At 35.0% G+C, this 72,089-nt stretch overlaps 2 pseudogenes; both read right to left on the bottom strand.

The window, feature by feature from the left end:
• Window positions 1-31,342: 31,342 nt before the first annotated feature.
• LOC131148314 (uncharacterized) lies at window positions 31,343-34,689 on the bottom strand (annotated as a pseudogene).
• Window positions 34,690-35,458: 769 nt separating this feature from the next.
• LOC131149416 (uncharacterized) lies at window positions 35,459-36,348 on the bottom strand (annotated as a pseudogene).
• Window positions 36,349-72,089: the final 35,741 nt, after the last annotated feature.

Genomic DNA, 72,089 nt, shown 5'->3' with positions numbered 1-72,089 from the left:
GACAAACACACGAGCAAAATTGGGTTACGCCTAAAAAGACTCCCCCTAAGATAATGCATAATTTAGAATTCAGCAATATAGCAATATGATTTACATGCAATGAATTTCATACACATTGTAGAATATGTACTACTTTTTCTAGTTTATACCTCTATATACTTCTCCCCCTTTATTTCAAAGGGAAAAAATTTTGCTTACTACTTGCCCTTTTTGACAAAAGAAAAATTATTTTTCCTTACTTTTCCTCCTTTTAACATCAACAGAAAGGTATAAAAAAAAATGTGCTGACATAATTATATCTCATCTTTGCAATCAAAATACATTTCAACCTCTATGTTTCAAGATTGTACTATGGAATATATCTCCCTATGTTACTCAATTTACTTCTTCTCCTTTCTAAGGTATATCTGTGTTGTTAATTAAAATTTCAATGTGAACATACACAGTATTGCAATATACATAGACATGCATAAGTAAATCAGTCCATTAGAGTCCAAAAGTTTATGTGAGCATCAATATATGTCATGTATCCATAAAAATTTAACATGCAGTAACCATTTGTTAAGTTTTGTACCAAATGTAACACAGATTAGTCAAATGTGAAAAATTTTAACTAAATGTGAATTTTAATTTAAATTGTTCCCCCTTAATTATGTAGTCTAATGTAACTCTAGGCAACTTCTTGACTATGCATCAGGCCTAATTCATGTCTAATTTGGATAAACCTATCCTCCGGAAATGGTTTCCTGAATTTGTCTACCCATTGTTCATCTGTGCATACAAACTCAAGTGTCACATCTCCTTTCTACACATGGTTATGAAGAAAATGATGTCTAATTTCTATGTGTTTAGTTCGTGAATGTGATATAGGATTCTTTGAGATGTTGCAGTCGTATTATCACATCTTATAGGAACTGTGTTATAGACTAATCCAAAATCCATAAGTTGTCGTTTCATGTAAAGCGTTTGAGCACAACAACTTTTAGCCACTATATTGTAACGACCCAAAAATTTTCGCTCAATTTCTCTTATACCACCTGTACTGACCTGAACATTTCATACAACGGAAGACCTTAATAACCAATTACCAGAGTACTAAATCATCTCAATATAATAATATCATCTATGACATCACAAATTACATCCCTACTGCTCAGAAATCATTAATACATAATAAAATAATACAATTCTAGATAAGACCTTCTATCTCACCCACGCTTCTGCTGCGCTACTCTGATTACTCCTATCCTATACATGAATCTATAAAATGTTAAAGTTTTCATAGGGTGAGACACCTCTCAATAAGTGGGGATAAATTATTATCAGTGTGTGGCAGGTGAGTTGTCAAGTAAGCATGATATAATGATTTATTAATGCACTTTTACTGTAATATCATTTATGTTGTTCTCACACTTACTTTACATGCTTGTATAACTATTGTCGCGACGTCCCGAGAGCGCGTGTGCCCCGGGCGGTGAAATTAAAAATCATTTTTAATATTCAAGGAAAAACATGGAATGTCGGAGTCGCCACTAAACTTTAGTGCAGTTAGAACACATGATTACTACCTCGTTAGGGGTAGAATTTGTCTACATTACCAGAGTTGGGGTCGGGAGTTCGGTTACGCGAGGGGAAGGTACAAGCACCCCCTACGCGCCAGTTCTTACGAACGGTACCTAATTAATTTGAAATTATTCCTAAGTTAGTCTAATAAGTCTTTAAATTACTCCTTTTTATGAATTTGTAAATACCTATGAAAAATAAATAAATTTATACATATATTCCCTCAGAGCTTAAGGTACGTGAAGCCCAAAGGCTAATACCCCCCGCAATTAAATCATAGGGATTAAAAATCAAGAATACTTTATAAAATACGCCCCCAAATTTTGGAAATTTTATGGGTTTTCCTAAGTATGAAAATACTAGTTTGGGAGGTTTTGGATAATAGATATAATAATTTAAACATAATAAATAAATAAATAAATGAATAAAATAATAATAAACTAGAGTATTAGGATACCACAATATGTACTAATCAACATATATAATAGAAGCTAAAATATCTAACATACCAATAATAGTAGAATATAAACATATAATATAGACTAAGATAATGAGCATATCATAATATTAAAATACTACATGTGCGTTATAAACAAAAATACTCAAACATACCATAATAAACATAATCACGATGATAACAATAATAAATATCCACAAATAATATAATATGTAATAAATTACTATAAGACTATATATACTAAACATACCATATAATAGCATGATACCAAAACACCAAAAATATTATATTACCTAACATATTAAACTTACCATAATAATTAACATACTAAAAGTATCATAATAATAAATATATAGTATTACTCAAGATGCTATATTAAAAGTTACCTAAAATACTAAATTATATGCATGATGTTACTTATAAATCCTAAGTTATTAAATACCTAATATGACTAACATTCTAGAATGCACATACAACTATAGTTTCAAAATACCACTACAACTAATCTACTAAAACTCCTAACAGGATATATAACACGACCAAAATTCTAAAATACTAATAATATACTATAAAGTTAACCTACAATATATGCATGAATAAAATAATATATAAAAAAAAAAATCTTACACATATGAACCACAACAAGATAAAAAAAACCCGAGACCTAAGAATACATATTACACATACAACTTAAATATTACGCACTAAAAAAAATGACAACATAAATTATTACATTTAAATATTACAATTGAAATCTTACCTTGGCAATAAAAAGAAAAATCCTACAATAATGAAGATAAACAAATTAGTATTTATAAATATGGACATCCTGAATAAATATACAAATAAAAAAAATATATATGATGAAATATACCATGATATTGAAAATGCCCCATACAATAACAATGAATATTTAATAATGGTAAAAAAAAATAATAATAATAATACAACAAAATTAACTGTCCTAAATTAATATACAAACTACATAATACTAATACTAATATAATTAATAAAATAATAATGCTAATATTAATAAACCAATTACATAATAATATTACTAATACTAATACATAAACAATATGGTAATAACACTAATACAATTAACATAACAACAATACAACCCATATAATGACAGCATTAAAAAAATAATATACAAACATATAATAATATTATTGATGGTAATGTATAAATGATATAACAATATTATTCATAATAATATTCACATGATAATAATATTATTACTAACAATAATATACAACTTAATATAAACATAAATATGCACGGGTTTAGAGAGGGACTCAACTGGGACTTACCATGGGGGTATCGCCGGAGATGTTGGGCGGCGACGAGAACTTACCAACAGAAGGGCTGGCAGCGAGGGGTCCAGTGTGGCTGGCTCTATAGCTATGTGGCCGAGATGGTGTTGATCTGCAGGGAGCACAGTGCAACTGGGAGGCTCGTGGCCAGCGTTGCGGGCGAGGAGGAGGAGGCACTGCCGGAGTTGCCGTGGAGACGCCAGAGATGGTGGTTGGGTGGGATATTTGGAGATGGAGATGAGGTTGGTTCTGTGGACTAGCAGCAGATCAAGGTGGCTCGGCTGTGTAGCAGAAGGTGTGGCCGAGGATGGGGAGTTGCAGGGGCAGCAGTGTTGGTGTGGCAGTCCGGAGCTGTGGAGATGCTGGATTCGTGTGTTCTGGCAGTGGCTGGTGGCTCGGGGTTGCTTGGCAACATAGCAGGGGAGTAGAGGATATGGGGGCTGGGTTGATGAGAGGAAGAGAGGGAGAGATGGCTAGGGTTTTTGTTTCTTGTTTGGCTTCGGCTGTGTGCTGTGCGCAGCCTCCCCCCGCCGTGTTCTTGTGCGCCCCCCCCCCCCTTTTATAAAAAAATTTGTGAAAACCCTAACAAAACTTCCTTTTTGATTTTCTTTTTTCTTTTTTTTTCTTTTATTCTTATGGTAACAATAAAACTAGAAATAATAATAATAATAATTATCATAATAATATAAGTATCCATAAGGTAATAATAATAATAATACTACTACTAATAGTAAACAATAATAAATAATTATAGTAAAAATAAAAATAATAAAGATATTATTAGTAAAATAATAACAATAATAATAGTAATAAAAATAAAGTAATAATACAAATATTAAAAGTAATAAATAATAATAATAATAATGATAACATTACCAAAAATAATAAAAATAATAATAGCCAAAATAAGATACTAATGCTAATAATAATAATAATTAAATAATAATAATAATAATAATAATAATATATGAAAAATAAAAATAATTATAGTAAAGTAAAAATAAAATAAAGATAATAAAAGTACTAGTAATAATAAAAAAATAATAATAATAATAATAATGATAATAAAAATACTAGCAAAATAATAGTAAAGTACTAATAATATAGGAAAATAATAATAATAATAATAATAATAATAATAATAATAATAATAATAATAAAATAAGAGGGGACCCAGTTTCTATTTGGCTAGGGCAAAAATAGGGTGTCTACAGTTATAACTTGGTATAAGATCATATTGCCGTATGCATACTTAACCTAGTATAAATTCACATTTCTGTATAAATAATCATAACTTTATACGACATTGTTGAACCATACTACTACATAAAATTATTGTAACATAATTCTATAATAATTTTCCATACACATCCTCATGCTGACTTGTATACAAGGAGGATACAACCTCATGCTGGTCCGTATATAGGGAGGGACTCTGACATACTCATCCTCATGCTGACTCGTATATGAGGAGGATAACCTCATGCTGGCCTATATATGAAGAGGGACTCTACTATACTCTATACTCATCCTCTTGCTAACCCGTATACAAGGAGAATAATCTCATGCTGGCCCATATGTGAGGAGGGACTATACTCTATACTCTATACTCATCCTCATGCCGACCCGTATATGAGGAGAATAATCTCATGTTGGCCCGTATGCGAGGAGGGACTCTGCTATACTCTATACTCATCCTTATGGTGACTCGTATACGAGGAGAATAATCTCATGCTAGCTCGTATGCGAGGAGGTACTATACTTTATACTCTAAACTGATCCTCATGCTGACCCGTATACGAGGAGAATAATCTCATGCTGGCCCGTATGCGAGGAGGGACTCTTCTCTACTCCACACTCATCATCATGTTGACTTGTATACGAGGAGAATAATCTAATGTTGGCCCGTATACAGGGAAGGACACTTCTATATTCATCCTCATGCTGACCCGTATACGAGGAGGATACAACCTCATGCTGGCTCGTATATGAGGAGGGACTATTTTATACTTATCTACATAACTCTATATACAACAGTCTTTTATACTAATCATGGCATAAAGCCGGCCATATCATAACTTACTAAACATAAAATTTCTGCTTTATTAATATAATATTTTTAAACCATAGTTCCTGTATTATTTTACGGTTTTCCTAAAAACTTATTATAACACGCTTATTCTGGGAAATTGTAGTATTTCTATATAACATAATTTCCATAGAATATCATACTTATGCCACATAAGCATAAGTAATATTCTAAATATAAAATTTTCCCTGATATCATATTCTCTAATAATACATAATAAATCTATTTTCCTGTTCAACAGCAGTATTCCCGAACACTGCATTATAACTTATGTAATTTCTGAAAATAAATGCTATATCATATTTATTTACTCATGCCACACAACTTGAGTGATAATTTAGGTATAATGATATGCCTAGAATACCTATAAACTTCTGCTGGAAATACTTATAGTTAATATTTCCATAATCACATGCTTCATTTTAAATACTCATACTTAATATTTCCACAATCACATGCTCTATTTAAATTTGTTAAACTTTTGAATATTCTTGACATAATTTATTCCCCTTACCTGACTAGTAGGCTCATTTGCTAAATTCTAACTCATGCCCAAACGTCTATAATACCAAAAATCCCAATATTACACATACATACTTCCCTGTCAATCAACTAAAGTTCTAGAATAGTTCTCAAACTCATATTTCTTGAATTATAAACCATTTATTATTTACCCGAGTTCCTGGAAACACCCACTAGATTCCCTGACCTTCCTGCAGTAAAAGCCCCAAAACCTTGAAATCGTAACATCCTAATTTTACTCCACAGAACTCTAGGATATTCTTATACAATACAAAATTTGAGCTCAAATAAGTCTGATAATAATGAAAATACCTAAATAATCTACTTACCCTGATTTTGGGATGGTGCCCAAGTTGGCCTAACCAACAATCTACTCCAGCAGACTTGAAGAGAATCTTCCCAAGAGTAACGTGACAGCTTCCGATCGTTGAACCAGCGAAGAACGAAGTAGGAATCATAGAGAGAAGGAGGGGGAGAGGAAACTTAGAGAGAGAGAGGGAGAGGATTTTTGCATGCAGGTTCTCTCTGAAGAACGAATTTGGAATATTTATAAAGTGCAAATTCATTAATGAGACACGACACCTCGTCGACGAGTCCTTGAAGGGGGTTCGTCGACGAACACTTACCCCTCGTCAATGAACTTCAGGCCCTAAAATCAGCCCTCTCGGTAATGTCTCATTGATGAGACACGTGTCCATGTCGACGAGCCTAGAAGCCTGACGAATGCGTTGCTCTCATCGACGAGACCCTGCTGAAAATTCTTTTTGAAATTCCCTTTTTCTCCTTCCTTTAATTATTTAATTACTATAATTCTTCGAGTCTTTACATATATATTTTGGCTCGTCTATGGAAAGAGCAACCAAATTTTGCTTCTTTGAAAATCAAGATACTAAAGAGTGTCACAAGAAATGACATGTGCCGCTCGTACTTTTTCTATCTAATTTGCTACCGACAAAATATGCATCCGAATAGCTGATAATCTCAAAGGAGGTATACTTAGGATACCATAATCCAAGTTTAATGGTTCCAATAAGGTATCTATGTATTCTTTTGATAGCTAATAAATGGGACTTTTTAGGTGCAGTTTGAAATCTTGCGCATAAACATACGCTAAACATTATGTCAGACCTACTGACAATCAGATATAGTAAACTGCTAATCATCGCATGATAAAGCTTGACATCTACAGGTATGCCTTGATCGTCTTTGTTTAATTTTAAAGAAGAGCTCATTAGTGTTCCTAGAGTTTTACCATCTTCCATACTAAACCTTTGGAGCAAGTCTCTAACTTACTTCGATTGATTTATAAAGATTCCATGTTTTCCTTGCTTGATTTGAAGTCCTATGAAGAAGTTGAGTTCTCCCATCATGCTCATCTCAAATTCATTTTGCATACAACTTGCAAACTCATTGCACAACTCTTCATTTGTTGCTCCCAAGATGATATCATCTATGTATACTTGTTCTAGGAGCATCTTGTCATTCTTAGATTTGATGAAGAGTGTTGTATCTATCTTTCCCCTAATAAATCCATTATCCAGTAGAAAACCGCTTAGCCTTTCATACCAAACTTTAGGAGCTTGCTTTAAACCATACAAGGCTTTAGTTAGTCTATAAACGGTATTTGGATGCTTATGGTTTTCAAAACCTAGGGGTTGTTCTATGTATACTTTTTCACTTATGTAGCCATTTAAAAATGTGCTTTTGACATCCATTTGATACAACTTGAAATTCTTAAAAGCTGCATAAGCTAACAACATTTGAATGACTTCCATTCTAGTTACAGGTGCGAAAGTTTCCTCAAATTCTATTCCTTCTTCCTGGTTGTATCCCTGAGCTACTAGTCTTGCGTTATTTTGAACAACTATTCCATGTTCATTTTTCTTGTTCTTATATATCCATTTTGTTCCAATAACTATCTTATCCTCAGGTCTAGGAACTACTGTCCAGACTTTATTTCTCTCAAATTGATTTAGCTCTTCTTGCATAGATATTACCCATGATTCATCTTCAATTGCTTCACTCACATTCTTTAGGTTCTTCTTGTGATAAAAATGAAAAATGACTAATCATATTTCTAAGTGAGGATTGTGTAGTTACTCCAGGAGATGGTTCTCTTATAATTTGATCTATAGGATGATTCTTTATGTACTTCCATTCTCTAGGTTGTTCATTTGTCTCTTTTTCCACTTGATTATCTTCAGATGATGTTTCTTTAACATCAGAATTCTTATCTGAATTATTTTCAATAGATAGTTTTTCAAATTTCTTACTAATCTCAATTTCATCTTCATCAGTATTTTGAGTAAATGGATTGGATTCATAAAATACAGCATGAATGGATTCTACAACGGTTAATGTTCGTTTATTATATATCCTGTAGGATTTACTATCTTAGACATATCTTAGAAAAATACCTTCATTAGATTTCACATCAAACTTTCCTAAATGTTCATTGTCCTTTAAGTACAAAACACTTGTAGCCAAAGACATGGAAATATGAGATGTTTGGTCTATGTCCATTCCATAATTCATATGAAGTCTTATTTAGAGATGATCTAATCAGGACTCTATTTAGAACATAATAGGCGACATTTATTGCCTCAGCCCAGAAGTACTTAGATAGTTTTTGTTTGTTAAGCATAGTTCTGGTCATTTCTTGTATAGACCTATTTTTTCTTTCAACAACACTACTTTGTTGCGGTGTTCTAGGAGTTAAAAAATTATGATATATTCCTAATGAATCATAGTATTCTTCCATACTTTGATTTTTAAATTCTTTACTCCTATCACTTTTGATTTTGGTGATAATGTATCCCTTTTCATTTTAAATTTTCTTGCACAATTTAATAAATTGTTCATATGCTTCATCTTCATGACCTAAAAAATAGTACCTATGTAAATCTACAATAATCATCAACGATAACAAATGCGTCTGATTTTTCTCCTAAACTTTGAGTTGGGTTTGGACCAAATAAATCTACGTGTAGCATTTGTAGTGGCCTAGTAGTGGAGATTACTTTTTTCTTCTTAAAACTAGATCTTGATTGTTTTCCTAGCTGATATGCATCACAGATTTTGTCTTTCATGAATTTTGTCTTAGGCAATCCCTTAACTAAGTCTCCCTTAACTAGTTTAGATATTAAGTCCATGTTTGCGTGTCCTAGTCTCTTATGCCAAATCCAACTAATTTCATTCATAGCGGAGAAACATGTCACACGTTGAGAAGTTAAATTATCAAAGCTGGTGGTATATACATTTTCATGATGCTCAGCAGTGAATAGAATTTTTTTTATCAGTTTTATGTCCAACAATGCACTTGTCATGTTCGAAAGATACTTTATAAGCTTTATCACATAGTTGAATTATGCTTAATAGGTTATGTTTTAAACCATCAACCATTAAAACATCATCTGTAAAGAGTGATGATTCGTTACCAACTTTACCTGCACCTATGATTCTTTCTTTTGCATTGTGCCAAAAGTGACAAATCTTACGTCCTTTGGTGTGATGGATGCGAATTTAGCTTTATCCCTAGTCATATGAAGTGAACATCTGTTGTTCATATACTATCTATCTTTTGAGGAGGATGATCTCAAGCACACCTGCAATATACATTTAAGTAATTGTTTTTGGTACCCATTTTTTCTTGGGTCCATGGGGGTTAGTGCTTGACTCTCCTTTAACTCTCCATACCTTTTTCATTTTAACATCTTTGTTCTTAAGAGGACAATCAAATTTTATATGACCCATCTTTTTACATTTAAAGCATGTAGTATATTTATAAGAGTCTTTTGATGGAGCCTAAGCTTTTGATTCTCTTACAAAATAACCTATGTAAAGATGGTTTTATTCCAAATTTTCCTTTCCATTAAAACCAAGTCCTTATTTTTCTAGGGAATTTCTTTGTGTCCCAAGAAGTCTTTCAAAGTTACTTTAGCCCTCTGTGAATTTATGAATAATTTTAGAATTGTCTTTCAAATTTCTTTCCAATTCTTTGATTTCTAAATCCTTTTCTTTTATTGTAGATACATGAGACTCATTCAGTTTTTCAAAAAGTTTTAAGAGTTCTTTTACTTTACATTTCAAATCAGAATTTTTCTTTGTTTTCTTCTTAAGCATTTTAAGAGTGTACAAATATTCTTATTGCAATTAATTATAAGAAAGCATGTTATTTTCTTTTTCTAAATCACTGGAATAATAAGATGACGCAGAGAATGATGATTGTACCTCAATATCATCATGTGCCATTAGACACAGATTGGCTACCAAATCATCACTGGACTCAGTGTTTGAACTGCTTGTACTGTGCGTGTCCCAACTGACTTTTAGAGCCTTTTTCTTTTTCTTGGAGGCTTTCATTAGTTTAGGACATTCATGCTTGATGTGTCCAACCTCTCTACAATTGTAGCAAGTTGGTGGATCTTCCTTCTATTTCCTCTTGCTAGACTCTCCTCTTTCTGATTTCGAGTTCTGGAATTTTCTGTTAAACTTTTTATTTTTCTTCAAGAACTTTACAAACTTCTTAGTTAGCAAGGCTATGCCATCTTCTGATTCCGAGACACTTCCTTCACTAGAGCTGCTAGATGATGCCTTAAAAGCTGTAACTCTCTTTGCTTTATTTTGCTCATTTTTTATCTCATTTATTGCTAGCTTATAAGTGATGAGCAATCTGATCAGTTCATCAATTGACATCTCTTTCAAATTTCTTCCTTCGGCTATAGCAGTAGCTTTAGCTTCCTACACTGACGGTAGTCCCCTCAGGATTTTCCTGATTAACTCATAAGTAGGGTAAGATTTACCAAGAGCATTTAATGAATTCGTGATGTGTGTGAATCTAGTGTACATGGACTGAATAGACTTATTAGCAGTCATTTTAAATGTCTCATATTCACTAGTAAGCATATCTATCCTACTATCTTTTACATCCTTAGTACCTTCATATGTTATTTATAATTTTTCCTATATCTCTTTAGCAATTTTATAGGCCATTACCCTAATAAACTCATTAACGTCTAGTGCACAATATAGGAGGTTTATAGCAGTAGCATTTATTTGAACAGATTTCCAATCATCATCAGTATACTCATCTTCACTTCTAGGTACATTTACTTTATCAACTACTTTCATAGGCACATGGTTTCCTTTAGAAACTATTTTCCACACTTTCCAATCAACATTTAAAAGATATATACTCATCCTTTGTTTCTAGTAGGTGTAATTTATACTGCAAAAAATTGGTGGTCTAGTGGACAAGTGTCCCACACTGAATGGGGTTACACCAGTGTGTGCCATTGTGATTTCTTACAAAAATAATGGTTAAGTCTATGTAAACCCTCTCTGATTCCAAATGTGAATTACGGTGTTATCCCAAGAGAGGGGGGGGGGGGGTGAAATAGTTATTTTAAAAAATTAAGTCCTTTAAGTACTAATTTTGAAAACTATCAATTGCACACTTGCAATCTACTTAACACCTAACTTAATGTTTCATAATTAATCAATTTAATGTGTGTCTTTTTCAAGCATACAATTTTACCTAATTACACAAAAGCTTATCATATGCTCCACTCATTCACAATAAATAGATAATTTAAATGCTAGCGGAAATTAAAAGGAGTTAAGGGAAGAGAAAAGACGAACACGATTTTTACGAGGTTCAACCCACCCCAGCCTACGTCCTTGCCTTGAGAAACCCACCCAAGGATTCCACTAAAAATCCACTCCTTTAATTGGGACGGAGCTTCCTTTACATTCTACTGCTTATAAGAGGCGTAGCTTCCTCCTCAACCCCGATTCACAGCCCGAACCATGAATATAATAGAAAATTACAACTTTTGCAAAAACTCAAATGCTTCTACACAAAGCTTGTGAGCACAGTAGAAACCTAATACATACTCATATGATAAAAGTTGAAGCTCAATATGTATGTAACGATAAAATCGTTATATGAATAATGATATGTGTCACAAATTTACCCTTTAATCAATTTCTCCCAAAAATAATTTCTTACAAATAAAAGCTTTGGAGATCTTAGGGTTGGATTTCAGAGTACTTTATGAAAGAATAGAAAATAAGATCCTTTCAAAAATAATCTTTAATGATATGCAGATCTATGCTCTTGCAATCAAATAGCTTGTAAGATTAAATCATTGAATAAAAAATATGACTTTGAATATCGCAAAGATTTAAACAATATTTTAAAAAACTATTTCTCAAGAATATGTATCTAGAAGATCATAGAATTTTTCAATCAAATATTTTTGTAATAACCAAATACCAAATATTTGAATGAAAATATAGTTTTGAATATATCAAAGATTTTGGTTTTAGAAAACTTTTCTCAAGTATTGTATTCAATCAATGAAAATAAAATACACAGAATATGATTTCTGCTCCCAAGAAATATATTAAATATAATGAGTATGGTAAAAAAGAAGAAGACTTGAATGCTTAAAATACTCAAACCTCAATACTAACGATGCTTGTGAAATATGAGCATGAATGCCTTTTGACTAACGTAAGAAATACCCAAACTTGATGAGTATGCTTTGGTGTGCAGGCAAGAATCTTTAAATATGTTCAAGGCTTCTCAAAAGATATGCCAAAAATTGATGCAATATTTTCAAGGCTCTCAAAAGATAGGCAAAAAGTGGTGATCTAGGGTTTAGAGATTACGTTTATAAATGTTCTCGACAGCTGATCAAATCCTGGCCATTGGATCATTTAAAAATAAAGGTTTTACGTTCGTGTCCATGATGAAACGTCAATGTATACCATGACCTTCATTGACGAATCGGTACGTTTGTCGACGAGAGCATTGTTTCAACTTTTTGGGCTCTCGGTATTTTTTTGTCGACAAGGCAACAATGTTCATTGCCGAGTGGCCTTCATACGTTCGTTGATGAGGCCATGGGGTTCATTGACGAGGCCTCTAAAATTTGCCTCGATAATGCAAATGAATCTTTCTTGAAATGCATGAGTCCTAAGGTCTATCTAGGGTATATTTGAGCTTCGAATTAAATCATATGAAATATGTAAATACATTCAATTCTAAATACCCATTCCTATTGAAGATCATGAACTTGAAGCTTGCTTCTTCATCCTTTTATTCTTCTAGTTCTATGGATTGAGGCAAGTGGTATGTTTTCTAGATTCTTCGTGCCTTCCATATCATGCTTACCATTTGTGCATTCTAACTTATGATCCTGTTCACAAACTCAATTGCATAGATCAAATACCAAGCAATTTGCCATTTTCAAAATAAGATTGAACTCATAGAGTCAACAGCCACGGTCGAGTGAATTGTATGAGTAGCTGACCAACTTCTTTGTTGTTTGACTAAACCCCGAACGATTCAAAATCGCCTTAATATAGTCGACCATATCGCTAGTTCAAAATGGCCACGATCGACTGAACTCAGCAATACGGTCAACCAAACCTTGAATATGGTCGATCGAAACTCTCTGGTTGCCTTAAATTTTAACTGCGGTAATTGAGCTTAATTAAGGGTAAATTGAATTAAAAGCTTATTAAACAAATTTAATAATTCCCTCTATGTCTCAGCGGTCATTTTTTTTATAGAGTCTATATATATATATACCCTCATTTGTGAAGATTAGTGTGTGATTAGCACTTTGATTAAGAAAATTTTCTCTGAAATATTTTGAACTACACAATCCTATACAAGCCTATATACCTCACCTTTTACTCATTTCTTTGCAAAACCATATTAAGTGAGAGTACCTTAAGATTACCTACATTTCCATTGCAAGCTTATACTCTTGTGTGTGATTGTTTGTTGATTTTTTTTAGAGAGTTATGTCCAAAAGGTTTTCCCCATAGATTTAATTCATAAATTCAGTTTTGGGGAAACCTTCTTAAGCTTGTGAGTCTTTGCATCTTTGTTGCAAGACTCTTAAGCTTGTCCTTTGTTTTGTAGAAAATATTTTTGACAAGCTTGTTTGCTAAATATCTCTTGTGCTTAAACTTTTGGAAATCCCTTTTTGAGATATTTGATTATACTCTTGAAAATCATCTTTGAAACCTTATTTTTGGTTGATATTATTTATATATATTGTTTCAAAGAAACTTTGCTAAACTCACTCTCACACTTTGATTGGATATTGACATTATGTTGAGAATAGTTTCGTATATCTGCACTGAGCTTATATTTCCTATCATATTGAAGTGCATTGGTTATTGCTTGTGCATAATGGTACAAATCTGCTTGTGTTAGAAGCATCTTTATTTCTGCACAAAAATTTATATTGAACTATTGTATTCCAGGCATGGCCTTAGGGGGTGTTGATCTAGCCCGTATCAATTAGATTGTAAAGGTTGAGGTCAGCCCTGGTAATTTAACCTGGTATTGTAACCGGTGCCACTCCACCCTTTAAGTGAGCATTAGTGGAATTCATGGGCTTGTGAGCTGAGGCGGGGAAGTAGGCAGTATTGGCTGAACCTTGATAACATATCTTATGTCAACTTTAAATTTTTGCACTTAAATTTATGCACTTGAATGTTGTTATTTTAATTACTTTGAATGTTTCAAAAATACTGAGATTGCTTCAATTGCCTTATATTTATGCTTAGTTTGTTTTCTGCTGATTTGGTTAACACTTAAAAGGACCCTAGGTTAGGAAATATTGATTGTGATTTGAATTTGACTTAGGAAAGTTTCAAATTTCCAATTCACCCCCCTCTTGGGAATACACCAATTCCAACAATTGGCATCAGAGCCTTGTGGAATTGACTTAAACGGTTTTGCTAAAGATTGAGATGGCTCACATTGGTGTATCCTCGTTCGGAGAGTGAATGTCACCTTCTTGTCCTCCATTGTTTTGTGGTGTTAACTACACCCACTGGAAAATTCGAATGAGCTTTTTTATAAAATCCATGAATTAGAGGGCCTGACAGGTGATTGATAAGGGAATTTATATGCCAGTAGAAAATGATATTAATTTAATGAATGCAAATTCACATGCCATCGATTTACTATATTGCGCTTTAAACTCTAACATTTTTATTGAGATTATGGCATGTGTGAGTGCAAGGGATATATGGGATAAGCTGGAAGGGAAATATGGAGTGTTCGAGGAAAAGGTGACCACCACTTCGGAAGTGTCAAGCTCAGATGATCAGGAAGTAGTAAATGACAAGGTAGTTGCACTAACAGACAAAGAGGTATATGATTCTTACTCAGCCTCTGTAGAGGATTCTTCTGTTGAATTATGTGATATATTACATGATGAATCAACTATTGAAAATCATGATAGTTCTATTAAGAATGCATGCGATGTTTCTTATGCTGAATGTTGTAATACATTATTTACTGAATTTTGTGATGATATTGTTAACAAAGCATGCAATGATTCATGTGTCATTTATTTTGATATATCTCATAATGAATCATCTATTGATCTTGGTATTGAAAGCATGCCATCCTCCGTAGAACGAGAAAAGACCTTTTTTAAAATGCACAAGTTTCTAGTTTGGGTGTCTAAGTAAAATTTTTTTTTTAACAATTAAAATAAGAAACTGACAATACTGTTAGAAAAATTGAAAGAATATCATGCTGGCTTAGAAAAGAAAAGGATCGAGGAGATATTGAAAATTGTTTGCTTGGAAGGAAGTGAAAAGAAGATTCATGGAAAACCTTCAGGAGCAAAAAGAAAGAAATTTTTCAAAAACGGTTTGAAAACATCATAATAATCCCATAATCATGCCTCATCATGAAATCATAAGATTAGTAAGCATAGTGTTAATTCAGGTGTAATTCCAAGAGAGGGGGGGGGGTGAATTGGGTATTTTTTTAAACCTTTAAGTTTATTTACCACTTAATCCCTATTTATATATTTGACAAATCAATAGCAGGGGTTTGAAACTGATTCAAATTATAATCTCAATAAACTCTATTTTACCCATTTAATTATCAAGTGTGTGTGGGGTTATTCAACATACACACATGCAAGATAGGTAATGAAATGCGTTGCGTAAATTTAAAGGAGTAAAGGAAGAGAGAAGGCAAACACATTTTTTACGAGGTTCAGCCCACCCAGCTTACGTCCTCACCTTGAGCAATCCACTCAAGGATTCCACTAAATCCCAGCTCCTTTAACTGGGATGGAGCTTTCCTTACATCCGTTGCTTATAAGAGACACAACTTCCTCCTCACTCTGTTCACAACCTGAACCATGATTAGAATATAGAATTTCAAATCCGCAAAACAATTCAATATTGCTTCTAACAAAGGTAGTGAGTACAATGGAAAACCTAACACATATCCATATGATAAAACTTGAAGCTCAGTATGTATGTAGCGATGTAATCATTATATAAATGATATGCTTCACAAAATTTCCCTTTGATCAACTCTCCCAAAGTAATTATATAAGTAAATGCTTTGGAGAAATTAGGGTTTTAAATAATCTTTGGTTTAAAAGAATATGACTATTCCGCTTCAAATATTGAATCCAACCAAATGAGCTTAATACAAAGATGTAATTCAGTTTTTCTCCAACAACTCAGATCATTAAGTTTTATTCCAAATATCCTATACACAATGTGATCTTTGTATATGAATATGTATATATATAAATATGATATGTGTTCCAAATATCAAAAACCTAATATAATATTTTTCAAAAAATATCCCTCAATAATATATATAGTTATGGGCTCTAAGGATATTTAATCAAGTGGTTTTGTAATATCGAAAACATCAAGTCTTTAAATGAATACACACTTGAATAAAAAAATATTTAACCATTGGCAAAACTTTTCTCAAGTAGTGATCTTGTCAAAACAATCTATATGTGTATAAGTACACTCAAGATCAATCTCTCAAATAATATTCAATAATAGATTTTGAGCTAAAAAACTCTTTGAGAATAAGTATTGACAAACAAATCGACTTACCAAACCTCAATAACAAGTTGAATGCACAACAATCGCTAGAATGCCTTTTGAAGATCAATGTTGCCTTAGCTCAGATTTGACTTATAAGCTTTAAAATCCCAAGAAAGAATTTCAGCAGTGTGTTCAATGGTCTCCCAAGTTGTGTTAAATGTTCAATACATTCAATCTTATGCCAAAGGTTGGGGAACTAGGGTTTAGATGTTAATTTGTAGGTAACCTTGCCCTTAGGATGAGTCATAACCATTGGATCAACTTGATTAAAAAGTAACTCGCGTGTTCTCTCACTACAGATTAAATTTTTAATCCCATAGGTTCAGACGACTAAGGATTAGGGCTAAGACAATTGAAGTTCCTTAAAGTTTCAAAAAATTGAGCTAGACACAGGGTTAGACGTTTGAAGTTTGGGTTTAGACTTCTAAAGTTGTGGGTTCAAACGACTGAAGACAAGGTTCAATCTTTTGGTGTGCTTTTGCCTATTTCTGTGTTTCTCCAATAAATCCTCAAATGACAGAACTTAATCTTCGGTCTTGTGAAGAAATTCTTCAGACAACTGAGTATAAACTTCAATCTTCTGAAGTTGAATCTTTAGATGACTGAGCGTACACTTCAGTCTTCTGAAGTTGACAGTCTAGACCTCTAGATAGGGACTTTGGTCTTCTGAGAAGAACACTTTCTGGTTTTTTTTTTTTTCATTTTAGTTTCAAAAATTTGTTTTGCTCACTTTGTTTGCTCTTTTATAAAATATTTTCTCGGTTTTAAAAAATCTTTATGTCCATAAATATCCCCTAAAGATTTTCATGAGATGCATGAGTCCTAAGGTCAGTCTAGGATATATTTTGAGCTTCGAATTAAATCATATGAAATATGTAAATACATTCAGTTCTAAATACCCATTCCCATGACGGTCTTGAACTTGTCGCTTGCATCTTCATACTTCTACTCTTTTAGTTCCATGGATTGTGCCAAGGTGTATATACTTTGATCTTCATGGCTTCCATGACTTTCTAGCCTTCCGTGCATGCTAAATATTGTTTCTGTTCATAATCTCAATGCACATATCAAATACCAAGTGATTTGTCATTATCAAAATAGGATTGAACTCATAAAGTCAACAATCTTCTCCTTTTTGATGATGACAAATACACGAGAAAAAATATAAAATGGGTTACACCTAACAAGGATCCCCCTCAAATAATGCACAATCAAATATGTAGCATCAAATATTCAGCAAATGAAATGTGCTCATACACAATTAGTTTTGCCAACTATTTTTGCTATAGCCTGATTCTTCTCCCCCTTTTGATATCAACAAAAAGGTGTATAACAAGACATGAGTGGACATAACCTTATATTCTTATCCCCCTTTAAATATTAAAATTTTAAACTTATTCAACCATCAGATTTTAAAAATTGTACTGTGAAATGTGTCTCCCTGTGTTAATTCAATTTACTTCTCCTCCTTGCTAATGTAGAAAGCTATGTTATTGAATTTAAATTGCAATGTAAACATACACAATGTGGCAAATTTCATATACATAGATAAGCAAACACAGTCACTAAAGTTCAAAGATTATGTGAGGATTAACATTTGTACGTTAATATGCAGTTATCATGATATGAGTTTAATACCAAATGTGAGCAAATGTGATACCAAATGGGAACAAATGAGCCGACTTTGAATTTTTTTTAAAAACAATTGTGAATATCAAGTGACGTTGCTTCCCCTAAATTATGTCATCTAATATAATTCTAGGCAACCTCTCGACTATGCATCAGACCTAATTCATGCCTAATTTGGATAAACCTATCCTCCGCAAGTGGTGTCGTGAATATGTCTGCCCATTGTTCATTTGTGCATACAAACTCAAGTGTCACATCTCTTTTTTGCACATGATCACGAAGAAAATGATGTCTTATTTCTATATGTTTAGTTCGTTAATGTAATATAGAATTCTTTGAGATGTTTATTGCACTCGTATTGTCGCATATTATAGGAATTGTGTCATTGCTTAATCTAAAATCCGTTAGTTGTTGCTTCATATATAGTGTTTGAGCACAACAACTTCCTACCGCTACATATTCTACCTCAGCTGTAGAAAGAGCAACTGAATTCTGTTTCTTGGAAAATCAAGAGACTAACGAATGTCCTAAGAAATGACATGTACCACTCGTGCTCTTCCTATCCACTTTGCTACCAGCAAAATCAGCATCTGAATAGCTGATAATCTCAAAAGATGTATACTTAGGATACCATAGCCCAAGTTTCATGGTTCTTATTAGGTATCTAAGTATTCGTTTGAGAGCTAACAAATGTGACTCTTTTGGTGTAGCCTGAAATCTTGCACACAAACATACGCTGAACATTATGTCAGGTCTGCTGGCAGTCAGATCTAGTAAGCTACCAATTACATGATATAGCATGACATCTATTGGTATACCTTGTTCATCTTTGTCTAATTTTAAAGAAGAGCTCATAGGTGTTCCGAGTATTTTTCCATCTTCCATATTAAACTTTTTGAGCATATCTCTAATGTACTTCGATTGATTTATAAAAATTCCATGTTTCGCTTGTTTGATCTGAAGTTCTAGGAAGAAATTTAGTTCACCCATCATGCTCATCTCAAATTCATTTTGCATAGTGTTTGCAAACTCATTGCACAAGCCTTTATTTGTAGCTCCAAATATGATATCATCTGCATATACTTGAACAAGGAGCATGTCATCTTTCTTAGACTTTATGAAAAGTATTGTGTCTATCCTCCCTCTGATAAATTCATTGTCCAGTAGAAAGCCGCTTAGTCTTTCATACCAAGCTTTAGGAGCTTGCTTTAAACCGCACAAGGCTTTAGTTAGTCTATAAGCATGTTTTGGATACTTATGGTTTTCAAAACCTGGGGGTTGTTCTACATATACCTCTTCACTTATGTAGCCATTTAAAAATGCACTTTTGACATCCATTTGATACAACTTGAAGTCCTTAAAAGCAACATAGGCTAAAAGCATTCGAATGGCTTCCATTCTAGCTACGGGTGCAAAGGTTTCTTCAAAATCTATTCCTTCTTCCTAGTTATATCCCTGAGCTACTAGTCTTGCCTTATTTCTAACAACTATTCCATGTTCATCTTTCTTGTTCTTATATATCCATTTTGTTCCAATAATTGTCTTATCCTCAGGTGTAGGAACTAATGTCCATACTCTGTTTCTCTTAAAATGGTTTAACTCTTCTTGCATGGACATCACCCACGATTCATCCTCAATTGCTTCACTCACATTCCTAGATTCTTCTTAAGATAGAAAGGCAAAAGGACTAATCATATTCCTAAGTGAGGATCGAGTGGCTACTCCACGTAATGGTTCACCTATTATTTGATCAATGAGATGATTCTTTATGTACTTCCATTCTCTAGGTAGTTCATTAACCTCATTTTCATTTTGATTAGTTTCAGCAGACGGTTCCTTAATTTCATTTCTTTTTTCTGAATCAATTTTAATGGATGATTTTTCAAATTCCTTATTTGTTTCAATTTCATCTTCATCAGTCCTTTCAGAGAAGGGATTTGACTCATCAAACACTATATGAATGGATTTTATAGCGGTTAATGTTCGTTTATTATATACTCTTTAGTCTTTACTATTTAAGGCATACCCTAGGAAGATACCTTCATCTGATTTCACATCAAACTTTCCTAAATGTTCATCGTCTCTAAGCACAAAACATTTATGGCCAAATACATGAAAATATGATATGTTTGATCTATGACCATTCCATAATTCGTAAGGAGTCTTAGTTAGAGATGGTCTAATCAAAACTCTATTTAGAACATAGCAGACAGTATTTACTTCCTCAGCCTAGAAGTACTTAGGTAGTTTATGTTCGTTAAGTATAGTTCTGACCATTTCTTGTATAGACCTATTCTTCCTTTCAACTACACCATTCTGCTGTGGTGTTCTAGGAGCCGAAAAATTATGAGCTATTCCTAATGAATTGTAGTAGTCTTCCATGCTTTGATTTTTAAATTCTCTACCCCTATCACTTCAAATTTTAGTGACAGTATAACCCTTTTCATTTTGAATTTTCTTACATAGATTTATGAATTGTTCACACGCTTCGTCTTTGTGACCTAAAAATAGTACCCATGTATATCTTAAATAATCATCAACTATGACGAATGCGTATGATTTTCCTCCTAAACTCTGAGTTGGGGTTGGACCAAATAAATCTAAGTGTAGCATTTGAAGTGGCCTAGTAGTAGAGATTACTTTCTTCTTCTTACAGCTCGTTATTTCTTGTTTTCCTAGTTGACATGCATCACAGATTTTATCTTTCACGAATTTAGTGTTAGGCAATCCCTTAACTAATTCTTCCTTAACAAGTTTATATATTAAGTCCATGTTTGCGTGTCCTAGTCTCCTATGCCAAATTCAACTAATCTCATTTATAATAGAGAAACAAGTAACATGTTGAGATGCAATGTTATCAAGGCTAGTTGTGTATACATTTTCATGACTATCAACAGTAAACAATCTTTTGTTTTCACATTACAGCGCATTTGTCATGTTCAAATGAGACTTTATAACCTTTATCACATAGTTGACTTATACTCAATAAGTTATGTTTTAATCCATCAACTAACAACACATTATCAATGACAAGTGAAGGTTCCTTACGAACCTTACCAACTCGAATGATTTTACCTTTAGAGTTATCCCCAAATGTAACGAATCCTTCATCTTTAGATATGATAGATGTGAATTTAGCTTTATCTCCTGTCATATGTCATGAGCATCCCCTATCCATATACCACTTTTCCTTCGAGGAGGACAATCTTAAGCACATCTGTATGACATAATCAGACAACTACTTTTGGTACCTAGATTTTCTTGGGTCTATGGGGGTAGTACAAGATTCTTCTTTGACTTTCTAGACATTCTTAATTTTGACATTTTTATTTTTGAAAGGACAGTCAAACTTTTTGTGACCCAACCTTTTACATTTAAAACATGTAATATTTCTATGATACATTACCAAAAAATCGGTTTTTAGTGACGCAAGTATTAGTGACGAATTCAATTTCGTCACTAAAAGTTGGTATTAGTGATGGTTTTAAAACCATCACTAATACTTTCGTCACTAAAAACAGCGCAGTAAACAATTTATGCGCGAAAATTTTTCTGACAAAATATTAGCGATGATTCTAGGGTAGTAGTGATGGTTTTGAAACTGTCACTACTAGTCTTTTTATTTAAAAATTTTTTAAAAAGAAATAGTTAAGGGTATTAGTGACGGTTTGGGTAACCGTCACTAATAAGGGGTATTAGTGACGATTTTGAAACCGTCACTACTAGTGTTTTCATTTAAAAAATTTTAAAAAGAAATAGTTAATGGTATTAGTGACGGTTTTGAAACCATCACTACTAGTGTTTTCATTTAAAAAATTTTAAAAAAGAAATAATTAAGGGTACACTAATAAAGGGGGGGGGGGCAGGGACGGTTTTGAAACCATCACTATTAGTGTTTTTATTTAAAATTTTTTTTTTAAAAAAAATAGTTAAGGGTATTAGGGACAGTTTTGGAGAACCATCACTAATAATAAGGTATTAGTGACGGTTTTGAAACCGTCACTAATAGTGTTTTCATTTAAAAAATTTTAAAAAAGAAATAGTTAAGGGTATTAGTGACGGTTTTCCTAAACCATCACTAATAAAGGGGTATTAGTGACGGTTTTGAAACCGTCACTACTAGTATTTTTATTTAAAAAATTAATTATGGGTATTAGTGACGTTTAGTGATGGTTTAGGAGAACTATCACTAATAAGGGGGTATTAGTGATTGTTTTAAAACTGTCACTAATAAGGGAGTATTAGTGACGGTTTTAAAACCATCACTACTAGTGTTTATATTTGAAAAATATTTAAAAAGAAATAGTTAATGGTATTAGTGACAGTTTTGAAACTGTCACTACTAGTGTTTTCATTTAAAAAATTTTAAAAAAGAAATTGTTAAGGGTATTAGTGACGGTTTGGGAAAACCGTCACTAATAAGGGGGTATTAGTGACGATTTTGAAATCGTCACTACTAGTGTTTTTATTTAAATTTTTTTTTAAAAAAATAGTTAAGGGTATTAGTGACGGTTTTGGAGTACCGTCACTACTACTTCAGACTTCAGTTAACACAAAAAAACCCTAAGGGCCCCTAACCCACACCGCAGCTCTTACCCTTTCCTCATCTCTGTCCTCTTAGCTCTCACTCTCTCAAATCTCAATCCTCTTCTCTCCTGAATCGCCTCTCCTCTCCTCTCGTGCGCTGCTACGTGCTGGACCTGCCAGTGCTGTGAGCCTGGAAAGTGCGAATGATCCCCAGCTTGAGTCGTTGTCTCCTCCAGGCTCCACGGACCACAGCCACAGGCATCAGTCATCCCTAGCTCCACAGAAGACTTGACTCCACACCTCCAGCCTCCTGCTGCTCCATGGTAAAGTTAATTTATGTATAACACCCGATTTGATGAAGTTTGATTAGAACTATGGACTTAAAGCATTGAATTAATTTAAATCTTTCTATGTCTGCCATTAAGAAAATAAAACACCAACTTTTGTGATTAGTTTAAAAATAGTCTTATGTTAATTATTAGTTTATGTAAAACACTCAATTCAATTAGAAAGGATAGCCATAATGGTCACTTATGGTGATTATGCCAAAATACTAGAATACGTTGCGTAACTAATTTTTATGATTATGCCAAAGTTATAATCACTTGTGATGATTATGCCAATTTCAAAGCGTCCAAAGTTAACCCAAACAAAATTCAATGTTAACTGTGTGATTTCTTGATTACATGTTTTACATGGTTTTTTTCTATTATGTGAGAGTAATCCTTGATTTTTTAGCTGAGTTTTTATTGCTATTAGCTGTAATGTGCCCTCTAATTTGTTGTGGTCATGGTCATTTCTTCTAAAAAAACATGTGAACCCTTATTCGTATGTATGATTAGGACCTAAGTTATTTTTAGTTTGTTCTTGCTCTATTATATATGGCAGTGGATGATGTTCCTTTATGCCCTCATTTTGCTTTGCATGTTGCACCTTCTAGAGTGTTGTAACTATTATTATGGTCATCATTATTATTTGTACTTCCTTTTTTATAATTATTATTCCATGGTTATAGCTGCCTCGTGAAGTTATGTAATGCATTTGTTTTCAGTTCCCAAGTTGCTAGTTTGCGGTGTAGTGGTTATTTTAATTAATTGAGTATTCTTAAGTTCTTTATGGCATGTTTGGAATTATTCTGATGGTGGATTTAGCTAATAATGTTAACATGCATATCATAATCATTCAACTGGTTGGTTTCTCTAATATAGTTTCCATATGAAACAAATAAAATTGGGGAAAGAGAATCTCCTTGCTTAAACCACTATGGTGGGAGGTTGCTATTGGATGAGATTGTCCTATTAAGAAGGAGGTTGGGTGCGTCAATGTGGAAAGGAAAGAAAAGGAGGTTCAAAAATGGGGAGATATATTGGATCAGAAAGTGATGATTTGAGTTTTGACTGAGGTGGAGGTTTATTGTTGGATGAGATTTGGAAACAATATAGGAATAATTGGGAGTTGTATCATAAATCTTAAAAGTAATATGAACTTTGCAATTTTATAACTTTCTCTTGGCTTGATTTACTTAATGAATTTAAGTTAGTATTTTGAATGACTGAAAAATAGTTTAAAAAGTATATTTATTTTTTACATTGCATTTATATTTATGTAGTTTTTTTCCTTATTTTTAAAGTACATGTAATTTATTTATGTATTTTTATCTAAAAATTGAAATTCTCAAAAGGTTTACGCCTTAATGCCATAAGGCTTATGCCTTGCCTACTTATCACGGGCTCCTTATGCAAAATTAATTATTGTCATTTCATGTGTGCATTGAAGCTTAGACCCGTTCAAGAATGGTTACTATACATTCATGCCTCATCATACATGTGGGACAAATCAATTGTTAAAATTCAATTGATTATTAGTCATATTATGTAGACTAATAATCAATTGAACATGTTGATTATTTGTTTCATTTACGATTAGTGATGTTTGTATTTCAACCATTATTGAATTGTCCAATGTGGACAGTTTAGGAAGTTGTATTTACATTCTTATCATCGTTCACGCTTTCATCATTGTCATTATATATTTCGATCGCGTCTCTACTTATGTTCTCTGGGTGCATAGTGGGGTGTGGTGACAATTTGTTAGTGATGGAAAACTAGTAGGTGATGTGCACTTCCCCCATCTCGTGTACTTGGAGAGCCATGAGGAGATGCTGCTAAAATTTATAATGACAACGATGAAGGAATTTGAGCAATTGATCGCAATGTAATTGCAACATTCCTGAATGGGATATGATCCGTACCCTTTAGACGGAAGGTGGTTGATTATAGGATTCACAATGCATGCGTCATAAACATTCTGACAATGTAATCAACACCATTTACTTGAACATGTTATAGGGAATTAATGAACATGGATAAGAGTTGGATGAATGCTTGGGGTAAGTTTTTGCTAGAATACGACAAAGAGGTACATGATTTCATAGAGTTCGCGTGTCCTCATGCTGAGGTGCTAGTAGAATAAGATGTCCTTGCAAGAAATGCCAAAACATAACATTCAAACACATTGATTTGGTCCATTCACATTTATTAGACTTTGGAATGGAGAAAAGGTACACAAGATGGGTGTTCCACGGTGATGATTACCCAGTTCAGAGTGATGATGATAACGATAAAGATGAGGGGGCAAATATAGTAGGTGGTGATACACGTTCGGAAGGGTTAATCAAAATGTTAGGTGACTTACAAAGGGGGATTGCAGTGGGCACGAAAGATGTCAGTGTGTCGCGTACTGGTGATGAATCTACTTAAGTAGGTACCATACCTTGCGATCCTAGTACGTTAAATTGATTTGGTAAACCATTTGCTAATCTCGTGAGGGATGCACGGGTGCCCCTATATCCAAACTGTACAAAGTTCTCAAAATTAGAGTTCCTAATAAAGTTTTTTCATGTAAAGACAATGCATGGGTTATCTCAGAGCGCATTCAACATGCATTTAAGCCTCATTAAGGCAGCACTGCCTGATGGTGAAACACTTCCAAAGTCCTTTTATGAAGCAAAGACATACATGCGTGAATTAGGTCTCGGTTACACTACAATACATGCATGTAGGTATGATTGTGCACTCTTTTATGGTGAACATGAAAATGCGAATGAGTGTCCAGAATGTGGTGAACCGAGGTATACAACTAATCATAAGAAAGGTAAAAAGATCCCCCAAAAAGTTTTGCAATATTGTCCATTAATACCTCGATTGCAACAATTGTACATTTGTAGAAAGATTGCTGCAGATATGAGATGACATAAAGAGAAACATCTTCAAGAGGAAAACACTCTTAGCCATCTAGTGGACTCGAAAGCTTGGGCAGAGTTTGATAAAAGGCATTCATGGTTTGCTAGTGATCCTCGCAACATTAGACTTGACCTTGCTTTAGATGGGTTCAATCCTTTCAGTAACATAAACAACCCGTATAGCATGTGGCCAGTTATGATGATGCCATACAATATGCCGCCATGGCGATGTATAAAAGAACCCTTCATTTATATGTATCTGCTTATTCCTGGACCGAGGGAACCTAGTAATGATATTGATGTTTACTTAAGACCATTAATTAATGAGTTGAAAGAACTATGGGAAAAAGGAGTGGAGACATTTGATGTGGAAACCGGGACAAAATTTCAGATGCATGCTGTACTTTTGTGGACAATTAATGATTTCCCCGCTTATGGTAATTTGTCGAGTTAGAGCACAAAAGGTTACTTCACATGCCCAGTGTATTAAGGATGCTGGGTCCTTATCTTTAAAGCAAGGATGCAAGTTATGCTTTATGTGTCATCGTTATTTTTTATGACCTGGACATCCTTGGATGACTCGTGGTGTCAGAAGCTTTAATGGAAAACCTGAATGAAGGTTGCAACAAAACCAACTAAATGGGGAAGAGATATTAAACCAGCTCAGGTTGATCAGAGATATGAAATTTGGGAAATCACCAAGCAGTAGAAAAATGAAACGTGTTGCTGAGTGGGAGTTAAATTGGACAAAGAGAAGCATCTTCTTTGAGTTGTCATACTGGAAAGATCTTCCACTATGCCACAACCTGGATGTCATGCACATCGAGAAGAACATTTCTGAGAATGTCATTTGTACATTGCTGGATATAAATGGGAAGACAAAGGACAACACAAATGCTCGTCGGGATATGGAAGATATGGGAATATGGCCTGAGTTGCATTTGATTCGTGATGGGGACAAACTTCTCATGCCATCAGCCTGTTACACATTTTTGAAAGATGAGAAGAATAATTTCTTCAAATGGTTGACATCAGTTAAGGTCCCTCATGCCATCAGCCTGTTACACATCAGTTGAGCGTAAACGTACTTGAATGGTTAGCGGAGGACATTGTGATCATACTACGCAAGCTGGAGAAAATATTTTCACCAGCATTCTTCGATGTGATGGTCCACCTAGCCGTCCATTTACCAATGGAGGCCATAATTTGAGGACCGGTCCAATATCGTTGGATGTATCCTATTAAGAGGTAAATTATAAAGTCCTACAATGTTCTCGTGATTTCCTTGCTTTTTATTTTTTTGTGTGTACAAGTCACTAATGTTGTGTAAAATGCACAGGTTTTTATCTACTTTGAAGGGGTATGTGCACATTAAGGCACGACCGGAAGGTTCAATCATTGAGGCATACATTGACAGTGAATGTCTTTCATTTTGCTCAATGTATCTACATGATATTGAAACAAGGTTCACTTGTGAGGAGCGAAATGTAGACGTTCATGGTATTAATGTCGAAAATGAAGAACCAAGGGGCTCTATATTACGAGGAAATGTACGGTCGTTTGGTGCACGAGTTTACGATTTCATTAATATGGACGACCTACGAAAGACATATTTTTACGTTATCAATAATTGTGATGAAATTATTTCATATATCGAGTACGTGGTTCAAAAATCCTTACTTTGCATTGTATTTACATATGCATATATACTTAGTTGACATTAACATGTACTATTGTTGCATATAGCGAACACAAAACTGAACTTTTGGCTCAAAATGAAAAGAATGCTGACGAAAGACATAAGAAGGAATTTGTCAATTGGTTTGGGTGCCGTGTAAGTAACAACTATTGCCTGAGTTCGCTACAATGTACATTTTCAATATTGACGATTTACTCATCTAAAGTCCTTTGTAATTAATAGATGAAAGTCATGTATTATAATAAAGAACCAACAGCAAGTAAAGATTTGTACGTGTTGGCATATGGCCCCGATCAACAAGTAAACCGCTACAAAGGTTGCATTGTCAACGGCATACGATTTCATATGAAGTCCCTCGAACTGCATAGAAGAACCGAAAATTGTGGAGTTGCGGTGCTAGGCACTGAAGGAGATAAGGAAATTAACTATTTTGGTGTGTTGGATGACATTATATAGCTTCACTATGGAGCTAATAGACTTGTCCACATCTTCCAGTGTACCTGGTGGGACATTAGCAATAAAAAGAGTGGGGTAAATACGAATGCCTACTGTACTAGTGTCAATTTCAGTAAAACATGGTATCAAAACGACCCTTTTGTGCTTGCAATGCAAGCAGAACAAGTGTTATACCTTAAGCGCACAAAATTAAAGGGTGAATGGCATATGACCCAAAAAATTCCTCCTCAAAGTTTGTATGATATTACAGAAGTCGCAGATAGGGAGAAGAGTGTCAGCGATGATGCTTTCCAAGAAGATAAGCCATCTGTTATTATAGCAACGCAATATGCTATCAATGTTGCCAAGGAAGGAGCTGATCCTATACCATTAAATAGGGTTGGTGCCATGGCAGAACACGTAGGAACTGCTAACATTAGAATTGAACCCTCTGTACACGTTGACTTCATCGACAGTGGATTAATTGATGGTGAAGATGAAAACTATGGTTGAAGCACTGCAGGCAGAGGAGACACTCCAGAATTGAGTAGGAAATTGATATTTATGACTTATTGTGTTAAGCATTTTATTGTTTTTTACCAACATTTTCATTTGACATGTGAAAATTAGTGAACTTTTTTTGCAAACATTGCAACTAGGAGTTCTCGTCAGCTTACTTCCAGTCTAGGCTATTCTCTTACATCCTCCGCTCTATTCATGATTTTTCCTCCTCCCGAGCTCCTTCTTGCCCCGAGATCGAATTTTCTTCTAAAATTGTTCTTCATCGGCCACTCTCTATCCCTTTTTTAGGTCGCCCCACAAACTACCACCATCCCTTTCTGCCCCTCCTTTAGTTTTTCTCCCAATGCCCACTTTTTCTCAATTTCCTCCCCACCTTCTCATCATTGGTAAGGTTTACGAGTATTTGATTTGAATAATAATATTTATTGTCATTTCATGTGAATTTAATTTTCTTATTGTTTCCTTTAACTCTTATTTCCATTGACCTCTATGACACAAACGAGTTTCCAGGGCCGTGGTGCAAGTATAATGAAACTTGTGCTAAAATAAGCACCTGGAGGGGGACTTGGGGCGGCCGATCTATATCAACATCCTCCAGGCTTTTAGCTTTCGCCCTCTTGCCCTGATTGTTGTCACTAACTTTGGTCCCTTGGCGCTTTTCTTCTATTTCTCCCAATCTTCTTCTCCTCAGTTCCCCCTTCTTCCCACTTTCCCCAAATCTTTTCCTCTTCTCCTCGCTTGGTTCTATACTAGTGCATCTTGGTAAAGTAACCCCTAAAACTGTCTTTTACTTTTAATATAATACCCAAAAGATTATTTAACATTCAATATATATATATTTCACAGCATGAAAGTTTGATATGGACATTTTCAAATCAGAGACCGATGTCAAAAAGCGGTGGAGCACACAATTGGTGCTCTCCGGTTTAAAGACCTAATCGCAGCAAATGCGCACAGAAAACATTTTAGGGAGAGATGGGAGAGGAGGCAGAAGGGCGTCAGCCCATGGCTATAAGATCTCCCTAGAGGATTGGCGAGTGTTGTGTTGCCATTTTCGCGACCCTAACTATCAGTTGGTGTGTTTCTATTAATTATAATAACTACTTTTTTCATATTTATGTGAATACTAAAAGTCTTACATAATATTTGTTAGCTATCCTGTGAAAAAAAATGCTGTGAACGCAGCAACTAGATATGATGCATTGCGGTGGCTCGAAATTGTGTTCGTCAATCAATCGAAAGGTAATTGCTACGAAACTATATAAAACCTTACCCGTGACAGGGGTGTTATTTAATGACCTGCTAAATTCATCTTATGACAACTTTTATAATGATAATGTAGTTTAATATTACGTCACTATTCCCACCTTGAATTCTAGGCGGAGCTGTATTAGAGACACATTCAGATGCCCATCGGGGGATTTGTGCCCGGGTGGCTCAGATGAAAACTGTAAGTCAAGCATATTATTGTAGTAGTTCATTATTTTATTCAAAACGTCAGTTGGTATTCTTATTTCTCGTTTCTTTTCTTTCTTCATTTGTCATGACTAATGAAATAGGCAAAGATGCTTTAGCTGAGGGATGCACCCGTTGCAGAGGGCAGTCGTTGATGACGGATGACGAGATCTGCACTCAGGTGCTTGGGCAACAACGTGTTGGCTGGTTGAATGGATCTTGGGAGTGGATACTCGCCCGACCTCATCATCTTCTTTCAGGGCGACGTATCGTTCGCAACGAGAGTGTCGACCTACCGAGGCTCGAGCAGAGGAGATGTTATCCAGATGCAAATTGTGGAAGTGGGAGAAGCCAGCAATTGAAAGAACAGAAGTCGAACTGGGAAGCGGAGATGCAAGCCATGAAGATTGGAAAGTGCAGATCGAACAAATATGTGCCAATCCCGTCCGTTGACGTGGGTGACTCTCTCATTAGAAAGGTATTAAAGTAAGTTTATCTCCCGCTCTTTTATTTTTTTACTAAACACCTTTGCATATTCAACTAATGTACAGGAATATGAATATGTCTCGTCCTTTCTTTCCTTTCTCCACTTAATATCAAATCATTGTCTCAATAATAATGTTAAAAACTCTCAAAAATTTGAACCATGAATAATTTAATCAAGAGAGACCGAAATAAATGAATTCTTTAACATATAATACTTGCTGAGGAATTCGTATTGACCCCATCTTCATCACACTAAAGCCGGAGGCCGCCCCCATTCAAAGCCCCTTTGGTATCAATTTATTTCAACAATACATGGATTTTATTCGCTTATCTGCTTTTACGGAGTCCTGCATTTAAGCCAGATCAAACTTCTCTCCTGTGTATCACCAACACTAGGGGGGGGAGCAGCTTCTTCTTCCTTTCTTTCCCCTATCCTAGGTGAAGAAGAACCATAACAAAAAGGAAAATAACAAACTACAGGGATAATATCATCTTATCTGACCTTGGCAATGCCTTCTTCCTGACCATGGCCTACCTTTTTTCTCTGCAAGGCCCATTGGAACAAGTACTCCCCTCCTATTGTTAGCTGAATAACGCCATTTAACACATACTCATAAAAACCCACCTACTGTGTTTTTTCTGCTAGAGTTAAGACTTCAAATATTTGTCTCACCTAACAAAAATATCTTGACTTCTACTTCCAAATGAATGTTCAGTATGTTTGTTTAAGGGTATGTTTGTTTTTGTATGATTAACTTATATGATTGATCAGATGGACTATACAACTGGACTGAATGGATTTTTAAACTTGTTATAGTTAGTTTATCTGTATCTATTGGAGGAACATGATAAGCACATTAGCCTGCTACTGATTTGGAGTTATTTTTCTTAGATTAAATTTATTTTGTAATTCCCGAGTAAAATAAAAAACAAAAAACAAAAAACAAAACAAAACAAAACATAAGCTTAAAAGTCACTCCCTTAGATTTGTTGCCCTCATGTGTGTCAAGTCCCTTAGCAAATCTAGCCACTTAAGAATTCTAAAGCAAATGCATCTAAAGCATTAAACCATCATATCACACTTGAAAAAAAAAAAAAAAATTTGCTATTTACACGCACCTTACAATCATCCAAATCATGACAATTATGTGGGCTCAAGTTCAACAAGAGTACTATGTTGGATTCATACAATGTTAATGGGTGGTCATAGACCACCATGTGTCATTTTGCGGTGGTCAAATTAGGACCACCAGTTAGGTTGCTAACATGGTGGTTTGAGACCACCCAGTATTTTCCTATGAATGGCTATATTTGACAATAGTGGCAAGTGCCTTGAGCACCCATTATGGTGCTTTTTTTAGAAAAAAGTGAGAAATGGGTCTATACCACTTTTTCTTCACATCACTAGCAAACTCACTTTGATTTTTTTACAACTGATTTTTTCTTGTAAGTTACTCAGATTGTATTTTCAATTTTCTAAAGATTTGAACTCTGCAACAATGTGATTTCTTTTCTTTTTATTCCTTTTTCCCCTTTTACTCCTACATGTTATCTGTATTGTGTGATTATCATTTGTTCCATATTGCCTAAAAGATCCTATGATTTAGAATATGCTTATTATTCTGCTGTAATATCTAATTTAGGATGCACTTGAGTTTAATTCCAACCCATGTCTATATTATGAAAATCTAAAACGTGGGTATCTGACCATATTTAGCTAAGAATGAATAGACCTTAGAGTAAATGGTTTAAGAAAATTTGCAGTTGAAGATGAGGTGATTTCGTACCTCACTTTATAGTTAATTATCTCTTGCCTCAGTTTTCCTGTCTCATACTCTTGTAACTTCCCTTAGTTTGTTGTCTAAGATAGTAAAACAGATTTACTATGAAAAGGGATAACTACAAAGAAAGGTAGATAGAAGGTGCCGCCCTCTTTTATTAAAAAAAAAAAAAATGTCCGATCTGAACCAATATTGTTGGTATTATTCAATTATTTCACAATTTTAGTGGGGACGATCATATTTTTAGCTTCAATATTTTTAAAATTTAATTATATCGTATTGACTTCCAAAAATTGTCTGTTTTTGCTGCCACAGACACAGAAAATAAAATCAATTACTCTATGTATGGAAGCATAGATTTGAAGCCTCCAATTTGGATTTGTATGAATTTATATGAATTCAATACAATTTTGCAAGGGGTTTTTATCAAAATAGGCAACTTACGGCAATGTCAGTGGCAGCTGAGAATGCTTCTGGAACTGTAGTTGACACCACAGAGACACAACCACGGCTGTTGCCGTGAAACCAACTTTGTTTTGTCTCCACCATTCTCTTAGCCCGAAGGTCTTGTTTCTTTCCTGGTAAGGGGACTGTGATGACTGATTGGTTGGAACCAGTGTGAAATGTGGAGTGGAAAATACATTGAAGGTGTACCCGTGATGACTGTGAATGGGGAGAATGCCATGAGAGGTTATTAAGTTGCTCCTTGAAGAACTGAGAGAAGCTCAGGAGGGTGCCGATCAGTGAGGTCCCTAATGCCAGCAGCGAGAAGGCCTCTACCATAAATGAAATCCCATTCCATCTCACCCGGAACCAGAGTGATCACACAGAGTTCAGTCATTTTTTGAGGTCAGGAGTCTGAGAAGCAGTTGAAAAATATGGCTAAAATTGATGGCAACAACCATGCAGGACTTATATGTAAAGAATGGAAGTTCGTAGGTCATGAGTAGGGAACCCAATGCATGTTAGATAAAGCTAGCCTATCCAAAACTGGATTAGGCATAAACCCATTTTCAGGATTGCTTTGAACAATCATTGATAGAAACATAAAGAGATCAATAAAATTCATGTAATAGAAACACTTCAAACTGTCATGCCTTCAACCCCTCTCCTTCTGTTAACAGGATACTAAAGGTAATCAATACTGTGTGTGTGTGTGTGTGTGTGTGTGTGTGTGTATGGATTGGGATTACCACATTAGCAATTCAACAGGGTCTGCTACTTGAATTTGATCAGCCTGGGCTGAAAGGCCTAATGCAATTGCATCCCAGATTAGCATTGCCAGCAGCGGAATGATGCTACCAAGCAACACTGAAGCCCGTATACGTTTAAGATCACCTTCTAGATAAGCACAGATAACTACGGTAAAATCAAACATCATAAACCAGGAGGCATCTCTTAAAGTTAGTTTCACTGCACAAATCCCAGTAGAAGTCTTGAAGAATTCTCATTCCTACCAGGAGCTATATCATGAAATACCAGAGCAAAGATTATCACAGGAACTGTATCTGGAGCTTTCCCCAGTTGCTACTTCCCCCCAATCCAGACCAACCTCCAGATGCCACAGCTAGTGCCTCAATTCCCAATAGCAGACCTGCTCATAAGTTTCTGTACACCATTATTGTTCATGTGTCACCAATAAAGGTGGAATCCAATTAATGGGCTAATTAATTAGAGAGTCAATTAGAGAGTTGAGGTCCCGATTACTAAGGTATTTGTATCTCAATTAGAGAGCCAATTAGAGAGTTGAGGGTCCAATTAATTTTGCCTAGTACTTTAGTTTATTTAGGTTTCCTAAATTCATTTCCTTTAGTTTCTTATCTTCCAAGCATATAAGCCTATAAAAAATGCTCCTATGCATCTTCTCTTATTAAGAATTGTGAATTAAGCTGTCGGGATATTGGTCCTGCATTAAAGGGCCCCAAACTTCAGAATCCTTCATGTTTGGGGATCCTTAAACCTGTAGTGTTGTTGTTCCTGCATCAAGTGGCTCCTAACCATGGAAAATTTTACAGTTTGGGGATCCCTAACAGCAATTAGAATCCCTCCACATGTTCATCGTTTAGTTTCTTTAGCGTCTGTTTCTCCTCTATGACCCTCCCTAGTATATTTATTATTTGTGTAATAAGCTCTCCTCTTCCCCTAATCCCAAAATTCATAATCTCAATAGATTGGTTTTAATAAATTGGTCACAATTAATTATATAAAAAATTATTAATTAATATAAAACAAATAACAATGTGAAACATTTTCTATGTCCATAATAAAAAATATACAAAGAATAACTATTCCCAAATTTTGAGAATATCTATTTTTTTCTTATTACATGTTAAATAAGATAATTAAAAATATACCAGGAATAACTATTCCCTTAATTTCCAAAATTTAACTATTTTCCATCTTATTTGAAGGAATAACTATTCCCTCAAACAGAGCAAACCATACGAATATTATTATCATAGAAATACTCCTACAATACTGAATACCCACAATTTTAAGTTAACAAGCAGGATTCAACAGTATATTTATGGAATTCAAAAGAGGATGGAAGTAATACAAAATTAATACAAGGATAGAAAATTAAGTCAGAGAGGAAGTACATGAAATCTATCAAATTCACAATAGTAAAGTGTGCATTTCATAACAATGTTGCTGAATTAGCAAACTAATGAAGAAGTCAACAAATAGCAAGCGGTTCATCAATCCAGCTTAATAAGCATGTACATCCAAACAAACTGCAGCAGCCACAGAAAGAACCCCAGGATAGGTCCTAGCTTGTCCAAGAGCCTCTTGTAGATTCGCCTGAAGCATGAAGAACAAACTAAACCTCATATAAACATCACCAACTCAGGCCTACTGTGTATGTTGCTCTCCTTATCCTCCAGCATAGGATAAGAAGCCACTAGGGCATCTTGAGCTCCAATATACAGTAAGTTATAAATCTTCCAGTAACTTCCCTAACCTTTCTTGTAGGATGGAAGAGCCCCTGCAAACAATAGTTCAGGACTGCAGCTGCACCCAAGGCAACCCTCATCCTTTCTATGGCTTCCATGATAGCATTAATAACATGCGGAGAAGTCTCAAATATGTTTGTCCATACATAATTCAGTAAGTGTACTAAAGCATCCTCACAACCTAAACCAGCCACTCCCAAAGCCATGTGCTTAACAGCAGATGCAGTAGTTTGCCTATGTACCAAATCTCTATCCATGAGAGCATCCTCAAGTAGTGGAGTGACTGCATAAAAATAATCTTTACCAATTTCACCAATGTACTCAAAAAGAAAAGAGAGTGATTTTAAAACACCATTCTGCACATTGAGTTCTGGTACACGATACTCATTCATTAATGTTGGTAGTACTGTAAAAGGAGAATATGTTTTTGAAACTACTACAATTGCAATAGTAGTACACATGTGGTTCTGACGCTCCTGCACTTTGAGGTTGTTCAATAATGTTGCTAGGACATCTTGCGGTACAATGGCTTTTACAATGTAGCCAAACGTGTTCACAGTTGCTCGTCAAATACCTTTTTTATGGGCTTTAAGCATCTCAAGAAGCTCAAAACAAACCCTCATCCATTCTCTTGTTGGGACAAATTCAGCCCCACGGTCAGCAATTCGACCAACAAGATCAATACAATTTTCCTGCACCTTCTCATGCTGATTCTTCAAGATTGGGGTCAGTTGAGGAAGCAAATCCTTTATCAGAGGAGTCATTTTTGTCATACTAATAACATTGACAATAGCTTTGAGAGCCCCCAATATAGATCCCAAAACTTCCGGATACTCTTCTCCTAGATATTCAGACAAGACAACCCCAAGATGACCCATCAGTTGTTCTTCTTGGCATTGTTTCATGACAACAACAATCCTTGAAATAAGATCAGCAGCTTGCTGCCTCACCTTAGCACTCTTGTTATTCAAGCACCACTTAATGGTTCTGCAAATCTGGGGAAGATATGGTTCACCCTTTGCCCAAGAGCGTTTATATCAGACTTTGACATTTCCTTGCACGGAATGTGTCGTTAATGAATGATGTTGCTTCAACGTTTACTACATACTCATGGTAGTTAAAATCAATACTTGAATTGTAGAATTGTACGACTCAAAATCACCTAGACGGTCCAGCTCCCAAATCGTACCTGAATCGGTGGAATTGTGATTCCGGAATTGTGAGTAGCATTGTAACGATTCTACAATTCTGCCTGGAATGGGTGTTTTCTCTCTTTGAGCTTGAACTGTATATGTGTTATTACTGTAAAAAAGGGCCCAAATTTTTTACATTAAGCTCAAAATCTTGAAATTTGGGGCTAAATAGCTCCTAGCAGCTCTGTTCGATAGCTTCGATGCTTGATTCTTCGATCAGCAGCAAGGCAGCAACCAGTGAACCCTTCGAGCACTCTCGTCTCCCTCTGAATCTTCTCTACTATAATTGAGTACTCCTGTAAGGCTATAACAGTCCTATCGTGTTTGATGTGCAGTTCAGCACCAGAGGCTCTATTCGACAGCTGAGGTTTTTGATACATCAATCAACAGCAAGGCAGCAACCAGTGAACCCTTTGAACACTCTTGTCTCTCTTTGACTTTCTTGTACTCTAGTCAACTACTTCTATAAGGCTTCGATGTGTAGTTCAACACTCGGCAGTCAACTCTTCTATTGGCACTAAGTTCTGATTGTTCTCTGGAGGTCGACTCCTTTCTTCAGTCCTCTTCTCTCTATCGAACACCTCAGCAGCCAGTGTCAGCACTCTTCTCTCTATCGACTCCTTTCTTCCTCTTTTTTTTGCAGCTGTGCTTATTAAGCTTACAGTCTTTCAAATTATCATAAAATTCCATATACATAAATTTTAAATATTTTTTAACTAAGTTTATTAATTGAATTATTAATTAAGCTTATTAATTAAGTTTATAGTCTTAAGAATTGTCATAAAATTTCATATACATTTGTCTAAAAATATATTTTTTACACTGAAAAAATAATCTTACGATTCTCGATCCGATCCTGCAGACCCCTGTAGACCCCTCCAACAATCCTACGTAGAATCCCGATTTTGAAAACCTTGCTTGACATTTGCTTTGAATAATTGCTTACTGCTTCTTCTACTTTGCTTTTGATTGCTGTGAATGTTCTTGTGGTAAACCGTGGTATACTTTGGTTGACTAGTCTAGCAAGGGTGCTTTAGGTAGTGTTGCAGGACCCGTCATGAGGTGTGAAATGTTTGACTTGTGAGACCATGGCTAGTTATTGTTGTTGTTGAAGTTGCTGTTGCTACTATTATTATTTGGGGTGTGGGGTGGGGGAAGCAATACTTTCAGCATGTCACATGCACAGTAGAATTCTATGTAAAAATCAAAATGACTTGTGGATTGCCATACTCCTAATTTAGAACCCCTATAAGTGTGAGCGTGTTTGGTTATGGTTATGGAAATCAACCTACAAAGAGAGAAAACTTGGGTTTATGACCATTGGTTGTAGGTTTATTAGATATGTAGAACATAGTGCAACTTATAGGATCCTAGTACTAAATGATGTCTTGGATCATTACACAATTAAAAGGTGGCATCCTCAGGGCACAAGGCTCCTTGCTTTTCTAGGGTAGGGGGAGGGTTGTCATAGTCTACACAACCTTACCTATGTTTTTTTGCAGAGAGACTAGTCCTTGGAAAATAAAGAATTCTTGAAACACATTTTCATTTCGAAGCTAACAAAGAAATTAGATTGGATCTTAGAACTATGAAAGTAAGAATTCAAAAATACAACCGAGAAGAAGTAAAAACAAAGGAAACAAATTAACTTTGGACATAAATGATACACATTCTCCGTTGATAATGATTGACTGACATGCACTCATAGTGCAACCTCAACTATTGCACAAATTTGGAAGGAAGCTATAAGCAATGAAATTGAATCTATCATGCATAATACCATAGTGATTGATAATGGAACCTATAGGTTCTGAGGGGAATAGTGAATATTCAAAATTTAGCTTTGACGGGTTAATTGGAACATTTAAAGACAATATAACTGCTAGAGCATTCACACAAAAGAAAATTGTGGACTACTTTGACACATTCACACTAGTGATTGAGTTTTTCCAATTAAAGATTTAATAGCTCTGGCCTCTGTGTATAAACTTATAATTGGTCACATGGACATGAAAAAAACAGTTATGAATGGTGACCTAGAAAAATTTTATATTCTTGTAGGATGTGTAGTCGAGAGACAAGAAAACAAAGTATGTAAACTAGTGAAATTTGTTTATGGTGTAAACAAGTGTCCAAAAAAATAAAAATTTGACCAAGTGTTGGCTTGTAATAACTTTTCTACTTTGATGTGGTAGATGTATATTAAAAATGGCAATTGTGTTACAAATATGGATGATAGGTTAATTTTTGGGGCTAATTATATGCAAACAATTAAGTGTTCTCTACCCTCAAAATTTGATGTGAAAGATCTAGAAGTGGCTTTGTGATTTTTGGGGTAAAGATTGCTAGAATAGACAATGGGAAGCATTATGACGAGCATTTAACAAAAACAGTTTTTAGAATGACAAATTTCAACGAGCAATAACTGCGCTCTTATGTTTTTTGTAAAATTTCTAATATGCTCTTAACTAAAAGGTTTCTCTATTCTAAAAGAACAAAAAAAAAAAAAAATGTGTAAAATAGTAAAATAAATCAATTCAGATTTCTTGCTAAAACTGTTTTCCAAATTCCTCCCCCTTCTCTAAGCATCACAGTTTTTATGCATCTCCTCATCACTCTCCTCCTCAATTCAATTTCATAGCGATAATTTGGAATTTTCCACCCTCATAAAAAAGATTTCATGATAGTAGGTATTGCACTTAACATTCTTTATTTTCCTTTCCAAATTACCTTTGGGGGACTGCATCATAGCTGTCGGATGAGGCACCATGGAGAGATGCTGATGGGGGTTGCATCAACGGAATATCTGTGTTGGCGGCCACGGCAGCAGCGGTGGTGGCTGGAGGCCCAACAGCCCATCATATCAAGGGGTGGAAGAAGGCTCGTCTTTCACTAGGCTCCTCTCTAACCTATTGCCAACCCCATGGAATCCTAAACAAGGATAAAACATATAGGGGAATTGAAAAAAGGCATGCCTGGATTAAAGTAATGCGAGCACCAAGAAAAAAAAAAACCCTCCTACCCCCATCAAGACGCATAAGAGACCTTGAGAAAGATTGGAAGAGAAAAACCCTTAGCTCTTGGATTACCTCCCAAAGGAACTCCTAATAGTGTAAAAGAAGAGAGACTTGCACATTATTGACCTAGAAAACATAGGGCACCTAAGTCCTATGGCAGATTCTAGGGAAAAAAAAGGGAGTGTGCAGTAGGTATATTGATGTCATTAAGGATATATATGATATAATAGTGACTAATGTTAGGACTATATGTGTCACAATAGGAAGGGTGTTTCCAAAATGAGGTTCCATCATGTATGGTGTTTGCTGATGATATTGTCTTAAGAATCTATAGGTTTGAAGATAAGTAGAAAGAAGTCAAAATATAAGAATTAGAGAAAGATTAATCTTGACACTCACAAAATTTACTAGCAATAGTAGATTTTGACCCTGTAGATTGGTTATGTAGGCGAATGTGAATTTGAAGGAGGTTGAGTCAACCAATTCTCATGGATCTTTTTGTTGGCCTTTAGCTTTCAGTGACTTCAACCAAAAGCATATTGGTTGCCTATTCACATAACAACCATGTCTATGCTTTTAGACAATAATGAAAATGAGTTTTCATTTATTTAATTAAATAGACTCTGGAAGATGACTTCATGATGACTTCCATTGCTTTCTACTGTCCATTTCGCAGAACTTTAGGAGGGTATTGCATAGTCACAAGGTTAAGGGCAAGGTTGAAACAAGGGAAGGCTTATGGTGGATACTAGGCACGTCAATTGTTCCTTTATATTCATTTGTGTTCCATGTATTTGTAAACAGATGCGTAGATGGTCATGTCCTGTGCCTCAGTTGCTGGATACTATCTAAACGCCATACCTGTGCTCCAAAATCTTGATTATTGTCACTTTGTTTTGAATTTTTCTGGTGTACGACCATGCAACTAAACTGCATGGGGGTGAGAAAAGGTGAAATTTAATAAGAATCACCATTAGAACGAAACCTTCTAACTTGAATTTATTTTTTAATAAAGAATTCAAACCTTCCAGCTTTAAGAAAACAAAGTTCTTCGTATTAGCATTTGCTCATGGCTTCATGATGATGGCAATGTAATGATGACATGTCTAAGGAATTTTAAAGATGTGACAAATACTTCTTTCTTTAACTGTCTTACCTTTTGTTTTTCTCCCCTTAGATCTAGGCCCTCTCTACACTTGGCTGAATCTGCCTCCTTTATATGGTTACTTTACTGGAATATACCCTCAGATGAATCTTATTTTTTTCTTTATTTAGATATTTTTAAATTCAGGGTGATTATTTGATATGAAACAATCAAAATGCATAGTTGTAGTTGTTTTCATGTTATCTAATCCATTTTCCATTAGTCTGAGATAATGATACAAACTCCTTTTTGATTTTTTTGTCCATAACCCCCAAGTCATTTTTCCACTTATTAAATTTCCCTTTGCTTTACCGTAGGAAACCTTAGAATTGGTTCTGAAATTAGGAATAGCTTCCCAAGAGGGGGATGAATTGGATTCTTTTTTATTTTAATGATTTTTAAACTTTTGCTTATGATACTAAGAAAAACATAATTGATAACTGATAATCACACTTGAAAATACTGAAATTTAAATTAACAAACCAATCAATGAAAAAAAAGTAATTCAACCACTCAACTAAGAATATTAGTGCTTTTGTTAATTTCGTTGTAAATGCTTACCACCTTCTTTGAGTAAGCTCTTAGTATGCACTTCTCTTGATTAAGATTTCCGCAGATTAACCAACGTACTCCCTTTTTGGGTTTCCGCAAACGGTTAATCAAAACATACTTTCTATGTATCAAAAGTCTTTGTTTCATTCTCACTTTAAAACCTGCAACCTGCACTTTTAAATCATACAATAACAGCTAGTACAGAAAATAGAAAGTAAAGAGGTGAGAAAGACACAAAGTTTTTATGAGGTTCGGCTTCAACACAACCTACGTCCTCGCCCTTGGCAAAATACCAAAGGATTCCACTATAGCAGTTCCGTAACCGGGTGGAACAACGCCTGTTTACAATCACTCCTTGGCCAAGGCTAGAGCCCGCCTTCTCTAAACAATATACCCTTGTTTGGTCAACGATCCAACAGCCTCGAATCGTCCAAAATGTACAAGAGAGATATCAAAAAGCTGGTGTACAAGAGATGTTCACACAAAGAGCAGATTAGTACAAATATAAACTATGTACTTCAAAAAATAAATATCAAGAAAGAAATAAACTTTTGAAGCTTTAACAGAGATTTCACCAAATTCCTTTTTTCCAGATGAGAAATCAGTAATCTTTCTTCAGGAGTTGATGAGTAAGAAAATCAGAACCACAATACTTTCAGCTTGCAAGAGATTGACCAAGGAGAGATTTTGAGAGCAAGAGAGCTTAAGATAATTTCAATGCTTGGTGTAATTTTTGATTTACATGAACCATGTATTTATAGGCTTCTAAGCAAGTTTCCTTGTTGCAAGAGTTTCCTTAAAGAGTTTCCCAATTTGTTAGAAAATTTGGGGTTCAAGCGGCAATAATTTAAAAAAGTAAGATTTTTAAAAATTTATTTGTTGAATAGTGTTAAGATGTCTGAGGATTCGAGGTCAGACGTCTGAAGTTCTTGAAACCCTTTAAAATTTGAACTAGATACAGGGTTAGATGTCTGAAGATATGGTTCAGATGTCTGAGATGCCTGGTTTAGATGTCTGAAGTTGCGAGTTCAGATGTCTAAACTGCTACTACCTGCTTCTGTTTTGATCCATAAAATCTTCAGACGTATGCACTTAATCTTCAGACGTCTGAAGTAATTCTTCAGATGTCTGAACATGAAGTTCAGTCATCTGAAGTTGTCACTTCAGTCATCTGAACTGAAAAGTTCAATCATTTAATCTGCCAAGAACCTGTTTTAGAAAATATTTTTATTTGAAAACTGATTTGCTCTCTTATGATTTTTACAAGACTTATTTCAGAAATCTTCAATAGGTCATTAAGTCCTTATAATCACTTGAAAGAGCTTCAAAACATATTTCAAATGATATTTTAACTTTTGAAATACTTACAATATATTTCCTAAAGCTTTGTATGCCAAGCTTGATATCCTCCTCAATCTAACTTTTGAAATTCTTTGCTTGAGCTGCAAATGTCTTAGTTTCTCCTTGTATCATTGATTAGTTGACCCACATTTGATTCATACTTGATCTTTACTTAAACCATACTTGAGCTTTACTTGAACTATATTTCCTGAAAACATAAAAACTCAACCTTTCCAAGTTAAATAGTTCTCTGTTTGTTATCACCAAAATCGATTGAAAAATCTTGTTAGGCCAACAATCTCCCCACTTGTTAGAATTGGTGTATTCCCAAGAGGGGGGGGGGGGTGAATTGGAGTTTTAAACTTTTTCTCCTAGGTTAATATATCCAACAACAGTATATGCACAACCTAGGGCCTGTCTATGCAATTTCCAAATGCGTAGATAAATATAATGTGGAAATTAAGTCGTACGCATCATTCACCCATAACATGCATGTGCGGTAAATATAAAGTGCGGAAATGTAAGTGAACACATGATATGTTATCGGGGTTCTGCCAACTGTGCCTATATCCCTGCCTCAAGCTCGCAAGCTAGAGGATTCCACTAATAGCTCACTTAAGGGTGGAGCGTCACCGTTTACAATCAGGTCAAATTAACACAGGGCTGACCTCAACCTACACGCCTTAACAGGACGACGCACCTAGCTTTCCTAACCGAGTCTAAGCCAATCCGAGACTATTCCAGGGCTAGTCTCCCTCTTTAGGCCCATGCCTGGAAATACAACCAAAGTGTATTACAATCAAATGGTATAGTGATTGTGCTTTCGTGTAAAGCAGATATGTACCCAGATGCGCGCAATAACATACACTACAATATGATTCAATATGTAAGCTCAATGTGGTCTAAGATGTCAACTCTCAAATAGATTTACTATCGTTGTAATGAGTGCATGAGAGTGCAAACATAAAGGATCTTTGTATCATAGGATATTCAATCTAAGTGCTCAAACAAAGACATTATCCAAAATTCATATATTTCAATCAACAAGTTTTCTCAATATATATATATATATATATATGTATATGAAGCTCTAGCAATGTATAAGTTTGGTTTGCAAAAAGATATTCAATCTTTGTATTCAGCAAAGGATATATGAGTTAACGAGTATTGCAACAAAGATTTTATCACATAAGCAAATATCTCATCAAATATTTTCAAGATAAAAACACGGTAGATATTTGAGAATGTTTTTGCAACCAAAATACAAATACAAACTTCTTAAGACATTGCAATGAATATGCAATACTCAGAAGTTCTATATAAGTCTTCTTAGGAGAGACCTATTAATAAAGTCCCCTAAGAATACTTAAGGTTTAGCTCTCAAAAAATAAGTCAAACAATCCAAAGATAGGAGAGCAAACCAATCAATACAAACACTCAAAAATCAACTTACAAATGATGTAGGCAATATGGGAAGGTAAGATTGAGTGTGTGGAGCTTGGAAATTAGTATTATAGGGTTTTGATATTTCAAGGAATTTTCCCTAATCAAAGTGGCTAATCCTCTTAATCTTTGCAAATGAACACATATATATAGCCATGGAAGGAAATATGACCGTTGGGGACCTATTGGGTATTATTAGAAAAGTTTAATGATGTTTAAGGCATTTTAACCCTATTTAAAAAATATTAACTGCGGTAAAAAATGAGGACAACCTGAGAGGTCCGGTTGACCAAAAATGGTTTGGTCGACCAAGACTCAAGTGGTATGGTCGACCAGAGGTATTTTGAACTGAGTGGTTGGTCGACCGAGGCAAGGCGATTTTCCAAATTTCTGAGGTTCGGTCGACCGGGCTTTTTTGAACTGCATGGTTCGGTCGACCAGACCGCTAAGAATTCTCCCAAGGACCCTCCGGTCAACCAGGTAGTTGGAGTACAAAAGTGGTCGGTCGACCGGGAGGTCAAAATGTTGACTTTTATGTGGTTTGGTCGACCGGCAAGAAATGAACTATGAAGTTTGGTCAACCGGGCCTTGGTCAAACTGTTGACCCAGGGCCTATTCGGTCGACCAGGCCAAAGTGAACTGTGTTGGCCGGTCGACCGAAAGTGCACCAAGTGTGCATTTCAGTCCCATATTGAACCAAACAAGTCCTATTCAGGTGCCTAACAAACATATATGTAAATGTGTCTTTCTAAGGTCCTTTCTTATTCATGGTTTGTTTGAGCTTACGTAGTAAATCATACATGTGATGTGTGTGAGCTTATTACAAACCAAGTACCTACTTACTATTACAGACGAATTAAATATATTACATTATGAAATAAAACTTTGGTCTTCGGGCTTTTCTTGACGTTGTGCACATCTTTATCTTAACACCTTTAGTTCCTGTACAAAACCTCAAACACTCATTAGATACAATGAGTATTTGTCATAATCAAAATCGGGCGTGATCAATAAGGTCAACACCATTTTTGATGATGACAAACAAGAAGTAAAGATAAAGGTTTTAAAACCGTCACTAATAATAGAGCAATAGTGACAATTTTAAAACCGTCACTAATACTTGAACATTTGTGATGGTTTTAAAACTGTCACTAATAATATAGCAATAGTGACGATTTTAGAACCGTCACTGATACTATTGTTTTAGTGACGATTTTTGGTCGATCCGGTGTTGAATCTATAGTGACAGGCTTAGGTTTGTAGTGACGATTTTAATCCATCACTAATACTCTATTATTAGTGACAGTTTGAAAAATTCGTCACTAATAAGTATTAGTAACGGCAGGTATAGCAACTAATTGAAAACTGTCACTAATACTCATTGAACCATCACTAATAATAGTAATGACGATTTTGTGAGTATTAGTGACGGTTTAAAACTGTCACTAATAACCTTATTTTTTGTTATGATAGTATTTAGCTGGAACATAGGATTTTGACTTTCTTACAAAACATCCCATGTAGAGATGTTTCTATTTTAGATTCTCCTTCCCATTAAAACTAAGACCTTCCTTCTCTAGGCAATTTCTTTGAGCTCGTAGGAGTTTTTCAAAATTATTTTGACCTTCTGTAAATTTACAGATAATCTTAGATTTGTCTTTCAAATTTTTTTCTAACTCCTCAATTTTCAAATCCTTGTCTTTCTTGAGAGATGCATAAGATTCATTTTGACTTTCAATTAACTTTGAAAATTCTTTCAATTTTAATTTCAAACCAGAATTTTTCTTATTCATTTTTTCAAGCATTTTCAGGGTATACAAGTATTCCTGATGCAATTCATCATAAGAAAGCATGCTATTTTCTTTTTCTAAATCACTTGAATAGTAAGATGAAGGAGAACAAAAAGATTGTACCTCGTGGTCATCGTGAGCCATCAGACATAGATTCACAATCTCGTCATCACTAGATTTAGATTCTAAACTATTGGTACTATGAGTGTCCTAGCCCACATTTAGAGCCTTCTTCTTAGACACTTTCTTCAGCTGGGGACAATCCGGCTTGATGTGTCCAAATTCTCTATAGTTATAACACATGGGAGGATCATTTTTTGGTGTATTTCTTGTTCTTTCTCATAAACTCTCCAAATTTCTTAGTGATAAGTGCCATGTTTTCATCCGATTATGATTTACTTCCCTCACTAGAGTAGTGAGATAATGCGTTAAGTGTTGTAGCTTTCTTTGCTTTAATTTACTCATTCTTCCTCTCATTTATTGCAAGCTCATAGGTGATGAGTGATCCAATTAGTTCATCAACATACATCTCCTTGAGATTTATCCCTTCTACTATTGTAGTAGCTTTAGCTTCCCAAACTGGTGGTAGTCCCTTGAGTATTTTCCTGATCTATTCATAAGTAGGGTAAGATTTACCAAGAGCATTTAAAGAATTTGTGATGTATGTGAATCTAGTGTACATAGATTGAATAGATTAATCAGCAGTTATTTTAAATGCTTCATACTCACTAGTGAGCATGTCTATCAAACTATCTTTTACTTCCTTAGTACCTTCATATGCAACTTCTAATTTTTCCCAAATCTCTTTAGCAGTGTTACAGGTCATTACCCTATTAAACTCATTTACATCTACTACATAGAATAACAGATTCATTTTAGTAGCATTTTTTTGCACATATTTCCAGTCCTTTTTAGTATACTCATCTTCAGTTTTGGGTACATTAACCTTATCAACTACTTTGATAGGGACATGGTTTCCCTTGGAAACAATTTTCCACACTTTCCAATTCACATTTAAAAGATATATACCCATCCTTCTTTTATAGTAGGTGTAATTTACACCGCAGAAAAAAGGTGGTCTAGTGGATGAGTGTCCCTCACCGAATGGAGTTACACTGATGTGTGCCATGTGATCTTTTTACAAATGAACAATTAAGTCTATGTAAACCTGCTCTGATACCAAATGTTAATTCAGGTGTAATCCCAAGAGGGGGGTGAATTGGGTATTTTTTAAAACCTTTAAGTTATTTACCACTTAATCCCTATTTCTATGTTTGACAAATCAATTGCAAGGGTTTGAAACTGATTCAAATTATTATCTCAATAAACTCTATTTTACCCAATTAATTATCATGTGTGTGTGGGGTTATTCAACATACACACATGCAAGATAGGTAATGAAATGCGTTGCAAAAATTAAAAGGAGTAAAGGAAGAGAGAAGGCAAACATAGTTTTTACGAGGTTCAGCCAACCCGGCCTACGTCCTCTCCTTGAACAACCCACGCAAGGATTCCACTAAATCTCTACTCCTTTAACTGGGACAAAGCTTTCGATACATCTGCTGCTTACAAGAGGCATAGCTTCCTCCTCACCCGGTTCACAACCCAAACCGTGATTACAATATAGAATTTCAAATCTGCAAAACAACTCAATATTACTTCTAACAAAGCTAGTGAGTACAATGGAAAGCCTAACACATATCCATATGATAAAACTTGAAGCTCAATATGTATGTAATGATGTAATTGTTATATGAATGATATGCTTCACAAAATTTCCCTTTGATCAACTCTCCCAAAATAATTATATAAGTAAGTGTTTTGGAGAAGTTAGGGTTTTAAATAATCTTTGGTTTAAAAGAATATGACTATTCTGCTTCAAATATTGAATCCAACCAAATGAGCTCAATACAAATATGTAATTCAGTTTTTCCCCAACAACTTAGATCAATAAGTTTTATTCCAAATATCCTAGACAGAATATGATCTTTGTATATGAATATGTATATTTTTTTTAAAAAATATCCCTCAATAATATATATAGTTATGAGCTCTAAGGATATTTAATCAAGTGGTTTTGTAATATTGAAGAGATCAAGTGTTTAAATGAATACACACTTGAATCAAAAATATTTAACCATTAGCAAAACTTTTCGCAAGTAGTGATCTTGTCAAAACAATCTATATGTATATAAGTACACTCAAGATCAATCTATCAAATAATATTCAATAATAGATTTTGAGATGAAAAACTCTTTGAGAATAAGTATTGAAAAACAAATTGATTTACCAAACCTAAATACCAAGTTGAATGCACAACAATCGCTAGAATGCCTTTTGAAGATCAATGTAGCCTTAGATAAGATTTGACGTATAAGCTTTGAAATCCTAAGCAAGAATTTCAGTAGTGTGTTCAATAGTCTCCCAAGTTGTGCTAAATGTTCAATACACTCAATCTTATGCCAAAGGTTGGGGAACTAGGGTTTAGATGTTGATTATACTAGCAACCTTGCCCTTAGGATAAGTCCTAACCGTTTGGATCAACTTGATTAAAAAATAACTTGCATGTTCTCTCACTAAAGATTAAATTTTTAATCTTCCTGCAGGTTCAGACAACTGAGGATTAGGGCTCAAACGAAGGAAGTTCTTTAAAGCTTTGAAAAATTGAACTGGACATTGGGTCAGATGTCTGATGTTTGGGTTCAAACTTCTGAAGTTGCGGGTTCAGACGACTGAAGTCAAGGTTTAGTCTTCTGGTGTGCTTCTTCCTGTTTCTATGTTCTCCAGTAAATTTTCAGATGGCTGAACTTAATCTTCCGTCTTCAGACGACTGAGCTTAAACTTCAGTCTTCTGAAGTTGAATCTTCAGACGACTGAGCGTACACTTTAGTCTTCTGAAGTTGACACTTCAGACTTCTGGGCAGCAACTTCGGTCTTCTGAACAGAACACTTTCTGATTTTTTTTCATTTTACTTTCAAAAATTGTTTTTCTCTCATTCTTTGCTCTTGTATAAAATATTTTTCGGGGTTTCAAAAAATCTTTAAGTCCATAAATATCCCCCAAAGATTTTCTTGAGATGCATGAGTCCTAAGGTCAGTCTACGGTATATTTTAAGTTTCGAATTAAATCATATGAAATCTGTAAATACACATAATTCTAAATACCCATTCCCATGGCGCTCTTGAACTTGCCACTTGCATCTTCATTCTGCCACTCTTTTAGTTCCATGGATCATGCCAAGGTGTATATACTTTGATCTTCATGGCTTCCATAACTTTCTAACCTTCCGTGTATGCTAAATATTGTTCCTTTTCACAATCTCAATGCACAGATCAAATATGAAGTGATTTGTCATTATCAAAACAGGATTGAACTCATAGAGTCAACCCATAGCCTTTTATGAATATTCAAAACCTGTTTATAACATAAAAGAAAAGGGCGCAATGGGTTTAAATGTTTAGTTAGAGGTTCCAAAGGCATGAAAATAGAAATGAAATGGTTAATTAGCAAAGCAAACCCCGTAGGACCTAAGGAAAAATGGATCTAAAATATTACATAATTATTTAATTGTTCCTTAGTTCTTAGGTTTAAGGTTGTGATGATGGTAGGCTTAGGGAGTGGTTTGGAGTTGAAATATAAAACCCTAGTATTTGCATCCACTTCCGATTGGACATGACATCTTTGCTAGGTATATAAGTCTAAATGCTTAACTCATGCTTGAAGATAAACATCTTAACTTAAGCAATTGTTGTCCATTGCACAAGATTGAGTTTTAGGGATCCTTCTTATGTCATATATCATTATACCCTAAACTCATTTTTGAATATGAAAATCCTAAATCAAAATCTAGTCATCATTCTAGGTGTATGCACTAATGATGATTAATTTCCATATCTACTAGTGTTATTTAACAAGACATTCCTCATAATCAAAATTAGATGCAACCACTAAGGGATTCTAATTTCACAGATTAATCAAAATATTCCCTTTGAACTTAAACTATAAAAATCCTCTATTTTAGTTCACCATCCCAGCCACAAGACTCTTTACCGAACCACGATCATATATGGTAATGATTATGCCTATCCATTGGTTTGTATCCTTGCTACAAATCGTGATCACATCTAAAGGATACCTTTCATCCTCCAAAGGGCATTGGTCAATATATTCACATACTCGTTATTGCTCTTTGCCCATTCTGTTTGGACATTCACACTAGCACGAATATGTCTTGAATAATGTCCACTCAGGAATACTCTTCTGAATTCATCAGTTTAACCTTTGAGAGTGAAAACAAGGTATAGTCCCAAGAGGGGGGCTAATTGGGTTATTAAAATTTTCTTTTAAACCTTTTATGAATTCTTAACCTTTTCTAAATTCTTTCAATGAATTCTCGACTTCTTGTTGATTTATCCAATACACAACAAATACTTAAGTCTTTATTCAATTCTCAAAAACAATATTCAATCCAAAACCATTCACCAACAAAGTAACCAGTTGATTAACCAAATTTTAAACCATTCAACAACAATATATTCAATCAATCAAATATTCAATCAAGAAAGCTTTATAGCAATCCTTAGCTTTTGCTAATAGCGTTGTGTATATAAATTTTATTTAAGCCCTGTAGTAATGAAATTTGTTCCTTCAATGCAAACCACAACTCAAATTCCCAACAACTCAGAATTTAAATAAACTCTTAGTTAATTTGTCTTTGGGTGTTAACCAGTCAACGTACTCCCTATGAGGTTTCCGCAAAGTATTGATCAATCAACATACTCCCTTTCGGTTTCTGCATTCCCAAAACCAAATTAAACTTTAGCTTATTTAAAATCCAAATTACATAATATATATGATTAAGAAATTAAATCATCCACACAATTTATATATTTTTCTAGAATTTAAAGAGAGTAAGGGAAAAAGAGTGACACCGAATTTTTATGAGGTTTGGCTTATCCCCAGCCTACGTCCTCGCCTTAGGCAAACCACCTAAGGATTCACTAAACTAGTTCCTTTTTGGGCAGGACAAAATCGTTACACACTCCTTCAATAGGTTAGAGCACCGCTTCTCCAAGAGATACCCCACACTCGGTCACTCCTTCAATAGGCTAGAGCTACACCTCTCCAAGCGATACCCCATGCTTGGTCAATGATCCAACAACCTAGAATCGTCCAAGAACTACAAGAAATATGAAACAAACGCTGCGTACAAGAACACTCTCAAATATAGCAGATTAGTACAAATTCAACACTATGTACTTGAAAATTTTAAATAACAAGATGAAATAGAATTGAAGCTCAAGATAAGATATCACCAATTCCTTCTCTAGATGAAGATCAGTAGTAAAGACCAAAGTAGGATAGGTTTAGCATTTCATATTATCTCAGCAAACTAGTTTTGCAATGAGTTAAGCAATGAGTTGAGCAAGAGAAGATTGAATTTAGAGAGCTTGAATGTTGATATTATGCTTGGGTATTTGATTCCTTGGGTTAAAGGAGTATTTATAGACCTTTTTAGGGTGAGTTTCCTTGTTTCCCAAGTTACTTGGAGTGTCCACCAAGTTTTTATAATGTTCACATTTGACAAACTACTTTTTATAATTTTCCCGTTGAAGTTCAAAATTTGAATTCTCGTAAGGTCAGTTGGGTGGACAGGTGACTGAGTAAGCATTTTATACAGGGTCAGTCAGTGAGATAGACGATTGAGACCTTTCTGTCTACTCAAAATTAATTCTATTAAATTATTAGTTGGCTGACTGAACACAATTCAAAAGTGTTAGCTTTGGTGCAATCCCAAGAGGGGGGTGAATTAGTATTTAAAAATTTTATCCCCTAGGTCAATCCACTAACAGCAGTATTACATAAGCCTAGGATCAATCTAGTGCAGATAAGTAAATGAATATAAATATATAGCAAAAAATAAACTGCACAAGTAATTTAGCTAAGCATGCATAACAAAGCAATAAATAGAGATGACACCTAGAAATGTTATCGAGGTTCGGCAAACTACCTACGTCCCCACCTTGGCTAACAAGCACAAAGATTACCACTATAAGCTGATTTAAAGAGTGGAGTGGCACTTAAACAACCAAGTCAATTAGATAAAGACTGAATTTAACCTTTACAACCAGATCAATTAACATAGAGCTGACCTCACCCTTCACATACAATCCTTACCAGGCTGGATTACCGCCCCTTCAGGCCACGGCTGGAATACAACAATATTTTTCACAATATAACCAGTATAGTGATTATGTTTCTCAGCAAAGTAGATGTGTACCAAATGTAATCAATCACATGCACATCAATAGTATAGGTAAATGTAAGCTCAGTGATGTGAATATTTGTGTAAACAACACTCAACAAAATGTGATTACTAGAATGTTCAAGAGTGTTCTAAACAAGCTATATCTTTGAAACAAGTTATACCAAATCTCAATAACAAATCAAGGTTTCAAAGATGCTAATCAGATAATCAAACTATCTTAAAAGATTTCCTTCAATGAAATGAGTACAATAGTAGTTTCAAAATATTGTAGCATGTAGAAAAATATTTTGCACAACAAAATCAAGCTATAGGAATCTTGCAATGACAATGCAAAGATCCTTAAGCTTGTGAGTTTATCCCAACTCACGATTTATTATATTCAAACCTATGGGATAAACTTAACTAAACTCCCTTAAAATCAATATCAATAATCAACCAAGCAATGGGAGTATTAGCGATTTCTAATAAGCACTAGCACAATCAAAGAAACTCTCAAAATGCTAAAATGTATCAAGGAAATGAAGAAATGAGAGTATTTGGGCAAAATAGGATTTTGAAAATAGAGAGGATTTTTGCTAATGATTTTTGCTAATCTCTATCTAATCCTCACAAATGAGCTCATATATATAGACCAAGGCCTAATTATGACCGTTTAGGACTTGTAGGGTATTATTAGGAAAATTTTAAAACACATTAGCGCTTTTAACCCTGTTTAACCCTTTTAATCTTGGTAAATAATTAAGTAACCCGAGAGGATTCGAGTGGCTGAACTTTAGTTCGGTTGCCTGAATAAACTCTACTCAAAAAGGCCTTTTAAATGGTTTGGGTGCCCGAGTTAAAACTCGGTTGGTTGAAAAAAAAAAGTCAGAAAGATTTAGCCCATGGTTTGGGTGTCAGAAAATACATTCGGTTAACCGAACTGAGGGATTCGGTCACCCGAGGCCTGTTTTGAACTGAAAAGTTTGGCAACTTGAGTTGGTGAAAAGTTACTTTCTAAGGGTTTGGTCGCCCGAAGCCTAGTCAAATCATTGACATCCCAATGGTTCGGGTGCTCGAGGTGTTTTGAACACCTTAGGTTCAGTCACCCGACCTCTCTTATTTTATGCATATTATGTTCAATACATTTCAATTTGATCCCCTGATTGAGCATGTTATTATGGGGACAGTTTGTGCATATGTGCAGGGACCTAAGGTCTTTCCTAAGGTCATTTTGAGATAGTCCCAAAAATCCAGCATCGGTCGTGCCCTAAAGTCCTTTGGCCCCCTATGGTTAGACCACAGCCTTGTTGAGCTTACAATTACCTACATGCATGAAATGCAGAGATTATTACAGACTGATATAGATTATTATAGACCAAATTTAAAACATAAATGCATTTACAATAAGAATCTTCTTCTTCTTTCTTCTACTCTTCGGAATTTCCATGGAGTCTTCTAGGAGTATGACCTTGAAGTCTTTCAAGCTTCCAACAATCTTTTCTCATGTGCTTGTATTGAATTAATAATCTATTCAAGTACTAGGCACACACATTAGTTATATGCAGTTTGTCAGAATTAAAACCAGGGATCAGACTCAAAAAGTCAACAAAAAGTGTCAGTCGGCTAATTGATCTTAGTTCAAAATAGTCAGTCGCCTAGGCAATTATTTAACGATTATATTTGTCATTCGGCTGAGAAAATTCAGAGCATCCTGGTCAGTCGGCTGACTAGTCAATTTTTTCAAAACTTCTATTTTCTTAAGCTTTTAAACCTTTTTTTATTTGAAAAACTTAAATGTGAATTTTCAAAAACATTTTACAGGGTTTTAAAAAACTAGTCTCTAAGTCTTTGTTGCACCCTAATGAGCTTCAACATATTTCAAAAGATATTTAAAATGTGAAGAACTTACATGAAGACTTCTTAGGACATTTGACATTCTAAGTGCTTGAGTCTTCATGCTTTTTTTGGTTTGAGCTCTCTTGCTTTGCTTCAAGCTTTGATATACTTTAAGCTCTTTACTATCCATGCTCTCATATTCTTCAAGCTTCAATAAATCATCCTTGAATCCATGCTTTAAGCTTCATATGATCATCTTTCTTTAAAATATAAGCTTTCATGAATCCTTTTGAACACTTGACCTTACTTTCTCATAGTTGAGTCTTGAAATGTCATCACTTAACCAAATATGTTAAGTTATACTTGTTTGTTAGCATCAAAATAGGATGTTAAGCCTTGTAAGACTGACAAATCTGTTGCCAGGCAAGGCGCCAATTCCCAAAGCTCCATACCAAATGGCTCCAGCTGAACATAGATAGTTGAAGGAGTAGTTGCTGGAACTACTAGACAAGGGCTTTATTTGACTAGTGTTTCAACATGGGGAGCTTCAGTAATGTTCATAAAGAAGAAGGATGAGTCAATGTGAATGTGCATTGATTACCACAAGATCAACAAGGTAACAGTGAAGAACTGATACCCATTGCCTCGTATAGATGATCTGTTTGACCAGCTGCAGGGAACGTAGGTTTTTCGAAGATCGATCTACGGTCATGGTATGATCAGGAGAAAGTTAGGACGGGGGATGTTGCAAAAACTGCTTTTCAACAAGATACAGTCATTACAAGTTTTCGGTCATGCCTTTTGGGTTGACTAACGCCCTGGCAGTATTTATGGACCTAATGAATTGGGTTTTCCATAAATACCTAGATCAGTTTGCAATGATGTTCATCGACAATATTCTGGTATATTCTAAGAGTTTGGAAGAGCACGAAAACCATCTGAGGTTGGTACTCTAGGTTCTACGGGATAAGAAGTTGTATGCAAAGTTGAAGAAATGCAAGTTATGGCTAAATTAGGTCGCGTTTCTGTGCCATGTCGTGTCGAAGGGTGGTATCTTAGTTGATCCTGGTAAGATAGAAGCAGTGGTTGACTGGGTTAAACCGAAGAGTGTGTAGGATGTTTGGAGTTTCCTAGGACTGGCTGGGTATTACCGGTGGTTCGTGGAGGGATTCTCTAAGTTATCTAGCCCTCTAACACGGTTGACATGGGAGGGTGTGAGATTTGATTGGACTGACGAGTGTGAGTAGAGTTTCCAGGAGTTGAAACACCGTCTAGTCACTACTCCGATTTTAACCATCCCATTTGGGGATGGTGGTTTTGTGATTTACAGCGATGCATCACTGAAGGGTTTGGAATGTATACTAATGTAATAGGGGAAAGTAATTGCTTATGCTTCTCGACAAATCAAGGACTATGAGAAAAATTACCCTACGCATGATCTAGAGTTGGTAGTAGCAGTATATGCGTTGAAGATCTAGAGACACTACTTGTACAATGAATAGTGTGAGATCTTCACAAATCATAAAAGCCTCAAATATTTTTTCAAACAGAAAGAGTTGAACATAAGACAGAGAAGGTGGTTGAAACTGATCAAGGACCATGATTGCACCATTAGCTATCATCTGGAGAAAACTAACGTGGTAGCTTATGCATTGAGCCGAAAGTCAGAGCACGCGTCAGTATCTGTAGTAGTAGGTCAGCATCATATCAGATGGGATCTGGAGAGTCTTGTCATGGAGTTGCTGGATGGTAGTCATCAGAATTTCATTGCTAACTTGGTGATCTAGCTGACATTATTTGAGAGGATTAAGGATGCACAAAATAATGATGCGAAGTTAGTTAAGGCTGTAGAGAAAGTGCAGCAAGGGTTGGCTTCAGATTTTAACATCTCCAAGGGAGGTGTGCTGAGGTTGGGGACCAGGCTGTGTGTTCTAAATGACGAGGAGATAAAGAGAATGATCTTGGAGGAGGCACATCATTCTTTGTATACGGTACATCTGGGTAGTACGAAGATGTGTCGAGATTTGCACGAGTCCTTCTTGTGGAGTGGCATGAAACGGGAGATTGCTTGATTTGTGGGACAATGTCTGACGTGTCAGTAGGTAAAGGCTAAACACCAGAGGCCAGCAGGACCGTCACAACCATTGAGTATTCCGAAGCGAAAATGGGAGCAGGTTTCCATTGACTTTGTCACCGGGTTACCACCAGCACTACACGGGCAGAATGTCATCTGGGTAATCGTGGACAGGTTGACCAAATCTGCTCACTTTGTACCAATGAAAGTTAGCTAATTTTTGAGTAGGCTAGTAGATTTGTACATGCAGGAGATAGTCAGAATGCATGGGATACCGGTGTCCATTGTTTCAGATCAAGACCCAAGATTCACTTCTATTGATTTTGGAAGAGCTTGCAGGACGCACTGGAGACAAAGCTTATTTTTAGTACAACGTTCCACCCCTAGACTAATGGACAGTTAGAAAGGATGATGCAAATATTATAAGATATGTTACGGGCTTGTATGGTTAGAGGTTTCGATCTCCTCTCTATTGGGATGAGGTCGGTGAACAACCAGTATTGGGGCCTGAACTGGTACAGCAAGCTTCTGAGAAGGTTAGGTTGATCAGGGATAGGATTAAATCAGCTCAGAGTTCGCAGAAGAGTTACGCGGATGTTCGCCGCTTGGGTTGGGAATTGAGGTGGGGGGTAAGATATTCCTGAGGATTGCTTTGATGAAAGGAGTGATGAGGTTAAGGAAGAAGGGCAAGCTAAGCTCGAGGTATATCAGACCATTCGAGGTACTGGAACAAGTGGGTCCAGTGGCCTACAAGATTGCATTACCCATAGCGCTCTCGAGGATCCACGATGTGTTTCACGTATCCATATTGAGGAGGTATATGTCGGATCCTTCGCATGTGATTAGTTACAAATCCTTAGAGATTGAGGATGCTTCGGCGTATGAAGAGCGCCCATTCAGATTCTGAACCATAAGTTCACAAGCTGCGTACCAAGGAGATACTGTTAGTGAAGGTACTGTGATGAAATTATGCGGTTGAGGAAGCTTCTTGGGAGTTAAAGACGGAAATACGTCGGAAATATCCACAATTGTTCTAAGCAGTAGTTTTGATAGTAGGATCGATATAGGTATGTATGGATGTAATATTCTACCATTGTAGTAATATTGTGTGGTTAGTCTTTGGGGGAGTGTGTGATATTGTGAGCTCTCGAGACAGTGTATGTATGTAACTACAATATTCCTCCGCCATAAGTGAGGGTATGTATGTATTTGGGACGGGGCTGCTATGTGGGTGGTCGCCGGCTCTTTTTAGAGTCGGGTATGCGTTGGGTATGTAGTTGAGTTGGTAAATGAGAGATTAAAAATTTCGAGGACAAACTTTTTGAAAGGAGGGGAGGTTGTAAGAACCTAACTCAAGATAAGTGTGTTAAATAAACAAGAAAAGAGAAGGAAAATTTGAAAGGTAAAAATCAATAGGGTTCGTGGACGAGGCTTGCTTTCTCATCGATGAAGCCTATTGTTTAGCTCAGCGACGAGATTCAATAGCTCGTTGACGAGGAGATGTCGAGAGATTTTGGGAAATTCTGAAATCTCAGACTCGTTGACGAGGCCACCTTGGCGTCGACGAACTTCCTCTATGGCCCATCGATGAGGACACCGTCTTATCGACGAGTCTGGCCGGGTCAAATTTCTTATAAATATCTTTAGCTTTGCTTAATGGAGAAGAAACCAAAAACCTCTCTCTCTCTCTCTCTAAGATTTCAGGTCATCTGTTGCTGAAATCAACGATTCGACGTTACCACATGGATCAGAAGGAGAAGCCTTATGTTTATAGCGGATCAGAAATTCGTTTTGAGGATTTTCGGGTTTTGACCAAAAATCAAGGTAAGGGTTCGATTTTATTTTCGTTTTGGTAAATTTGTAGAGAATAGTATTGTAGGGAAGTATTGTTCTTCATTGTTTAGGTTTTGGTGCCTCGGTTCGTTGTTTTGGAGCCATTGAGCTTGTGTTTTGGTATTCGGGAAAAGGTGAGAGGATTCTGTTTATATCAGTTATTTTTAAAATCGGAATTGGTAAAAATGTAGTTTACTATTGTATGTATGTCTTGCTACTTATTTGGAAAAATATTTTGGGTGAAAATGCGGGATTTTTGGGTTACAATTTTGGGAAAAATTGAGGGTTTCGGGTATCTTCTTTATTTCTATTGGAAAATCGTATGTTGTATAAAATTGTAGTAATAAGATGATTGTACCTGTATTTGCATTAAATTGTATTCTCGAATTGAAAAATATATGGTTTGTTGTAAACTCAAATAAGTGTGGAATGAACTGTTGTATATAAAATGTTTTAGCTTTTGTAAAATGGCTGTGATGGCTAATTATCGTAAGTTGAGGGGAATAAGAACATGAGTTCCTAAATTGTTTTAGATTTTTTGAAATTTGCCACGTCTCGGCTAATTACTGTGGACAAACGCCATGTCTCAACTAAATACCATGTGCAAGAGTGTCCGGCTCTATATTTGAGGGTGTGAAATATCGCTTGTTTGTTCCGGTTGGTCACCGATGGATGTGAGTGGACACCGTATTAGCAAAGATATCGTTATGGAGCTTTGGTTATTGTAGGGTATCGGGTGCTTGAGTGTGACGACATTGATCGTATGTTTGATATTGTATGCACTGGAACTGGATTGTGAAAATACTAGAACTGTATAGTGTAATTTTTTATGTTAAAATAACATTTGTATGCCACAGACTGATATAACCTATTTTCTTCCTTACTGAGAGGTGTCTCACCTTGAATATACAAATTTTTTTCAGGTCCTTCAAGTAGCCAAAACTAGCATCCTAGCATTCGAGAGCGTGGTTGTCGAATAGCTGCGTACAGTATTTGTGTAAGTACTGATATTGTAACCGAGTTGTCATAGTTGGGTTTTGTAGACACCCAGGGTTGGTATTGTATTTTGGAGCATAGACTCTAGTCGTGTATAGTCTCTGGTATGGTATGTTGTATATATTAGATTGAACTTTTCCACTTCATATTTGATGTGTATGTATGTGTATGTGATTGTGTATAGGGTTTACGTGTGCCCCACGGGGTCGGACCCTCATTTAGTGTAGTATCATATATGTTTTAAATGATACAGAGACAAGTTAGGTTACTAAATTCAAACCTAGGGCCCATTTGAGGGTTCAGGGTGTGACACATTAGGTCTTAAAATCAAGGAGATCTATGCACATACAATTAATATTGGAAGTCATTCAATTCTGTGCCTTTCACACATATTGATATTCATATGAAAAGAGGCATAATTGGCTTATGACCCTGAAGAAGTATTGCTTGTGACTTTTTGGTTCTCTAAGCCAAAGCATGTTAGGTCAAGTTTAAATCATTGAAAATCTTATAACTCTTGACTAAAGAACTTGAAAATGCAAAAGGCATAAATGGATAAGTGCATAACTTAGAGGGAGCATCATCTTCATAATTCTTTAAATTAAATGCTATCATTATCTCATAACATTCATGACCATATGCTATAATAAAAAACAACATTGCAATGAACTCAAAATTATCCTCTATTCTCTACAATTTATATTCTTTGATTGATGGTTTATCTTTATGAATAGTTGATTGCTACTTGATTGCATGCTTAGTCTAGAATGCCTTCTACATAGCGAATGCAATTTATGTGAATTGCATGCTGGTAGTGAATTTTAGGTTGTTGAATGATTTATATGAATATTCTATTGAGAATAACCAGCTATCAGGTACAGTTTTTGTGAGAAAATGTCCAACTTATAGATGGCAGGCTGCCGAAATTTTGACAAGAATTTTCCCAAAAGAAAAACCTTGTACATATATGATTATGATAAAATTAATATTAAAATATTTTTGAAATGATGAGCGAAAATAAATGAATATTAAATTTCAACCTTCCATAATCATCAAGAACATTTAGGGGAGGTAAGCTACATCACGAGAGAAAAAGCATAAAGAACTCATATGCATCATGCTTTGATTTTTGAATATTAAGGCTCTTCTAATAACCTTGAACATCATATCCAACTCTTAAAGCTATATATTTAGATATGAATCTTTCTAGGTTGTGAACACAAAATCATGCCTCAATATATCTTTTTCTGATGCATATGTAATCCATAGGGATAGCTATACTAGTTGCATAAAAGAGTAAATTAATCTTTAGCAGTATATTTATTTTAAGAGATTTAAAATGAAGGCATATACTGATTAGCATGTTAAATGAATTTAATCTTTGGCTAGTATAAGTAGTTTGTTAGCTTTGGTGTATTCCCAAGAGGGGGGGGGTTGAATTGGAATTTTAAAACTTATTCCTAGGTTAAAGCAGATGTTAGCAGAATATCATAACCTAGGGTCTTTCTCCGCAATCCTAAATGCGCAAATAAATATAATATTCGAAAATTTAAATCATACACATCATTTACACTATAACATACACGTGTGGTAAATAAAAAGTGCGGAAATATAAGCATACACACAATATGTTATCGGGGTTCAGCCAATTGTGCTTACGTCCCTGCCTCTAACTTGCAAGCTCGATGATTCCACTAATTTGCACTTAACAGGTGGAGCGACACCTAATACAACCTGGTCAATTAACCCAGGGCTGACCTCAACCTTTACAAATTCTCCTTGCGGGGCGGAGAAGAACCTAACAATCCTTACGAGCTGGATTACTACCCCCTCAGGCCACGCCTATAATAAAACAAAATTTTTCACAACGTAATGGGTACAGTGACTATGCTTCTCAAGTAAAGCAGATATGTACCCAATATAAACAATCACATACATCACCAAATGATATAATGAATTAATTTCAATGTGGTCTAAATGTCTACTCTCAAATTATTATGTAAATGTTACGATCAGTGCGTGAGAGTGTAAATAATATGATCTTTGTGTCAAAATAATGATTTCAATCACAATATACAAACAAAGATCCTTAGCACACTTTAAATATCTCAACAAATATTTTTCTCAAAGTATAAGCCTCAAGAGATATTCAGATTTTGTTTGTAAAAATGGTTTGATCTTTGTGTTCAAAAGAAAACGCTAATCAAAGAATATTTCAACAAAGATCTTTAGAACATAAGCAAATATCTCTCCAAGAATTTTTCTCAAAATGAACCACACGAAATATTTGAAAATGATTTAAAAATCGTTTTAGTAACCAAAATCAAATGAGAACTCCTTAAGATATTGCCATAATAACACAACACTCAGAAGCTCAAATGAAGTTTTCTTAGGAAAAACTTATTGATAAAGTCTCCGAGGAAAAACTTAAGGTCTTGCTCTCAAACAAAATAATCTCAATCAATCACAAATTGGAGAGAGCAAACCTTTAAAGTAAGAACACTCAATTCACACTTACAAAGGGATTTTTGACAATATGGCAAGGTAAGTATGAGTGTAGGATACTTGGAAGTGAGTGTGAGAGATTTTGGATTTCAGAGAATTTTCACTTATCAAGTTTGCTAATCAGTTGCTAATCTTTTCAAATGAGGGGGTATATATAGACTATCCCATAATTATAACTGTGCAAGACACATAGGGTATTATTAGTATTGTTTTAAACCATTTTAACCCAATTAACCCCATTTAAAAAATTTAGCTGCGGTAAAAATAATATGGCAATCCAAGAGCACCGGTCGACTGGACTTGAGGTTCGATTGACCTAGTGACGAAGTTCAGTCGATCGGGTAAAATTTGAACTAAAAGTTCGGTCGACCAAACTAGGGTTCCCAAAGGCAATTTTTCATTTCTATGTGGTTTGGTCGACCGTGTGGATTTGAACTAAGTGGTTCAGTTGATCGAGTGGTTGGCCAAACCTACGTGGGGACTCGGTCGGCCAGGTGGTTGTCTTAGTCATAAAGTGCGGTTGACCGTATGGTCAAACATTTGACTTGGACAGAGTTCGGTGACCAGGTGACTTAAACTTGGCAAGGTTCGGTCAACCGTGGTATGGTCAAATGTTGACCTGGTGACCGGTTCGGTCGACCAACAGATTTTCATTTTAAAGGTACGGTCGATCAAAAATGCATTTTTAATGCATTTGGATTCTATTTCCTTATGCAATCACCTTAACCATATAAACGCATTATGTTTATACATATATGAGTGTCCTAAGGTCATTCTAAGTCTTTTTCGTTTAAGCTTACCTATCATGTCATGCATGTGATGCATTTGATTATTACAACCCAGATCCTATTTACTTTTACAAATCCATATTAAATAATGAATTGAAATGCAATACAAATAAGGTCTTCAAGGTCTTCAACCTTGACTTCTTGTGCCATCATTTTGATTTGCCAATTGTGTACCTTGCACATATCCTCGGATAGCCGTCAAATACAACAAATATTTGTCATTATCAAAACCAGGTGTAACTTATAAGGTCAACATTCTCCCCCTTTTTGATGATGACAAATACATCATACAAAAAATGGGTATAGCCTTAGAAGGCTCCCCCTAAGAATGCGCATTATGTAAAAGTTTGTCAATGCAAATTATTTTTCTTAAGTGCAACCTAATTTTTGCCCACTTATCTATCTCCCCCTTTTGGCAACAACAAAAAGGGGCTATGAAAGTAATAGCCTTAGGCAATGGGTATAAATCATTAGTATATACGATGAGTTTGGGATTTTTAAAAATTTTGGCAACATGTCATTTGAAAGTAGGACATTTCCCCAAAAAATTCTGTGTAAAAATGACCAGTTTTGAGTAATAGTTTATCAACAACTAGTCAACTCAAATATTTCCAGTATGATCAATACATAAAACATAAATGCAATCATCATCATGCAGTAGATATGAGAATTGTGCATTGTATAACATAATCAATTTCATATAGTCCAAGCCAATGAAAGATATCGATAGCTATATTAGTTGTTAGACTTTGAAATTATTTGAAAGCTCCCCCTAAATTTATGTAAACTGTGAAATATCTAGGAAGCATCTCTACTATGCATGATACTTAATTCACGTCTAATTTGTATGAGCCTATCTTCTAGAAATGGTTTAGTGAAAATGTCCACCCATTGCTCCCTAGTGCATACAAACTCAAGACTCACATCCCTTTTCTGCACATGATCAAGAAGGAAGTGATGTCTAATTTCAATGTGTTTTGTTTGTGAATGTGAGATAGGATTTTTAGAGATGTTGATTGCACTAGTATTATCACATGCAAGAGATATGATAGTCATGCATTTCATATCACAAACAAATTCATGAAGTATAAAGCAATGACAAGTTTAACAATTAAGCACACAAATTATATAACTGGTTATTAAAAAAATTTAAATGACATGAAAAACATAGTTAAACTAGAAATATTCTCAAACCATTGCCATTTAAATCATATCATAAGTCCCATAAAAGATTTGATTTTAAAGCATACGGCCTATGATACCAAAAAGAAGGTTTGAGCATAAAACAGTCTAACAAGTTCGCATGGATTTTTATGTGTAAGTACCGAAACAGCTATGCAAATTAAAATATATATGACTAATAATAAGGCAAGACTTAAAGGATTTTTGATTTGACAGAATTTCTTTCCAAATAATACATATATGTAAATATATATATATATATATGTATATAAATATATCCCCTTAAAATTTTCAATAAATACTGGGGGCATATGCTTGCTGAAAAAGAAGTTTTAATTCAAAATAAGCAAGCATAAATTTTCTGGTTTGTCAATGAAGCACATACTACAAAATTACCAGAAAACCACAACCATAATGATCATAAACAATTTAACAATCACATGTAAGATCATATGACAAAATCAAATGATTGTGGCAAATCAACATATTTCAAATTATGATTTTCAATAATGACTTTTCATTCAAGTGCATGCCACACTTGATTCAAAATGGAACTAAGCTAAAAGATATTGGTGAGCATAACACGATAAGAATTTAGTTTAAGATACTCCCCCTTTCAAATTGAATTCAAGTTTAGATGAAATAAACTGCTTCGACTTAGTAAGGATTAATTTCATTAAGAATGCCAAGAAGTATAAGCATTCAATTTTTTTTTAAGTCTTTTAAAATGAAAATATTGGATTAAGATTTATTTATTTTACCATTGGACCAGTATAATCATCCCTATAGATCACACATGCATCAAAAAACATACATTAAGGCATGAAATAAAGCACATAACCGAGAACAATCCATATCAAAACATAGAGCTTTAAAAGCGGGATATGATGTTCAGGGTTCTTAGAAGAGCCTCAATATTCCAAAATCAAAGCATGATGCATATGAGTTCTTTGAGATTTTTTTATAGGAATGGAGCTTAGCTCCCTACAATACTTGATGGTTATGTAAGGATAAAATTCAAAATTTTAAGTTTTCACTCATCCTATCAAAAATATTTTAACGTTTATTTTATCACAATCATCTTTGTGCAAGGTTTTACTTGGGAAAATTCTACAAAATTTTCGATAGCATGTCGTCTTTAAATTGGATGTTTTCCCATAAAACATGCACCTGATAGGTTCAAATAAATAATTTATACTTCAGTTCAAGGCATATGAGAACCTATAATCCACTACTAGCATGCAATTCTCATCAACTGCATCCGCCATGCAGGAGGCATTTTATACAACGCATGCAATCAGGTAGCAATCATCAATTTATAAGTAATAATCTATCCATCAAAGAATGTAAACACTCAAGAGCAGTGGTTGGATTTGAGTTCAGTGCAGTTCTTATGAAGGCATATAGACATAAATGTTATAAGATGATGAGAGCATTTTAATTTATATGACAATGAAATAGAAATGCTCCCCCTGAGTTATGCACTTATTCAATTTATGCCTTTTCTTAATTATCTACTTTCTTCAGCCAAGGTTATTAAGATATTTAATGGATTTAGACTTGGCATGAATGCTTTAGGCTTATTCGACCAAAAAGTCACAATGAGTGTTCATTAAGGTAATAAGCATGTGCCTGCCTCTTTTCTTAAGAATTTGAATACGTGTAAGAGACACAAGATCGAATGGCGTTGAATTTTAACTACATATGCATAGGTCTCTTTCAAATTTCATTTCATTATCTAGATTTGAAACCAAGTGCAATCACTTTAGCCATTCAACACATTTTAAACAATTTGAAGCTCTAAAGGATTTGATTTTAATGTTTGAGAGCTTATGAAAATAATTCAAATGAATACTCTTAACAATTGAATTATCATTAAGTTCATAAGAGTATTCATAAGTGAGCACATGTGGACAGTATTAAAATAGTTTTATGATAGTGCATATGTCCAAACTATTTTGACAAAGAGCTACAAGAAAAATATGATTTTTTAACATAGCTATTCTGTGATTGGAAGTATCCTTTAAATATGATCACAATTTGGAACAAGGATACAAACCAAAAAAAGGATGAAACTTTACCTAGTGTGATTATGGTTTGGTAAAGAGTCCTATGGATAGGATGGTGAACTAGAATAGAGGAGTTTACATTTTAAGCATAAAGGGGACATTTTGATTTTTTTACTGATTACCTCAAATTTTGATTACAAGGGATGTCCTTTTAAACAAGAACTTGTATAATAGGCATTTGTGATCCTTAGTGCTTAAGCCTAGAGTAATGACTTCTACTTGTTCAAGGCTTTAAAGTTTAAGGATGGGTTTAGGATTAAATGATATATAGTGTGAGGTGAATCCCCTAAACTACATGCTTGTGTTATGGACAACAGTGGCTTAACTTAAGATGATTTATCTTTTAGCATGAGTCAAGCATTTGAATTATTTCCCAAGAAAAAATGCTTTGTCCATTTTAAAGTGGATTTTCATTCAAGTATGCTACAACCAATGTTTTTATATTTTGTCCAATCATCATGATATTTCTTCATTAAGTGATTAGATTGGATATTTTACTTGACCTTTCATATTGGCTTAATATCTAGGATTCTTAGTGTTCAATATAGTGTATAGTGAATGCATCTACTAAGAATTTTCATTTTTAGCACCAACCACTTCCCAAGCCTACAGTTATCACTACCCTTAAACCTAGGAACTAAGGAAGAATTAAATAATTATGCAATATTAATTTCGATCCATTTTACCTTAGGTCCTACAGGGTTTGCTTTACTGATTATCCATGTTGTTTCCTTTTCTAAGCCTCTAGCACTTTTGAGTAATTAGTTAAACCATACGTGCCACATAGTTTTGCAAAATAAGCAAGTATTGAACATACATAAAATATTATGCTTATTTATTCTACTTTTGCTTCATGAGGCATGAAAATTTTGATGACTATGGGATTTATAAAATGAACCCTTTTTAAATGATTTACTTCTTTTAATTCCTAAGGATTTACTTGAACTATACTTCCCTTCTTTGGATTTGAAAATCATTTCATAACTATCTTCAATCTTTCTTTCTAAGCAGATGATTTTCAAGATCTTCTTAATCTTTTTCTTCTTAAGGATAGCATGACATTCCTTCAATTTTTCTAATTGTTGAGCTATCCTTTCATTTTCATTTTTGAAAGATACATTCTTCTTGTTCACCCTAACTAGAAACTTATTCATTTTCAAGAAAGCATTTTCCAGTTTTTCACACGAAGGCATGCTTTCATTTAACAATTCAGCACATGATTCATCAAAAGAATTAACACAATAATTTTCACATGAATCATTGCATGCAACAACAACAGTATTTTCACAAGGAATACTAGATAATTCATCATACAATATATTACAATATTTTTCACAAGAATCATCACGTGCATCAATAACAAGATTATCACAACATTCAGTAGATGATTCAGAGCATGTAGCAACCCAACATTCAACACATGAATCCTCAAACGAGCTAGAGTGAGAATCACATACCTCATGTTCTGTTGATGCACTATCCCTATCACTTACCACTCCCTGATCATTTGAATATGACATATCTGGAGCGATGGTTTTCTTTTCCCACGTCTCTCCATAACTCTTTTGTAGCTCAACCCAGATCTCCTTTGCATTTGAGCATGCCATAATCTCAAGCAAAATATTAGAGTCTAAAGCACAATATAGCATGTCCATGGCATGTGAATTTTCATGCAACAAATTAATATCATTTTCTACTAGCATACCAATTCCTTTGACAATCACCTGCCAAGCCCTCCAGTCCATTGATTTTATAAATATGCTCATTCTAATTTTCCAAGCAATGCAATCAACACCACAAAATAATGGAGGACTGGAAGGTGATCATCCCTCTCCAAATGAGGATACACCAAATTGAGCCATTGCGATCTTTTTACAAAAACGTTTAAGCCTAGTACAATGAGGCTTTGATACTGAACGTTAGCTTTGGCATATTCCCAAGGGGGGGGGGTGAATTGGAATTCTAAAACTTATTCCTAGGTTAAACCAGATGTTAGCAGAATATCATAACCTAGGGTCTTTCTCTGCAATCCCAAATGTGCAGATAAATATAATATGCGGAAATTCAAATCATGTGCATCATTCACACTATAACATACACATGCGGTAAATATAAAGTGCAGAAATATAAACAGACACATGATGTGTTATTGGGGTTCAGCCAACTGTGCCTACGTCCCCGGCCTCTAACTCACAAGCCCAAGGATTCCACTAATACTCACTTAACGGGTGGAGCGGCACCTAATACAACCAGGTCAATTAGCACAGAGTTGACCTCAACCTTTACAAATTCTCCTTGCGGGGTGAAGAATGCCCTAACAATCCTTATAGGCTGGATTACTGGCCTCTCAAGCCATGCTTGGAATACAACAAAATTTTTCACAACGTAACTGGTACAGTGATTATGCTTCTCTAGTAAAGTGGATATGTACCCAATATAAACAGTCACATACACCATCGAATGATATAATGAAGTAAGCTCAATGTGGTCTAAATGTCGACTCTCAAATATTTATGTAAATGTTGCAATCAGTGCGTGAGAGTGTAAATAATATGATCTTTGTGTCAAAAAAATGATTTCAATCACAATATACAAACAAAGATCCTTAGCACACTTTAAATATCTCAACAAATATTTTTCTCAAAGTATAAACCTAAAGAGATATTCATATTTTGTTTGTAAAAATGGTTTGATCTTTCTGTTCAAAAGATAATGCTAATCAAAGAATATTGCAACAAAGATCTTTAGAACATAAGAAAATATCTCTCCAAGAATTTTTCTCAAAATGAACCACATGAGATATTTGAAAATGATTTGAAAATATTTTTAGTAACCAAAATCAAATGAGAACTCCTTAAGATATTGCAATAATAATGTAATGCTCAGAAGCTCAAATGAAGTTTTTTTAGGAAAGACTAATGTATAAAGTCTTCGAGGAAAACTTAAGGTCTTGCTCTCAAATAAAATAATCTCAATCAATTACAAATTGGAGAGAGCAAACCTTTAAAGTAAGAACACTCAATTCACATTTACAAAGGGATTTTTGACAATATGGCAAGGTAAGTATGAGTGTAGGATACTTGGAAGTGGGTATGAGAGATTTTGGTTTTCAAAGGATTTTCACTAATCAAGTTTTCTAATCAGTTGCTAATCTTTTCAAATGAGGGGGTATATATAGAAAACCCAATAATTATAACCGTCCAGAACACATGGGGTATTATTAGTATTGTTTTAAACCATTTTAACCCAATTAACCCCATTTAAAAAATTTAACCGTGGTAAAATTAATATGGCAACCCAAGAGCATCGGTCGACCGGACTTGAGGATCGGTTGACCCAGTGACGAAGTTCGATCGACCGGGTAAAATTTGAACTAAAAGTTCGGTCGACCAAACTAGGGTTCCTAAATGCAATTTTTCATTTCCACGTGGTTCGGTCGCCGTGTGGATTTGAACTAAGTGGTTCGGTTGATTGGGCGGTTGGCCAAACCCACGGGGGGACTTAGTCGAGCAGGTGGTTGGCTTAGTCATCAAGTGCAGTTGACCGTATGGTCAAACATTTGACTTGGAGAGAGTTCAGTGATCGGGTGACTTGAACTGGGCAGGGTTTGTTCGACCGCGTTATGGTCAAATGTTGAGCTGGTGACCGGTTCGGTCGATCGACAGATTTTCATTGTTAAGGTACGGTCAATCGAAAATGCATTTTTAATGTATTTCGGTTCAATTTCCTTTTGCAATCACCCTAACCATATAAACACATTATGTTTATACGTGTGTGAGTGTCCTAGGGTTGTTCTAGGTCTTTGTCGTTTGAGCTTACTTATCATGTCATGCATGTGATGCATTTGATTATTACAATCAGATCCTATTTACTATTACAGACCCATATTAAATAATGAATTGAAATACAATACAAATACGGTCTTCAGGGTCTTCAACCTCTACTTCTTGTGCCATCATTTTGATTTGCCAATTGTATACCTGCACATATCCTTAGATAGCCATCAAATACAACAAGTATTTGTCATTATCAAAATTGAGTGTGACCTATAAGGTCAACATAGTTTATTGTATCTAAGTTAGAATTCAAATCGATAAGGGGAGACTTGACATCTTTGTGTGAACTTATTTGCTGAATATCTTGTGATACAAAGATTGGTTGTTTGTCACTCTCACGTACGCATTACACAGATAGAAAATATCTTTGAGAGTTGAACCATCTAGACCACACTGAGCTTACATATTGAATTATATTTGTGGTGTATGTTATTGCGCGCATTTGGGTACATATCTTCTTTACACGAAAGCACAACCACTATACCATTTGATTGTATTTCAAATACTGTTGTATTTCTAGGCACAGGCTTGAAGAGGGAGACTAGCCCTAGAATAGTCCCAGATTGGCTTAGACTCGATTACGAAAGCTAGGTGCATCGTCCTGTTAGGGCATGTAGGTTGAGGTCAGCCCTGCTAATTGACCTGGTTAAGGTTGACGTCAGTCATGTGTTAATTTGACCTGGTTGTAAATGGTGCCGCTCCACCCTTAAGTGAGCTTTTAGTGGAATCCTCGGGCTTGTGAGCTAGAGGCGGGGACGTAGGCACAGTTGTACGGACCCCGATAACATATTGTGTGTTTTTTTATATTTTTGCACTTCATATTTACCGCACGTGTATGTTATTATATGAATGATGCGTATAACTTAATTTTCACATTATATTTATCTACGCATTTAGAAATTGCATAGACTGATCCTAGGTTGTGTATATAGTGTTGTTGGATAGATTGACCTAGGAGAAAAAGTTTTAAATTCCAATTTACCGCCCCTCTTTGGAATACACCAATTCTAACAGTTTGTGCTCAAACAAACTATTTGCTATCATATGCCCTGTGCTTTAAACTCAAATCTTTCATGGGTCTTATGACATGTTTCAATTGCAATGGTTTGTGTATATTTATAGTTCAATTCAGTTTTCATGTTGTTGAAATCATTTATATGACCAGTTATACTGTTTGTGTGCTTAATTGCCATATGTTTCAAAAAAAGTTATATTTGTTTTCATGCCCTTTTTTCTATTGCCAAAAGGGGGAGAAGTAGGCGAAACTAGGTAATAATTACATGTTTGTTTGAGCTTTAAAAATCTCTTTATGCATATTCTCAGTGGGAGCCTTTCTTGGTTGTCCCAACTTTTGCATAAAGTATTTGTCATCATCAAAAAAGGAGAGATTGTTGACCTTATAGGTCATATCCTATTTTGATTATGACAAATACCTTGGTATTTAATGTTTGTCGAGTTTGTATGCCAAATCAGTCCTCCATGTATTGACAAAATCATATGGCATCCTATGGAGACTTGAAGGGAAATGAAGACCCAAAATGTTTAACACTTGTGCTTTATATTCCATTTTGTCTAGGTCAGATATATTAAGCCAAGGTCTATAATAATTAATGCATGTCACGCATAATAGGATTATAAACTCAGTAAGGACCATAGGAAAAAGTAAAAGACCTTAGGCAAACGCCAGGTTTTTTAGGCTAAATTAAATTGCCTAAACCTTAGATTGACTTTAGGTTCCTAAACATCACATGAAAAGTCACCTATACCACAGAAGTTATACTTATGTGAACAGAGATGACTTTAAATAAAAATTAGAACCTAAAAGGACCCTTGAAAGGGACTTGGTCGACCGAACCAGTTTTGTTATACTATACTGGTCAACCGAACCACTATTGGCTAAGGAGATTAAGCTCTGGTCGACCGAACTTGTGCAATACAAATGATACGGTCGATCGAACCGTACAAAAGTCAACATTTTTACTTCGTACGATTGACCATCCAGTTTTGAACACAGTTTCCTCGATCGACTGAACTTCCATGTGTCAGAAACCCCATACACTCGGTAGACAAAATCTTTAGTTCTACTTGGCCACGGTCGACCGAATTGTGTGAGTAGCCGACCGACCTCTTTTTTGGTTGATCGAAGCTCGAACGGTTCAAAATCGCCTTAATACGGTCGGCCATATCTCCAGTTCAAACTGGCCACGGTCGACCGAACTTAGTAATGCGGTCGATCGAACCTTGAATATGATCGTTCGAAACTCTCGGGTTGCCATAAATTTTTAACAGCGGTTACTGAGGTTAATTAACAGTAAATTGAATTAAAATCTTATTAAAAAAATTTAATAATTCCCTCCATGTCCCAACGGTTTATATATATATACCCTCTTTTGCAAAGAATAGTGTGTGATTAGCACTTTGATTAAAAAAAAATTTTCAAAAATACTTTGAGCTACACATTCCTATACAAGCCTATATACCTTACCTTTTACTCATTCTTTTGCAAAATCATATTGAGTGAGAGTACCTTGAGATTACCTATATTTCCATTGCAAGCTTATACTCTCTTGTGTGTGATTGCTTGTTGATCTTTTAAGAGAGTTAAACCCAAAAGGTTTTCCCCATAGATTTAATTCAAAAATTCATTTTTAGGGAAAA

Source organism: Malania oleifera, chromosome 2 (assembly GCF_029873635.1).
Source record: "Malania oleifera isolate guangnan ecotype guangnan chromosome 2, ASM2987363v1, whole genome shotgun sequence".
In the NCBI taxonomy this organism is placed as follows: Eukaryota; Viridiplantae; Streptophyta; class Magnoliopsida; order Santalales; family Ximeniaceae; genus Malania; species Malania oleifera.
The sequence above is the reverse complement of the archived record's forward strand: the minus strand, read 5'-3'. Positions and strand labels throughout refer to the sequence as shown.